Source organism: Pteronotus mesoamericanus, unplaced genomic scaffold (genome assembly GCF_021234165.1).
Source record: "Pteronotus mesoamericanus isolate MK-2021 breed Mesoamerican mustached bat unplaced genomic scaffold, CSHL_Meso_final scaffold_137, whole genome shotgun sequence".
NCBI lineage: Eukaryota > Metazoa > Chordata > Mammalia > Chiroptera > Mormoopidae > Pteronotus > Pteronotus mesoamericanus.
The window spans coordinates 2,185,165-2,255,387 of NW_026555306.1; the positions used below are offsets into that span (position 1 = coordinate 2,185,165).

The 70,223-nt window shown below is 50.5% G+C and overlaps 3 protein-coding genes and 1 pseudogene across 3 annotated transcripts in view; all 4 read left to right on the forward strand.

The window, feature by feature from the left end:
• Positions 1–1,948: 1,948 nt before the first annotated feature.
• IGSF23 (immunoglobulin superfamily member 23) lies at positions 1,949–25,157 on the forward strand. Its single transcript, XM_054588451.1, has 6 exons — positions 1,949–2,044; positions 8,020–8,361; positions 19,804–20,073; positions 22,005–22,155; positions 24,080–24,144; positions 25,077–25,157. Exons 1-5 carry the CDS (start codon positions 1,981–1,983, stop codon positions 24,102–24,104), a joined length of 852 nt encoding a protein of 283 aa, XP_054444426.1. The 5' UTR covers positions 1,949–1,980; the 3' UTR covers positions 24,105–24,144; positions 25,077–25,157.
• Positions 25,158–38,228: 13,071 nt separating this feature from the next.
• LOC129082737 (ras-related C3 botulinum toxin substrate 1-like) lies at positions 38,229–38,805 on the forward strand (annotated as a pseudogene).
• Positions 38,806–47,357: 8,552 nt separating this feature from the next.
• Positions 47,358–60,629, forward strand: PVR (PVR cell adhesion molecule). Its single transcript, XM_054588386.1, has 8 exons — positions 47,358–47,439; positions 50,392–50,772; positions 52,178–52,477; positions 53,120–53,237; positions 55,717–55,865; positions 56,691–56,819; positions 58,490–58,524; positions 58,979–60,629. Exons 1-8 carry the CDS (start codon positions 47,358–47,360, stop codon positions 59,072–59,074), a joined length of 1,290 nt encoding a protein of 429 aa, XP_054444361.1. The 3' UTR covers positions 59,075–60,629.
• A 5,881-nt stretch (positions 60,630–66,510) lies between these two features.
• Positions 66,511–70,223, forward strand: part of CEACAM19 (CEA cell adhesion molecule 19) — an 18,946-nt gene continuing 15,233 nt past the window's right edge. The window contains exons 1-3 of the mRNA XM_054588387.1: positions 66,511–66,565; positions 67,174–67,536; positions 68,887–68,908. Coding sequence (XP_054444362.1) covers positions 66,511–66,565; positions 67,174–67,536; positions 68,887–68,908 — 440 coding nt within the window. The remainder of the gene's footprint in view (positions 66,566–67,173; positions 67,537–68,886; positions 68,909–70,223) is intronic.

A 70,223-nucleotide genomic window follows, 5' to 3' on the forward strand; every position in this document is an offset into this window, starting at 1 on the left:
CTTTCAAGCAATCACTGAAGCAAAGTGTTGAAGTGCTCTGATTGGCCAGACTTGGGTCCCATGGCTAGCCCTCACCCAATCACGGCTGTTGGAGGATGAAGTGCTCTGATTGGCCAGGCCTGCACCCCTCACTTCCCTGGAACCTTGAGGGGCTATTAGCTAGATAAAGGAGAATGAATGCTGGATGAACAGAAACCACAGGGTCCTCATCCACACGATGGTTATTGTGTTGCAAATGTTTGCTCATCACCCATCATCAATGGTCACCTGGCCTGACGGAGGCAAAATCATAAAAGAGGCAGTACTGCTGGTGCCAATAAAGACATAACCAAGTCTCTCGATGAGGAGTATTTTTAGAGACTCATGGGTGAAACTTCACCCCAGGTGGAGCCTGGAATCTCTCTGGAAAGGAAAGGCCTGAGGTTCTGAGTCAGAGCTGCATTTAATTCTCAGTACTCTCGTTAATCTCGCTCACTCATTCATTCACTGGAAAAGTATATACTGAGCCAGGTACTTACTGTTCTAGACCCTGGTGACACAGGGAGGTGGCCATAGGGGAGGGGCGAAAGGTAATAAAAAGTGGACAAAGAAAGAAAGAATTCCAGATAGGAGTAAATATTGTAAAGAGAATTTGACAGTATATACTGAAGCGAGCAGCTCGGGCCCTGACTTGCAGTCAGCCTTAGGGAAGGCCTTTTTGAGAAGGTAATGCTTGATTTGAGACTGGGGTAATGAGGTGCAGTCAGCCATGAGATGATCTGTGTGAGGCTGTAAGAAGAGGGAGCAGCAAGGGCTAAGGCCCTGAGGTAGCTTCCTCCAAGAACTGACAAAAGGCACTGTGAATGCCTGTGTGACGTTAGGTGAGTCACTCATCTACGCACCACTGGAAAATGAGGATGACCATACCAGCCCCTCAAGGTTGCTATGAGGAGTCCGTTAGACGGCTGTTGAAGGGTTAGTGCTGTGCCTGGCCTAGGTAGGTGTTCACTAAGCACCAGCTATTCGTTTGAGCAATACAATGGTTACTGTGAGGAAGAAAGAAGGGGCTTGGAGGATGAAAGGATGAGAGAAAAGAACTTTGTGGCTTATCCTTCCCGAATCCAAAATGCAAGATATAGTATGAGTCCTGGCTGGTGTGGCTCAGTGGACTGAGCCTCGGCCTGTGAACAGAAAGGTCACAGTTCAATTCCCAGTCAGGGCACATGCTCTGGCTGTGGGCCAGACCCCCAGCTGGGGGTGTGAAAGAGGCAACCAATCGATGTTTCTCTCACACATCGATGTTTCTCTTTCTCTCTTTCTCCCTCCCTTCCCCTCTCTCTAAAAATAAGTACAATTTTAGAAAATGTTTTAAAGATATAGTATGAGCAAGGCCCTGAAATAGGGCTTCTGAACATGCCTCCGGAACATACCGGAGACCAGCGATAATAACTAGCGTTATTTTAATAACTGCCTCCATTCACAGAGCGCCTCCTATCTGCCAGGCCCTCTGCCGAGTACGCCGGGCTCTGGGGCGGGCACTGATGTCAGCATGCCCATCTTACAGAGGAGGAAAACGGGCTCCCAGCCAAGATGAGTCAGTCCGCAGCAAAGCCAGGAGGCCAGCACGAGGCCGCTCCGCCTCCTACCTGAGGACCTTTGGCCATTCCTCACCTCTGATTGAACCGACAATCTTTATCTGCCCCACCTTTATCATTCCCCCAGCCTGCCTGGGAGAGGGAGGGAAGCAAAACCCCAGAGTCCCCTCCTCAGGAACCCTGCCCCCGAGCCTGCTCCCCACCCACCACTACCACCAACCCCCTGCTGAAGCAGAGTGCAGGCCTGCAGGCGGCTTCCCAGCGAAGGCTGGGGCCGGGGTGGGCGGGCTGGGGGGAGTGTCCAGGGCAGGGGCGGGGCCAAGGCTGAGTTCTTGACGGTGCTACCTGGGGTAACCCCACTCCTGACAGGGTGGCCTCCCCCTGCGGCCCCTGAACAGAACGCAACATGAGGTGTCTTCTGAATGCTAGCTCCGTCCACAGCCCTGCGTGGAAGAGGCTGCTGCTAACAGGTGCGTGAAAGAGAGTGCTTCCACCCACGGGTGCGGGACAAGGACAGGATACGCCTGGGAGGGTCTCTCTCTAAGTTAGAGTCGCTCCACCCAGAGCTCCTACTCCGGTCACCGTGGAGCCCAGGCCGCACAGGCACCCGCGCTGCTGGCCCCTCTTATACAGGAGGGACAGCAGGCTCAGGTAGGGCCAGGGCCACCTGCCCAAGGTCGCAGCGCTGGCAAGGACAGAACCAGAATTCAGGACCCCGCCCCAACGCCCTTCCACAAGCACAGCCAGTTGTGCCCAGCTATCCACATCTAATCATAATTTTAAAATAGCGATAGTAACAATAATGAAATAACAACGGTTCTAATATAAAGAGGTCATTGCGACTATTTCTGCGTGCCAGCCTGTTCAAAGTGCTTTCACACAGCAACATTTAATTCTTAACTCCACGAGGCGAGGGCTATATGATCCCCCACATCCTAGAGGAGGAAACGGCAGTCCAGAGAGGTCGCGTGCCCTCCCGGGCCGCACAGCTTGGTGTGGCAGGAGGAGGGTTTGAACCCAGGCAGCCTGGCTATGGTGATCACACCTTCCAGAGGCGGCACACATCCACCTCTCAGATAATAACTCATCTGCTTCCTTTCACAGGTCTTTAAAAAGTCGAGCTCTGTCTAATTTCAAAACCCCGAACTTCCCCCAGCGCAGAGCGTGTCCTTGTGCCCACCCTGCGTCGGGTTGCCGTGAGGACGTGATAGGGCTCGGTGGGCCTCGTGTCTCTCTCTCTCTCTCTGCGTCCTTTCTCCCACCCAGAGCTGGAGTCTGTGGCCCCCAGGGCGGTAGGCAAAGGGGAGGAAGGCGAGGAAGGCAAGGAAGGGTGCAGGGGAGGCTCCGCTCGCTCGGCAGCCACAGTTGTCAGGTGGGCCGAAGCACTCTGTTGCTGAATCTCTCTCTGGTTGGGGGGCGGGGACCTTGGGGACACTGCACCAGGCAGTGTGTTCCTAAGGCCTGTATGAAGTGGCTCGCTGGAGGCTCGCTGCTCTCTCCTGGCCCCCTCCAGCCTCTTTCTGAGGAGGTCACACGTCAGCGAGCCGCGTCCCACGGGGGTCTTTGCCAGGACAGCCTCCACCTGGCTCCTGGGAAACGCACGGAGGTCTCCGTTCTCTCGAAGGTGGGAGGCGGGGGCTGCGTGCGCCCCCCCACGCGCCCGCCTTGCTTGTCTATGTCCTCCCGGGCACAGGCCTCTTCCTCGCCGTTCCTCGCCGCAGACTTAGAGGGGACACTTCCCTGTCTCAGAGGTTCCCTTGGAGCCGCCCTCGCTTGACCTGGGGAGGAGAAAAGACGGCCTCCAGCCCCCGAGCCGCCTCCGCAGGGCCTCTGGTTCGTTCTCAGCGCGCCCCCCACCCCCGGGAGGCCTCGCGCTGCGCCCCCTCTTCCTCTCCATGGGCCCTTTGTTTTTCAATGTCTTCGTTTCGGGTGTACAGCATAGTGGTTAGACAGTCCTACTTGACTAAGTGGTCCCCAGGATTTCCAGTCCCAACCTGGAATACAGTCCCATACATAGTTGTTACAGCATGACTGTTCCCTGTGCTGTGTCCTGCGAGTCAGGGAGCGTCCCGACCTCCAACTGGGGGAGACTGAATAGAGACTTTTTCTCATTTGATTAAAGGTTAAAGATTAAGTAAAAGAACTATGGTCCTGTCAAGTAAGAGTTCTGGAATCAACTCTATGGCTCCAGCTCTGAAATGCCAGCCTTCATCTGGCATGCCTAAAAATGCATATTTACTTATTTGTTTATATATATATATAATATATAGGGTGGGACAAAAGTAGGTTTACAGTTGTTTGTATGGAAAATAATACAATAATTAATAAATAATAATACAGGAATGAACTCTGTGTTTCGTGTACTTACAATGTAAACCTTTTGCCCCCACCCCGCATAGACATACATTTGAAATATATATAAAATATATATATATTTTAAAGATTTTCTTTATTTGTTTTTAGAGAGGGTTAAAGAGAGAGAAAGAGAGGGAGAGAAACATCAATGTGTGGTTGCATCTCATGTACCCCCTGCTGGGGACCTGGCCCGCAACCCAGGCACGTGCCCTGACTGGGAATCGAACCGGAGACCCTTCGGTTCTTAGGCCGGTGCTCAATCCACTGAGCCACACCAGCCAGGGCTAAAACATATTTTATATGTATTAATCTAATCCATGTTTACACTTATATATTATTAAATTATAAACTTGATATAATATATAAATATATAATTATACACATAGTTATGTATAATTCTATACATTATATTTTATGTAATTAATATATAACCATATTTAATAAATGTATTAATATTGTGTTTATTGATATAACTTAATTTCTAGATAAAATACCAAAGTTAGACTGTCCTCAGCCCTGCAAATTCACGATCTCATTGAATCTGAGGCACCCCTGGGGTTACGCTCAACCGCTCTCCTTGATCAGTGGGGACGCGGAGGCTCAGAGCCCAGAAATAACGCATGGCAGAGTCAGAGCTGTAAACCCAGGCCCAGTGGCCTCGGGGTCTACAAGTGAAACCGTGGTTCTGCATCAGCTGGACTGAGGGCTGCTAAGGTGTCAGGTCCTCCCCTGGGGAGGATGCCTTGGGCACGCTCCCCGACTCACCAGGTACCTGCCACTCTGTCACATTCAGAACTGGATTCCAGCATGTGCGCTGCATGACCTAAGTCTGCCCCTCTGGTCACTTATTCAACTGTTCCCTGCCCAGCCTGTGCTGGGCGGTGCTGGGGACACCACAGTGAACCCAACAGCCCCTGCCCTGCCCTCCGGGGGCTCCCAGGGCAGAAGGAAACACACTGTCCCAGGGAGTGACTGCACACACAGCGGGTGGAGCAGGAACGGTGTGGGGAGCGGGGACCCAGAGGGCTACAGTCTGCGGCTGGGAAGGTGGGGGAGGGTGCCTTTCAAAGCCGTCCAGATCAAAATACGGCCTCAGATAGGTGTGGCATCAGTTATGCAAATGGTATCCCTGTGCTCCTTGTATTGTGAAAACCTCAGAATGCAAATTTTTTTCAAGACAGGAAGGCAAAACCTTGAGCAGGTACTTGGGTAGAAGACTTTCTTCTGTCACAGTTGGGGCAAGAGCTCCCATCAACCCATCAAGTCAGCTGAGCTCCCTGCCCAAGCAGATTAACATCTATTACCAAGCACACGGGAGGGTCAGGGAGGACTTCAGGAAATGGGGATGCCTGAGCTGCTCGAATCACAGCAAGAAAGAGAGAGGGGGGGAACAGCTTTCTAGGTAGGGGGAACAGCATGGGCAAAGGCCTGGAGGCCAGAGCACTGCGCAGAGTTCAGTCTGGCTGGGCAGACGGTGAGGGAAGAATGGGGAGGAGCGCGCGGAGGTGTCGCAGGGGTGCTGGGCGAAAGAGTTTGCACTGTGTCCTGAGGGCCCTAGGGAGCCATGGAAGGTTTATGAGCAGGGGAAGAGATAGGTCACACCAGCTGCCCACTCAGAGGTAAATTCAATGAAGGTAGGAAGTGAGAGCCCCCCTGCAAACCCTATGGTGAAACAACTCCCAGCTCTCCACTTATGGCCTCAGTTTCCCTGCCTGTTAAACAGACCAGAACCCACCTCTGTTGTTGAGGGGATCAGTGAGGTCTTAGATGGGAGAATCTGGCACAGTCCCTGGCTCTCAGCGAGCACGCCGTGTCAGCGGGTCACCCGGAGCTGCCTCCTGAGGCTCTCACACCGGCACAACCAGAGCGCGGCACGTGTATACCTGATGCTGCCGCCGCCCTGGGAGCACTTCTCCACAGCCAGAATTTCTCACTCATTTACCAAGAAGAGCGCTGATGGCCCTGCCTGGGTGCTCAGTTGATTAGAGTGTCGTCCTGTGCACCAAAAGGTTGTGGGTTTGATCCCTGGTCCCAGCACATACCTATGTGGTGGGTTTGATCCCCAGTCAGGGATCGTGCAGGAGGCAGCTGGTTGATGTTTCTGTCTCACATTGATGTTTCTCTCCCTCTCTGTTTTCCGCCCTTCCTCTCTCGCTAAAATCAGTAAAACACATCCTTGGATGAGGATTTAAAAAGAGAGAGAGAGAGACCGGCTATTTTAACATTTGTTCTATAAGCGGGTTTTTCTAATCTTTAATATTAAAATCCCACTTATTTTATGGGTTTTTTAAAAAAAAACCTTTAAAAGGCATATTTACAACACACCCAGTAGTTGCCATTGTGATTATAATGTCAAGTGTCTGTCCGGCAGGAGCCCTGTTAGCGCAGTGTTCTGAGTGCTTTACAGGCATTAGATGGAGGAACTAGAAGTCTTGAAAGACCTTGCCAGCCTTGGGTTTGCCTGCAGTTGTTCCTGTGTGTGTGAGACTTTCCTGGTCCTTGGCTTCGCCAACACAACATCACACTTTTGGACCTTTGCCAATGTGCTAGGTGCAAAGTATCATCTCGGTTTGTTTTCATTTCCATTTTTCTTGCTGTGAGCACAGCTGAACATCCTCTGGGTGTCAAGAGACATTTGAATTTTCTTTCTAGGAACCACCTATGCATGTCTTTTGTGTACTTTTCTGGTACGTTGTTGATATTTTTCTTATTGATATCTGGAAGCTGTTTATATAGTAGTAAAATGAGCTCTATGTCTGTGATAACTGTTGCAAATTTTTCCTGGTACGTCATTGTTCTTTTGACTTTGTGGGTGGTGGTTGGTTTCTTTTTAACCTTTGCAGGAGTTTCTTTTTATTTGTATATCAAATTTTCAGTCTTTTATGGCTGGTGCTCGTGTTCTTACTGCGACAGTCCCCGTTCCAGCAAGAGGCAGGGTGAGTGCGTAGGGACTGGAGCCCGCTGCTCTGCTCCAAGCTGTAAGCAGTACAGAAATTTACTGAGAGGAAGTGGAAGACACTAGAGGCAGGGCACACACGGGACAATATAGTTCAGTGGTTGAGAATTTCAACTCCTACTAGGTGCAGCTTACCACTTGTGACATCCTAGGAAAATGTCTTAAATTCCCTGAATCTTTGTTTCCTCATCTCTAACAGCTGTATTGATAAGGGTTGGGCAAGAAAAAGAAAGTCAACTCAAAAGGACTAATGAGCCCTGGCCAATGTGGCTCAGTTGGTTGGAGCAGCGTCCTGTACACCAAAAGGTCGCAGATTCGATTCCCAGTCTGGGCATATACCCAAGTTGAGGGTTCAATCCCTGGTTGGGGCACATACAAGAAGACAGCCAGTCAATGTTTCTCTCTCTCTCTCTCTCTCTGTGTCTCTCTCTTAAAAGCAATGAAAAAATGTGCTCGGGTGAGGATAAAAATAAAAAGGAGCAATGAGGAGGGTTTGCTAAAGGGATCATTTGCGGAGGTGCAGGCAGTGTACAGATAAAGCGACACAGGACAGTAGCAGTGCCCAGGGGCGAGCAGCAGTGGGAGGCTGCTACCTCCCCTGGGCTAGAAGCCATAAGGGGGAGAGTGGACTCCCAAACCAAAAGAGAGTGATATATGGAGATGGTCGCCCAACAGGAGCTGTAGCAGAGGGACACAGTCAGCCTGCGCAGATGGAGCAGGGAGGGAGCTGTGAGGCCAGTAACCGCAAGGTCACTCCCCCTGGCAGAAGCAAAAGGCGAGGTGACCCCAACAATGGAGCTCAAAGAAGTCAGCCTTTTAGGGCACACAGCAGAGCAGAGGTTAGCAAGTTGGACCTGACCTCCCAGTGTAATACGTGCTTTGTGGGGTTGACGTATAAGGAGTAAGTGAGCTATCACAGGCTCCGTGCTTAGAACACCATCTGGCTTATAGGAGGCACTCCATGAACGTTCCCTTTTATCTCTACAATATTTTTATCATGATCGCTGTTTCCATCGTCAGCTCTCAGTATGCCACCCACATTCTCGCCAGCTCAGAAAGGGCTACTTGGGGCAGCACTGCGACTTGGGTCCCACCTGCACCCCCTTTTCTCACCTCTCCTCCCACTTCCTCCAGGTGCCCTGCTCGCATCCTGCATCCGCTCTGCCTCCTCGGAACTGCCCTCCTCTGCGCCTCTGAACTTCGTGACCGAAGGGGCCAGTGCTCACCTTCCTGTCCCCAGCAACCTTGATGGCATCCTCTCTACTTCTTGGTTCCGGGGGCACGAGGCCCGGCCGGAAGCCATGATCTTCTCCCCGGAGGGCCTCCCGGGGCCTGGCCACACTGGCCGGGAGACGCTGGGCACCCAAGGCAACCTGGTCGTCAGAAACGTCACAGCTCAAGACTCAGGAAGCTACACAGTGGTGCTGGAAACCAGTAGGGGACGCAGGAGTGTAACAGAGCAGATACATGTCAAGGGTGAGTGGAGCCCCATGGTGGGACGGATGGGGGTCTTAGTCAGCTGCGCCCGTTAGAACCCATTCTGTGCCAGTAGTCAATTGCTCTCTCACAAACCCTCTCCCAAAAACTTAAGATAGCAACCATTTCTTTAGCTCGTGATTACTGCGGACAGTTCTGATCTCACTCATGTGTCTGAGGCTAGCAGGGGATGCTTGGGCACTGACTGACCCAGGGTGGCTTCCTTCTGGGTATGTCTGGCAGTGGCCTGGCTGGTTGGAGGGCAATGGAGGTAATTGGGCCACCGAGCCTCGCACCCTCCAGCAGGCTAGCCTGGGCTTGTTCTCTCAGCAATGGAACAGGAACAAGAGCAGAAGCTGCAAGGCCTCGTGGGGCCCAGGCTCAAAACCGGCATACCATCACTTCCACCATCTTTTTTCTTTTTTTAATTGATGAGAGATAGAGAGAGAGATCTGTTGTTCCAACCATTCGTGCATTCATTCATTGACCCCTGCGTGTGCCCTGACTGGGGATTGAACCTGCAACCTTGCCTTATTGAGAGGATGCTATAACTGACTGAGCTACCCAGCCAGGGCAATTCCACCATCTTTTATTGGCCAAGATAAGTTATATAGCTGGTCCAGCTTCAACAGGAGGTAAATAGGCTTCACCTCTTGAAAAGAGGGCTTGCAAAGCACTGTGGCCATTTTCTGCCATCTGCCACACTTTGCATCAGGTATTCATTAAATATTTGTTCATCATCACGTGGGGAAGGGCAGAGATCTCTGGTGGTAGCCTGCAAACTCAGCTTTTCTTTAGAGAGAGAGGGGGGAAAGGAGGGAAAAAGAGAGGAAGAGAAACATCAATGTGTGGTTGCCTCTCACACACCCCCTATTGGGGACCTGGCCCGCAACCCAGGTGTGTGCTCTGACCAGAAATCGAACTGGCAACCCTTTGGGTCTCAGGCCAGCACTCAGTCCACTGAGCCACACCAGCCAGGGCTCAGCTATGTTTTTATGAGTTATTCAGTTCTGGACTTGAACTGTCACACCTGGACCAGAAAAACAAAGCCCTGAAGCTAACCGGAACTGCCGTCTTGTTGAGAAGGTAGTTTTACAGACCGTTAGGTAGTCTGCTCGGGCTGCCACAACAAAATACAACAGGCCAGGTGGCTTAAACAACAGAAATTTATTTCTCATGGTTTTGGAAGCTGGAAGTCCAAGATCAAGGTGTCAGCAGGTTTGGTTTTCTTTAAGGCCTCCCTCTTTGGCTGACAGATGAACCCCTTCTCACTGTGTCCTCCCCTGCTCTTCCCTCTGTGTGCCCTCCCCTGGGATCTTCCTGTGTGTCCTGTAATGGCACCAGTCGGATCGTATTAGTGTCTACCCTCATGGCATCATTTTAACTGATTTCATTAAAGGTTCCATCACCTTTAGTTCCAGTCACCTTTGGTTCCATTACCAAATAGAGTCACATTCTGAGGTACCAGGGGTCGGGTCTTCAACATAGGAATTTGGCAAGACCCAATTCAGTTCAGTACAGGGACCATATTACAGTGCCCCCCCCCCACTTACCCACAGCAGATACATTCCAAGACCCCCCCACCCCCGTGCCGTGGATGCCTAAAACTGCCGATCCTAAATACTATGTTTTTTCCTATACTTACTCGCCCTTTCACTTAAAACAAGCACTTAACCACTTCCCTTTGGCATATTCAAATTGCCGGCATCACTACTCTTGCCCTTTGGGACAATTATTAAGTAAAATCAAGGTGACTTGAACCCAAGTGCTGTGATAACTCATAGTCAATCTGATAACAGAGCAGGCCACTAAGTAACTAAGGGTGGGGAGGGTGTACAATGTGGACACGTGGGACAAAGGCGTTGGAACGGGGCAGGGTGGCGCAAGATTTTAGCACACTGCTGAGAACAGCGTGCAATTGAAAGCTGGTGAATTGCTCATCTCTGGGATGTTTCTGCTCACATCCCATTAGCCGGAAGCCAGTCACGCAGCCCTACTTAGCTGCAGAAAAAGCTGAAAATATAGCCCTTATCCTGGGTCGCCATCTGCCTGGCTAGAATGTGGGATTCTGTGACTAGAGGAAGAGAAGGAAAAGTGATGGAGGGAGCTATCCAGAGGTTAGTGCCACTGGTTGCTGTTTGAGGACGGCCTTGGGGTCTCACCCACACCCCCCATCTCCCAAGTTTAGCCAGGTGTTCACCCAGGCTTAGCCAAGTGATCCTTCCAATCACCGTGCATTGGGCTTCTAGTCCGGCCAGGCAGGCCACCTGCTGGTCAGCCCACTCCCTAACCCTTGCCTGTGTCCCGGCATGCCTGTGGGCTCCCGGCTCCACAGCGGGCGGATGAGGGGGTGTGAAGAGGGGGTGCTCATCCCCTTGGAGCAGTGCTATGGAGTGGGAGGGCTCTAGGGCGACCACATTGCTATCCATTAATTCAACAAACCACCGGCACCTGCCCTCTACCTGGCCCATGCTGGGCAGTGTTGGGGTCACAACAGTGACTGAGACGCCCTCCCCTCCTGGGCTCACAGTCCACTGGGGGAGACAGATTTATCCTCAGACAGGGATGACTCTGTGTAGGCAAGGCTGGAACAGGGGAGGAGTCTAAGAGGGCTTCTCAGAGAAGGGGGAATTCAGCAGTAAGTTGCACAGAACTGGTTCCTCCTACCATGGAATTCCCAATCTGTCCAGGCAGAGAGACATGAAATGATTAAATTCTAAGGGTAGCATCAAAGAAAGCTTCCCCACAGAAGTAACATTTAAAAGGCTATCTGAAGAGAAGAGAGGTTAGCCAATGAAGGTGATGTGGAAGGTTGTTCCAGGCAGTGAGAACAGGCTGAATCAGGGCTGGGAGCGAAGAAAGATCTTGGTGAGTATGGGAAGTTGAGAATGGGGCAGGGTAGAGGCTGTGGGCTATGCGAGGCCATCGCCTTCCACTGTGGCAGAGAGAGGCAGATAGAGGTAGAGGTCAACAGCTGTGCAGGGCTTTGGAAGGTCTTAGACTTCCATCCAACAAGTCACTTGCCGATGCTGATTGTTCCATATGCATCAAATGCTTTTTAAGTGCCTCTCTGTCTTGGATGGTGCTGGCGTCCTAGGCAGGGAGATGTGAGAACCAAAGATGTCTGATCCATTGGGGACCAGGTAGAGCTACAACAATCCTGTGAGGTGCGCCCTATTATGGCTCCGTCTGACAGGTGAGGACACTAAGGCACACCGATGAGAAGCCCCTGTTAGAGGACACATGGCTGCTAAGTGGTGGAGCAGAGGCTTGAATGCAGGTCCTTCCGGTTTCAAAGCCTGTGCAAGCAACAGTCTGAGAACAGCACAGGCAAAGTGTGGAGACTGGCCTCTAGGGGAAGAAGCAGCCTTGAAAAGAAGCCACATCAAGACTGGTAGGAAGGGTGACATGCGAGAGGGCTAGCCCTCTGCCCACGGGTGTCAGCTGACATTCCAAAGGGATATCTCAGCTGCGAAGTTTCACCTGAGAAGCATGGGGTCTCAACCCTAAGCTGGGCTCCCCAGCCCAGAGCACAAGAGCCAGAAAGAGGTGCCCACATAACACCTGGCGATGAAGGTATGAAAATCGGTGGGGACCCTGTCTGCCAGGGAGAGAGATGAGTCTGCTAGAGACACAGGTGCCCTCCTAAAGAACCAACACACAAAGTCTTTTTCACGCCCACTCACCCTGGGCTCCAGGGGAGGGAGGGCAGAGCAGACTAGAGTTGCAAGAGGAGAAATGGGTCTGTGGCTCTGGGGAGAAAACTGAAGGGAGAGCCCCCAGGATCCCAGTGCTGAGTCAGTCTCCCACATGGCAGAGGCCATCTCTCTTGGGTAGAGCACTCCCCTGCAGAGGACATATCAGCCTGGTGAAAAGCAATAGTCCCACCCTCTGGGTTCCCTTTCACCCCACCCTGCAAAGATTGCGCCCTGCTGAGGAGTCAGCTGCCTGGGCTGTGGTATAAAGGTCTGGCCGGACTAAGGAGGTATCAGTGACTGAGTTATGTGGCTTTGGGGTGGAAGCTATTCCCTCCACAGGTGAACCTGACTGGTGCTTCCCACTCATGGGAGACCCACCAGCCCACGCTCTGAGCTGCTGGCAGCCCCAACCTCCCGACTCCTGGTGGCCTCGCCCTCTGAGCTCTGGGAAGAATCCAGCACAGACTGAGTTGTGTGGCTCTGGGGTGGGGGCCACACAGTCCATCTTTTCCCAAGCCTGACCAGCACCTCCCTACCACCACCGGAGATCCACTAGCCCTACTCTCCTGACTCCCGGGGGGCCCACCCTGCTCAGCTGGGCCTCCCAGCAGAATCTGAGACAGACTGAGTTGTGTAGCTGTAGGACAGATGCCATTTTTCTCTCACATGCCAACGCAGTGCAGAGCCCTCCCTTCACACAGCCAAATCTTAGTCTGTTTGGGCTGGATAAATTCTGCAGGCCTCACCCTGACAACTCCCTGAGACCCCACCCCACCACCACAACAGCATGCAAGCACCCAACAGGCAGCAGCTAGCCTTGGTGTACCCCAGGACATTTGCTGAGTGGCCTCAGACCCAGCACTGGCAATGAGTTTGAACCCGTATCAGTCTGGTGAGTACCACTTGCCCCTACCTGGTGACTCACTGAGAACCTCCCTCATGCAACTTGAGTACTGCCAGAGACTCTTGCAGTGACTGAGCCTAACTGGCAGCAGGCAGAAGGAGGCAGGTCTCTTGGGGTGCCTTGGGATTCTTGCTGACCATCCCCTGGGACTGGGACTGGTAAAAGCCTGCCCTGATTCTCAGCTTACTCCTTCCCACACACCCCCCGGCCTGGCAGAGGCAGCCACAGACTGTGGATCACTGGGCAGCTCCGAATATGTGGCCCAGGACCAGTCACAGGCAATTACATAAGACCAAGTACTACATAAATCTACCCTGCCAAGACTGGAGGTCATAGCAGATCTACCTAATACATTATACACAAACAAAGAGGAAGCCAAAATGGGGAGAAAAAGGAACACACCAAAAAATGAAAAAACAGGAGAAATCTTCAGAAAAAAGAACTAAATAAAATGGAGGCAAGCAATTTACCAGATATAGAGCTCAAAAAAAATGGTTATAAGGATGCTCAAGAAACTTGGAGAGAACTACAGCATCATGAAAAAGGACATAGAAACCATAAAAAAGAAAAAGTCAGAAGTGAGGAATACAACATCTGAAATGAAGAATACACTAGAAGGAATAAACAATAAATGGGATGAAGCAGAGGATCAAATCAGCAATTTGGAAGACAAGGTAGCAGAAAACATCCAATCAGAGCAACAAAAAGGAAAAAGACTTCTGAAAAATTAGGAACATTTAAGGGACCTTTGGGACAACATGAAGTGTAACAATATCCTCACCATAGAAGTATTGGGTGGAGAAGAGAGAGAGCAAGGGATTGAGAACTTATTTGAAGAAATAATGACTAAAAACTTCCCTAACCCGATGAAGGCAAAAGACATGCAAGTCCAGGAAGTGCAGAGAGTCACAAACAAGATGAACCAAAAGAGGCCCACATGAAGACACATCATAATTAAAATGGCAATGGTAAAAGACAAAGAGAGAATCTTAAAAGCAGCAAGAGAAAGACGATTCGTTATCTACAAGAGAGCTCCCAAAAGGCTGTCAGTTGATTTCACAACAGAAATATTTCAGGCCAGAAGGGACTGGCATGAAATATGCCAAGTGCTAAAAAGCAGGGACCTACAACCAAGACTACTTAACCTAGCAAGGCTATCATAAAATTGATGGAAAAATAAAGAGCTTCTAAGACAAGAAAAAGCTAAAAGAGTATGCTTGGTATCACTACACCAGTGTTACCAAAAATATTAAATGGTTTTGAAGGAGAAGGAGAAGGAAGAGGGGGAGGAGGAGGGAAGAGGTGGGGGGAGGGGGAGGAAGGGGGATGAGGAGGAAGAGGAGGAGGAGAAGAACAACAACAGGAACATAGTTAAGAATAAAATGCCCATAAATACGTACCTATCAAAAATCATTTAAATGTAAATGGCTTAAATGCTCCAATCAAAAGACATAGGGTAGCAGAATGGATAAGAAAACAAGACCCATATATATGCTCTCTACAAGAGACCCACCTCAGATCAAAAGGTACAGACTAAAGGTAAAGGGGTGAAAAAAGATATTTCATGCAAATGGAAAAGAAAAAAAAAGCTGGGGTAGCAGTATTTTTATCCAACGAAACAGACTTTAAATCAAAGGTTGTAGTAAGAGACAAAGACCACCACCACATAATGATAAAGGGAGCAATCCAACAAGAGGAGATAACTCTGCTAAACATTATGCACCCAACACAGGAGCACCTAAATATATAAAGCAAATCATGATGGACATAAAGGAAGAGATCAACAGTAATATTGCCGTGGTAGGGGATTTCAACACCCCGTTGACATCAATGGATAGATCTCCCAGACAAAAAATTAACAAGGAAACAGTGGCTTTAAGTGACACACTAGATCAGATGGATTTAGTTGGTATCTTCGGAGCATATTACCCGAAAGCAGCAGAATATACATTCTTTTCAAGTGCACATGGAACATTTTCTAGGATAGACCACATGTTAGGACACAAAACAAGTCTCAATAAATTTAAGAGGATTGAAATCATATCAAGCATCCTCTCTGACCACAACTGTGTGAAAATAGAAACCAATCACAAGAAAAAACTGAAAAACACACAAAGACATGAAGGCTAAATACCATATTTTGCCATTATAATGTGCACTTTTTTACCCAAATTTCTGAGGGAAAAATAAGGATGCACAATATACCTGGGTAGTACCTGAAACACTTTGTATCTGCTCTTGTGTTTTGTAATTGTCTTGTGTTTTGAAATTTTACATAGAATCTCTTGTACTGTAATATGTTCAAAAATAAATGCTAACATTCTTTTATAATACAAAAACCAAGTATTTAAATATAAATAATAAATAAATAAATAAATCATTGAATTAAAACATTAAAATTTTTTTTTCCTGAAAATCTGGGCCAAAAATGTGGGTGTACATTATACATGGCAAAATATGGTAACATGTTACTAAACAATGAGTATGTTAACAGTGAGATCAAGGAAGAAATCAAAAGATACAATGAAACAAATGAAAATGAGAATACAGCAACCAAAATCTATGGGACACAGCAAAAGCAGTCTTAAGAGAGAAATTCATAGCATTACAGGCCTACCTCAAGAAACAAGAAAAATCTCAAATAAACAATCTAACTTTACACTTAATGGAACTAGAAAAAGAACAACAAACACAGCCCAAAGTGAGTAGAAGAAAGGAAATATTAAAGATCAGAGCAGAATTAAATGCAATAGAGTTTTTTTTAAAAAAAAGCAATACAAAAGATCAATGAAACCAAGAGCTAGTTCCTTGAAAAAATAAACAAGATGGACCAACATTTAAACAGACTCATCAAGGAAAAAAAAAGAGAGGACCCAAATAAATCAAATCAGAAATGAAAGAGACGTAACAACTGACACCAAAGAAATACAAAGGATTATAAGAAAATATTACAAAAAAACTGTAGGCCAATAAACTGGACAATCTGGATGTAATGGATAAATTTCTAGAAACATAGTCTTCCAAAACTAAATCAGGAAGAATCAGAAAATCTGAACAGACAGATTACAAATAATGAAATTGAAGCAGTAATCGAAAAACTCCCAACAAACAAAAGTCCTGGACCAGATGACTTCACAGGTGAATTTTACCAAACATTCAAAGAAGAACTAACACCTATCCTTCTCAAACTATTCCAGAAAATTCAAGAGGAGGGAAGACTCCCAGCTCATTTTATGAGGCCGGCATTATCCTAATTCCAAAACCAGATAAAGACACTATAAAGAAAGAAAATTATAAGCCAATAGTTCTGGTGAATAGAGATGTTAAAGTCCCCAGCAAAATACTAGTAAACCAGACCCAGCAATACATTAAAAAGGTCCTACACCATGATCAAGTTGGATTTATTCCAGGGATGCAAGATTTGTACAATACCTACAAATCAATAAATGTGATACAACACATTAACAAAATGAAGGATAAAAAAACCCATATGATTATATCGATAGATGCAGAAAAAAACATTTGATAACTTTCAGCATCTATTTATAAGAAACTCTCAGCAAAGTGAGAATAGAGAGAACATACCTCAATGTAGTAAAAGCCATTTATGACTAACCCACAGCCAACATCATATTCAATGGGAGGAAGCTATAAATGTTTCCCTTAAGATCAGGAACAAGACAAGAATGACCACTTTCACCACTCTTATTCAACATAGTACCGGATTCCTAGCCACAGCAATCAGACAAGGAGAAATAAAAGGCATCCAAATGAAAAAGGAAGAAGTAAAACTTATTTGCAGACAACGTGATACTGTATATAGAGAACCCTAAATATTCCATCAAAAAACTACCAGAGCTGACCAATGAATTCAGTAAAGCAGCAGTTTACAAATATCCAGAAGTCAATTGCATTTTTATACACCCATAATGAACTATCAGAAAGGAAAACTAGAAAATGCAAATTATTTTTGATACAATTGTATCAAAAAAATAAAACACCTAGGAATAAATTTAACCAAGGATGTAAAACACCTGTACTTGTAAAATTGTAACACAGTGAAGAAGGAAACTGAAGAAGCTACAAATAAGTGAAAGCATATACCATGTCCATGGATAGGTAGAATGTTTGTACTACCTAAAGCCATCTATAGATTCAGTGCCATTTCTGTCAAGATACCAATAATGTATTTTACAGGTCTGGAACAAACATTCCAAAAATTTATATGGAACCACAAAAGACCTTGAATAGCCACAGCAATCTTGAGAAAGAAGAACAAAGTTGGAGGAATCACACTTTCTGATATCAAACTATACTATAAGGCCATAGTAATCAAAACAGCATGGTACTGGCTTAACCACAGACATATAGATCAATTGAACAGAATAGAGAGCCCAGAAATAAACCCACACCTTTATGGTCAATTAATATTTGGCAAAGAAGGCAAGAATATACAATGGGGTAAAGATAGGCTATTCAATATATGGTATTGGGAAAATTGGACAGATCAATGCAAAAATATTAAACTAGACCACCATCTTACAACACATTCAAGAATAAACTCAGAATCGATTAAAGACTTAAATGTCAGACTCAAAACCATAAAAACCCTAGTCGAAAACAGAGAGTAAAACAGTAGCAATGTTTTTTCTGATATGTCTCCACGGGCAAGGGAAACAAAACACTGGGGGATTTCACAAGTGAGAAAGCGGTGCTCTTGGCACCAATCCCATTGCAGAGATCAGGAATCTTGGGCTCAGAGAGGTGACATCAATAGCCTGTGGTCACATAAAACAAAGGGCCAAGCTGGAATTCTCTGTGACTGTATGACCCTGGAGTTCATCTCCCTCCATGCTGCCTCTCTAGCCCAGCAACATCTCTATGATACCATGCAAAAGTGTGGTTGACAGCTTGCAACCCCGCTTTTGTACTAAGGGATTTTTACCTCCACCAGGGAATGAAAGAGCTGCGGAGGTCCATCCGTCTGCTTTGCATGAGTTGAAGGTTGATTCTCCCCCTAAAGGCCTGTCTCCACAGCTCTGCTGTGCCGTTCTCAGCCTGGTGCTTGTGCGGGCTTTGAAACCAGAATGACCTGCGTTCAAGCTCCTGCTCCACCACTTAGCAGCCATGCGTCCTCTAAAAGGGGCTTCCCACAGGTGTGTGCCTTAGCGTGCTCCCCTTTAAGACAGAGCCGTAGCAGGTCAAACCCACCTCACGGAATTGTTGCAGGGAGCAAATGAGTTCATGCTTGTCAAATGCCTAGTACTGGGACTGGCACAGGGCAAGCAGATGTTAAACATGTGGATATCAAGAGACTTGGCCTCTTGAAGCCTTTGTTTTCCCACCAAAATGGGAGTGACAACAAGAAGCTCTACCTTATAGGGCTGTTGGAAGGATTAAACGAATAAATCCAGTGCCTTTCAAACTTTTTTAGTCATGACACACATTAAGAAATGCATTTCACACCCTGACCAGTGTGGCTCAGTTGGTTGGGCGTCATCCCACAGAGTGAAAGGCCGCTGGTTCGATCCCCCGTCAGGACTGTGGGTTGAGTCCCAGTCGGGGGCGTGGGTGAGAGGCAACCAATTGCTGTATCTCTCCCTCTCTTTCTTCCTCCCTTCCCCCATCTCTAAAAATAAATTAACAAAATCTTTTTAAAAAAGAGATACATTTCACACATGACCCAGTATGTATGTCTTCACACACCACAAAGAACTAAAAGACAAGCGTCATAAAAATAACAATTATTGCTATGAGTGACACATTCTGTCATTTCCTGTTGTTTCATTTTATATATTAAATGCTGATAAAAACCTACTAAATTATTTCCCCCGAGCCCGGGTCCCTCTCGCAGTAGAACAAACTGTGAGCTAACGTGTTCAGAATGGTGTTTGGCTCATAGTAAGAGCCCAGTCTAGGAGGCTGTTACATTGATTCTTGTTTCCACACCTGGTGGGCTCTTTCTCCTCCTGCAAGGCTTGCTTAGCCCAGGCACCACCTCCTCCAGGAAGCCTTCTGTGAGCTCTCTGGTTGGGCTAACGTTCTTTTCAATTCTATTGCACTGAAACGGGAAATCAGCTCAGTGTGGAGCTTCCCAGCATTCACTGTGACATCACACTCCTCAGGTTCAAATCCCAGCTGTGCTCCCTCTGACCATGACACCTGGCCCTAAGAAACCAAACCTCAAAGTCTTTTAGCTGGCAAAAGGGAAAAAGAAAAATATGGAAATAGAACTAGGGTGAGAGTTGTGAATGTCCCTTCTGTGTGAAGAGCACCCCCGAGCAGCGGCCAGTGGCCCAAACCCCAAATGCTGGAGGCCCCCTTGACTGCTCTCCTTCTCCCCGACCCACAACTAATCCATCAGCAAATCCTGTGGGTCCTGCCCTCAAACTAATCCAGAATCCAGCCATTCCTCCCAGCTCCTCGGCCTCACCCTGGTCCAGCCAAGGTGAAACAGCTGGGGTATTTATACTCCTCCCAATGGGCCACTGTGGAGGGCCACTCCCCGCATACCTGTTCCCCAGCATGCCGGCCTGCCACCTCCACAGGCGGAATGGCTCTGGCAGTCAGCAAAAGCCCTCAGGCAACAGATGCAGTGCCTCACATAAAACAAAGGGCCAAGCTGGGATTCTCCGTGGGAGGGAGTCAGGGCGAGGAGCTGGGCTGGGGGCACCAACAGCTCAGCCATAGCCAGTGTCTGCAGCAGCCCAGGGCATAGACCAGGCACTGCGAACACGTTTGTTGGTGAATGAATGATGAATGCATGCATGCATGCGAGCAGAAGTGCTCGGCCTTGCTGAGTGCTCTCCACCCTTGTGGCCTTACTCCCTGTTCACACAGCCAACTCCAAGCAGGTGTGGATACAGACATACCCGGAGAGCTACAAGTACGTCGTCCAGAGTGAACTCAACTACTCAGTGGTCCTGCACTGTGTAAACACGATCAGCATCACACCCGTGGTGTTCTGGACCTTCAATGGGAAGCCCCACAGCGCCGGGGAGAGGCTCATCATCCGGCGGCTGTCCAAGGAGCACTTGGGCTCCTATACGTGTGTGGTCTACAACAACCAGCAACAGTATTCCTCCATGCCTGTGACCATCTTGCAGTCAGGTGAGTCCCCATTCCCATCCCAGACGCCTGCTCCCTAGTGGGTTGATGGCCAGCTCTCCTGTTCTATTGAGCCACCTTCTATGAGCAAAACCCTCTGAGACCCTTTATAACCAAGAGGTCACCCCATTCTTCCATCCACCTAGCAGATTGGGTATCATTATCCCATTTTTACAGACAAGAGGCTGCAGCTCCAAGAGATGGACTCTCACAGAAGCTCAGCTCAGGATCCGGAACCGCTGCCTGGGGCCCGGCTCCAGCTGACTGCTCGCTGCGTGACTCTGGGAGGCCCTCTTGCCTCTCTGAGTGTCAGCGCATGCCAGTGAAAAGGAGCATGGGACAATATAACGAGGGGCTCCCAGCATGAGCTTCGGAATTTGAACTCTGGCCCCATGTCCTGGCCGCATGACTTTGGACCAGTACCTTGACATCTCTGTGCCTCAGTTTCCTCTCTGTAAAACTGGAAAAATAATCGGGCCCACCGAAAGCGTAGCTGTGAGCATTCACTGAGATAAGTTGATTAGGTGGGCAGCTAAACATAAGAGTGCCTCATACTGTTGAACGCTAGCAGGTGCCCCGTAAACAGTAGCCGGGATCGTTGCTACAGTTAGCATTATTGACATCATTAATTTCATGATGATTTCCGTAGGCAGGAGGGTGCATGGAGTCTTGGGCAGCAATAACAAGAACAGCCAGTTGTTGGGATAAGGAAAGTGGTTTGATAGCTAGTGGAAGCTGGTTTCAATTCCTGGCCCTGTGCCTTCCTGGCCAGGTGTCTTAGGACAGGTGACCTTCCTTCTCTAAGTCTGTTTCCTCTTGTGTATAATGGATTGTTATGAGGAACTGAAATAATGCACGTATGAAGCTGGCAGAATGCTTGTTAGCAGCAGGCGCTTTAAATAGCAGCAATTATCATGACTAGCATTTTTCCTGGTTTTATTCGTGGAGGACAAGTGGCTTGGAGGGGGCTGGGAGGACGCAGAGGAGCGGGGCAGCCAAGCATGCACGCACAGAGACCCAGACCGTGGAGAGGACGAGGGCGACGGGAGGCCTGACTTGGCTGCGTCCTGGGGAGCTGAGGTCTAGTGGGGGCTGCAGGGTGTGGTTGGGAGGTAATTCAGGGTGAGCAAAAAAAATCAAGCCTTGTCACACCTGGTGACCCTGATGTAGTCACTGAGAATGGCAATACTTCCAAGACCTCCTTTACGCATTCAGCCACTCTTCGGGGAGTGTTTAAGGATACTGTGTTACCGGCCATGCTGGGTGGTGCTGGGCGCGAGGGCAGCCCCGGCCCTGCCTCCACGGGACTCCCAGTCCTGCGGGGGACAGACCTGCCCATAAATAGTAATGACCAGAGTGGGGGAGCCTTGAGGGCTGTAGGACCCAAGGGAGTGCCTGATCCAGCAAGGGGATCAAGGAGGGCTTCCTGGAAGAGAGGACATCTGAGTTAGTACTAGAACACATAAGAACTATCCAGGCCAAAGAAGAGAAAATGGTATGAAAGGCATGCTAGGGGCACAGACAAAGGCCCAGAAGTAGGAGAGAGAGAGGTGAGCTTAGGTAATTGAGTAGAGTCCGGTGGGGCTGGATTATAAAGGTAGGGGTGAAGAGAGGTGAGGTTGGCCAGAGGGCAGAGCCTGGAAGATCAAGGTGAGGGATGCTTCCTCCCCAGGTCCCGGGGAGTCACGGCAAGATTCTAAGCAGAGGAGGTGCAGGATCCCTTTTGAGCTTTAGAGAAACCACCCAGACTCCCATATGGTGGGGAGTTGGGTGGGGAGAGACTAGGGCAGGAGAGTAGAGTGGAGGCCGGGGCAGGGGCTCAGAGGACTGGGAGGAAGAGGCGGGCTGATGAGACATCCGGGACGGGGAATGGTGGGGATGGGGAATGTGGAGGCAGGGCGGTTCCTCCGGTCTCACCCATTCTTGGTCCCCAGAAGTCAGCGTGGATCCCACAGATCAGCCCATCGAGCCGGACTCCGCTCTCGTTGTGTCCGGAGCATCCGCCATCGCTCTCATCCTGGCCGGCTCTGTGGGGATGGTGGCGCTGGTGGCAGGCATTTGCTTCACCATCACGCAGGCCCACAGGTACCTTCCGCCCCTCAGCCCTGAGCACCCCTCAGCCCTGAACACCACGGACCTCCGCTCAGCCCCCACGAGGCAGCGCTCGCTCAGCCGCGAGACAGAAACCAAACCAACAGTCTTTTTGCAAGGAGGTTTAGGCTTGTTCGGAGAGATGGCAGTGACCCCCAATGTGGCCATCTGCCTCGTCAGTTCCCCCAGCGACCCCAAAAGAGACAGAAGAGGGTTCTGGAGCTGGTCTGCCTGGATGCAAATCCCAGCTCCATTACCTATCCGCAATGAAGCCATGGGCAAGTCACTTCCCCTTTCTGTGCCTCAGTTTGCCTGTCTGCAAAATGGGGATGATAGTAACAATACCTGCCTTCCAGGGCTGTTGTGGGGATTAAATGAGCTAATATTTCTAAAGCGCTTAAAGCAGTGTCTGGGCTACGGTAAGCGTCATGTTCATTCCTTCTACACATTTCTGCTGAGTGCCCACGACCTGTCAGGCGCTGGGGATACTGTGGGGGTTAATAGTGCACAGTCCCTGCCCTCGGGAACTCATCCTAGGTGGGGATGCAAACAGCCACGTGATGACTGAGTGAAGTGGAGGCAGCTTGTCGGGCGATAAGGAAGGAGCGCTAAGACCAGGAGGAGGGCCGGAAGGGGGCCAGGGAGTGTGGGGATGAGGTGCAACTTAACCAAGTCAGCATAGACCTCCCTGTGCAAGTGACTTTCGGCAAAGACGTTGAGCAAAGAAAAGGAGGAAGGAAGCCCGTGGGCATGTGGGGGAAGGGCACACCCGGCAGAGAGACCAGCAAGTACAAAGGCCCTGAGATGGGACTTGCCTGTCCTGTTCAAGGCCCTCACCTGCAAGGGCCTTGTTGGTTGGAGCATCATCCTGTAAACTGTAAGGTCGCCAGTTTGATTCCCGGTCAGGGCACCTACCTAGGTTGTGGGTTAGGTTCCCGGTCGTGGTGGGTCATGGCGAGGTCAACAATCAATGTTTCTTTCTTGCATTGGTTTCTCTCTCTCTCTCTCTCCCCCCCCCCCCCTTCCTCTCTCTCTAAAATCAATCAGCATGTCCTCGGGTGAGGATTGAAAACAATAAAGAAATAGCAAGGAGGCTAGCGTGGCTGGAGTAGCGTGAGGAATGGGAAGAGAAGCAGGACAGGAGATCAGAGAGGGGAGGTTTGTGGGTCATGTAAGACCTGGCTTTTGCTCTGAGATGGGAACGTTTTAATCCTAGAGGCATTAGCTCTTATAATACTACCATACCTTACTGGTATTGAGCGTCTATTATGTGCTTGGTAAACATCATCCTATTTTATTTCCACAAGAGCTTGGCAAGGGTGGAGGGGTGGGTTTGGGATGAAGATCTCATTTTTATCCAAGAGGAAACGAAGGCTCAAGGAGGAGTGACTGGCCCCAGACCACAAAACTAGAGAGAAAGGATTCGAACCCAAAACCCTGCCTCACTCCTAGTTCCAGTCCCTAACGCACACTGTCCTTTTTCGCTGTTCCCAATACAAGTCTTCGTAGCTTATAAACCAAAGAAGAGAAACCTGCAAGTTGAAATGGTTTGGAAAGGTCCTCAGGGGAGAAGGATGTGGGCTGGGGCGGGGAGGAGCCCCACGCACACCTACCACACCCACCGAGGGCCAAGACAGATCCCTGTTGTTTGCAGCTGAGGCCATGGACCCCGAAGGAGGCCACTTAGGTTCATCCCAGCTGTTCCATAAACTAGCTTGTGGGGCATTGGGTGAGTCCTTTCATGCTCTGTGCCCCATCTGCACAACAGGGATAATGGTAATACTGATCGCAAAGGTAGGTGGGAGGCAAAGTGCCGTAACAGTGCCTGGAGCTGGTGAGCCTGCACTAAACGTCAGCCACGTGTGTGATATTACAGTGATTATTGTGCTGATTAATTTCTCTCTTTCTTTCATTGTAGGATGGACCGGCGAAGAAGAGTATGAATACGCAGCTGAAATGTGAGCACCTGTCTGTCAGCCTGAGGTGATGCCAGGAGGGGTGGGAAGAGAACCCTGGGTTCAGGGACAAGACGAAGTTCCTGGGGTCTCCACGGGAGACCTTCTCCCTCCTGGTTTCCTGGTCATTTGTTTGTGGGTCGTTGCCCCCCTGTCGAGAGTCCCAGGCACTGCTTTTCTCTCCTCTCACTGGCTGCCAACGTGCTATCCACCCAACTCACCAAACTCCTGGAAACCACCTGCACAAGCAGCATATATTTCATAAAAGTCATGGGATGCAAGCAAAAGAAACTCACTGAAGTGGTTCAGTAAAAAACAAAAAGATTTAATATTAGGATCCAGAAAGATTTTCAGGAATCCAATGGTGTATAAGTTAGCACTTGCTGTGTAGCAAACTACACCTTCCCGGACTAAATGGCTTGAAAACACAGCCGTCGATCTAGCTTCCAATCCTGTGGGTTATCAATGGGCTCTTCCAGGCCATTCTTCCGGTTTCTGCTGGGCTCACTCAAGCTCCATTGTCAGTCGGCTGGTTGCCTAGGGGCCCGTCTAGACGAGGGTAGCCTCAGCTGAGAAAACCAGCCTCTCCTCCACATCACCTCTCATTCCCCAGCAGGCAGACCACACTTGTTCACATGACAGAGGCAAGATTCCAAGAATGAAAGCAGAAGGGGCAATGACCCATAGGGCCAAGTTTAGGAATTGACACATCATCGCTTCCACCATATTGTATTGGCCAGATCAAGTCGCCAGCCAGCCCAGATTCAAGGGGTGGGGAAATTGGCTCCGCCTCTTCATGGGAGCAGGAGAATCTGTGGCCATTTTTGCAACTTTCCACCGCAGGCTGGGACCAGGGCCATAGCTCACTGCCTCTCTGTGCCTCCCACCCCTCATCCCTTGTAATGCTCTTTGCCAGGAGCCTGGATTTACATACAGTTCCCTCTCTGTCTCTTTCTACAGATGGCTGCTCAACGCTTCTCCATTCACGTGGAGAAAGACACCATCCCATACCTTCCACGTCTACAACACCACTGTTTAAGGGAACGATCCAACTGAGCCCAGATCCCCTTGCTTTCTTTCTGAAACCATGGAGAAGGCATCTGATTGGCTCACTTGGGTCAAGTGTCAATCTGGGCCCCGCCACTGTGGCCGGGGTGGGGCAGGGATGTTTTGTACAATCAGAGCCCGGGGATCTCAGCTCTACCTGTGCGGGGGACCTGTGCTTAGAAAATGGGGGGCAGTTGGGCCTTGTAAACTGGATGGACACCTCAAAATGTGTCTGCTACACATGCAGCTTATATTTGCTCCTTTTCAAAAAGAAAAAAAAGAACTTCCAAATGCAGAAAAGTGGGAAGGTGGTCGCCACCCACAGAAATCACAGCAGATAAGATTGACCACTGGCTTTGGAGCTGCTGGGGAATCCTGGCTGACGGCAGGCAAAGGGGGAGGGAGGATGGATGAAACTCCCATGTGGAAATATCTAACACTTGGGGAACAGTCCGCGCTTCTGTGACCAACAGACAGCCGCCTACATGTCACCGTGCCTCGCAGTATCAGTAGCCGACCTGAGTTGAAATCCCATCTGTTAGGGCTGTCCCCGTGCCAGCCCCACAGATTCATGCACCTCACTGAGTTACATCTTATATCACCCTCACTGCACCCATTGGGGAAAGGAGCATCCACCCCCAATTTACAGAGAGAGCGGGTAAAGCTCCGAGACAGGGTAAGCGACTTGCTCAGGGCCACACATGGGCAGCACATGGTAGAGCTGGTCTCCAAGCCAGGCGGCTCGAATTTTCGGTTTCCAATCACCCCACTACCCTGTAGCTCCCTCCCTGAGGCCAGAACCCTCTCCCCCTTTTCTCTTGGACCCCCATCTCCTATGTCAGGTAAATGTCATTGTGCACATGTACAGAGGATCAATGTAAGGCTCAGAGAGGGCAAGTGCCTTGCCTAAGGTCACACAGCCTGCGTGATGCCAACTCAAGCCTGCCCAATGCTCTCATTAGCAAACATTTGTTGAGCACACGCTGTTTGACAGGTACAGGTCCTGCTCTCGTGGAAGGAGTACCTGCATCGACGACTGATGTCTGCCTGGGGCAGCGAGTCCCCTATTTGCTTCCCCTGCTCCTCAGCAACGTGTCGCCTCCTCTCCCCTCCCCAAGGAGGACCAGAAGAACTTGACCCCTTACTCAGAACATACTGGGATTCACAATTACAGAGGCACAGCAAGATGCCCGGGCTGCTTCAACAATGCCTGGTTCATTCATTCACCCAATAAATGTTCACCGAGCACCTTCGACGTGGCTGGCTCTGGGCCAGGTGCTGGAGACACAGTGCCAGCAAGTCAGGCGAGGTCTCTGTCCTCCCAGGAGGAACAGGCTCCGCCTCCAAAAGCCGGCCATTCCTTGCCCAGGTCCTCCATCCTCCCACCTTCCCACCAACCCTTCCCCTTTTTAAACACATCTAAATTGTATTCCTCCAGCTCTGTCAGGATTGCTCCACGGCAGCTGTCAGAGGTCGGGGCGAGGGGGAGGTGGGTTGTGTGGTGGCTGCGGGGGAAAGGTGACAGGATGAAGAAAAGAAAACCAAACTTATAGACACAGACAACGGTACGGTGACTACCAGGGGGAAAGGGGGAGGAGGGAGGCAGGAGGGGGGAAGGGGGGATAAATGGTGATGAAAGGAGACTTGACTTGGGTGGGGAACACACAATACAATATACAGACTATGTATACAGATGGAACCTGCATCATTTTCTTAACCAATGTCACCCCGATCAATTCAATAAAAAATAAATAGATTGTGCTTTCTCTCTCTCACACACACACAGAGACACACACACCCCCCACTTCCTGCGTAAGTTTTCTCTAAATTCCAGTATTTCCAGAAAACACAATTCTGTATGTTAGAGTATGAAAGAGGACTGATGGTTACATAACCATCAGAGATCCAATAATTGCTAAAGCTGTTCGTTCATTCATTCACACAACACATCTTCCTACAGTGCCTGGTCTGTGTGGGTCCCTGTGCTGGGCAGTGCTGGGGACCCAGAGTGACCATGGCAGCCACTGGCCTGGCCTACCAGACCTCACAGTCCACTGGGAAATTCAGCTCCATCCCCAGAGTGACAACCAGAGTCGCCAGGCCTGGGACATGGAAGCCCAGCTGGAGCTCCTGCTCTAGCCTAGGGATCCAGGACGGCGCTCTGGGAGAGGAACCAGCCTTATTGGCAGACACATTAAAGTGATTAATAACAAAAGCAGTCATGTTCCCGGAAGGTGATATTTATCAGACACGACAACTAAAGAGCTATATATAATGCCTTCTGTTTATTTCCTCAAACCCTGGAAAGTGGATGCTATTAATAGTTTCACTTTACAAATGAAGAAATTGAATCATCGCTGCTGAGCTGTGAGTTGCACTGCCCTGAAGTCTATCTCCTTGGAACTTACCAGCTGGTGGGTGACACAGACCCAACCCTAGAGAGTGGCAGTTCAGAGTGGGACAGGGGAGCTCAGGGGGATTTGGGGGACCAGAGAAGGGATCACCCAGCCTGGGGGTCCAGGAAGGCTTCCAGGAGGAGGGGGCGCTCAGCCATGACCGGAAGTGTCAGTAGCCATGAGCGAGGTGAAGAAGTGACTAAAAGGGCTCTGGCCCGAAAGTGAGCAAACGTGGTTTATTTAGTCTGGCCGTTTCTTTATTCATTTGTTTTTTTAGATCCCACATACAAGTGAAATCATGATTATTATTATTTTTTTGTCTCCCTCTTTGTCTTATTCCATTTAGCATAATACCCTCTAGGTCTATCCATACTGTCACAAATGACCAGATTTCTTTCTTTTTTTTTTTTTTTTTCCATTGCTGAGTGTGGATTAAAAAAGGGGCCACACCCCAAATCTGACGAGCCCAGGGGAGGCCGCATGGCAGGACTGACACACACACGGACACGTAGAGTAACCCCATGGCAGGGTCTGAACAGAAATGTGTTCTGTGGTCTGGGCAGCAGGTAGCCACATCCTCTAGGCCTACAGAGTCCTGACAAAGGTCAATCTTTATCTTAAGTGAGCCTGTCTATTGCCTTTTTTAAAATTTATTTTTACTGTATTTTCTCCATTACCCTCCACCCCCCCACCCCCTCCTGCTGAGCTGTTTGCCTGCTCTCCTTCTGAGTCTGTCTCTATTTAGCTTGTTAGTTCAGTTAATTAGCTTCCACCTGAGTGAGATCATTGTCTATTTTCTTTTTTTGCATCTAAGATAACAGAGTGATCGCCTTTCCCAGACCCCTCAGGGCACGCCCGCCCACCCACTCGTCCCTTCCCAGGGGGCCTGACCCACGTGTGATTTCATCATCAGGACCCCACCTGCCAACTTCGGAAGCTGGGTGAGGACCGAGACCTGGGCGTGGATAAGCCATGAACACTGCGCGGTGTGAGGCGTCCTGACGACCGGGGCCCCTGCTTGCCAGGAAGGGCGGCTGGCTCCCGGGGCAGCTCCACACGCTGTCCTGCCCCCTTAAACTCCCCAGTCTGGGTGTAAGTACAGCCTGCGTGGTGGCCACTTAACAGAGGCCCTCGGAGGGGGCACGGGGCTCCCTCTGGGAGTAAGCAACGCTCTGAGAGGATCGTTCGCAGCGCCGACTTTGTGCGGGGTACAGGCTGGGGAAGAGGCAGAGGGAGAGAGGTAATCCCTGCCTTCCAGAAGCTTACAGTGACGGGGGAGGGACGGGGAGGGACAGGTTAATGCTAAAAACCCCAAACCTAATTACAAAGTGTGACCAAGGGTGTGCAGAAAAGTCTAGGGGACTGGGGAAGTATGGCAAGAGGGGACCCAAAGCAGGAGCCACGGGATGTCTCTCCGAGCCAGCAGGGAGGGGAGGTGGAGCTCCTGAGAGCAGCTGGCAAAGGAGGGGACAGGAAACAGGTGTATAAGCAAGTGGTCCCTCACGGGAAATGGCCCACTGCAGACTGCTGGTGCCTGGGCTTCCTCTTGCCCGCACTGCCCCGCGCGCCCTCGGAGGCCAGATTCCAGCGCTAGCCGGCGCGGAACAGGATGCCACCCGCTTTCCATTGTTCTTCCTGTTGGAAGCAGGATGAGAGACCGGGCCTCTCTTTGATTGTATCCCTGGTGGCTGCGAACCATTTATTCTTACACTTGACCTCGGAAGTATTTGATACCTTAGGTATCTAAATACTTCAAGACATAGAAAGGACCAGAAAGCGGATCCCACCTGTCCCCTCTCCTCTCACCCAGCCCTGCACGTTCCTCCTGATCAGTAAGTGTCGCAATTCAACGGAGCTAACGCAGCGGCCTAAGCCAATGGTCCCAAATGCCACCTCCTGTGCCCTTCCACGGGGAGGCTTGAGCCCTGATGTCACAGGCCAAGCGAGAAGGGCAGAATCCTCCCCACGAGAACTAGACCCATCCCAGCCACCAGGCCACCTACCTGTCCAGAATCTGTTTCCTCATCTGTGAAAGGGCAGCAGCAGCCCCGGCCCCATAGAGCTGTGCTGAGGCCTAAATGAAGTCGAGTACGAAGAGCACATAGCTCAGAGCCTGGCACTGGGTTCAATAAACACAAGTAATTGTCGGCATTGCTTGCATGGGTGGAGACACAGGCAGAGCATGAGACAGTTAGTGGCCAGAAAATGAACGAAGAGAGGCGACATTGGCTGCTCCTCATCAGAAGCAAGATCAAAAGGCAGACGGGACTAACGGTTCTAAACCAAAGAACAGCGAGGTTCCCAGGAACTGTGATGTTGATAACAATCACAACTGTACAATTTACATCGCGCTGAGTTCTTGTCACTGTCTTGGCAAACCACTCTGACTCCCCATGACTGAGTGCCACCAGCACATGGACCACAGCAGACCGGGTTAGCACGACTTTTCTAGAAGACAGTTTTCCTTCCTATATATTCTGGGCTTTTTTATGATTTTACTTATTTATTTTTAGAGAGAGGGAAGGGAGGGAGAGACACATCGATGTGAGAGAGAAATATCAATCAGTTGCCTCTGGTACGTACCCCAGTCAGGACCGAACGCGAAACCCAGCCACGTTCCCTGACCGGGAATCGAACCAGCAACCTTTCCCTTTGCGGGACAACACCAACCAGGCCTCAACAGTCAGGGTTATACATTCTTTTTTATTCACTTCCATTTCCAGGCACTTGTCCTAGAGATAAATGAACATGTGAGCAAAGATTCACACGCAAAAAATGTTTTCCTATATCAATGTTCAACCAAAGGGACGGGTTAACCCATCCGATTTACTCATACAATGTAAATGTACTCACCCCTGCAAAATCATATAGATTTATTTTTATTGACATAAAAGGGGTCTTCATACAGTACTGAGTGAGAAAGGAATGTAAACGCAGTATGTGCAGTGTGCTTCTACTTTAAAAGTGTGTATTTGCAGGGAAGTGCGGCAGCGGTGCGCCCTGGAGAGGCAGCCCGTCCAACCGTCCCTTCACACCCATCTGTCTGTCTCAGATGTTCAGACGCCCACCCAAGAGGGAAGGGGGAAAGGCAGGGGATGAGAGCGGGAGGGACCAAGGGCAGGGGGCGGGGCTGCAGACCTTGGGGTCTGGGCGCAGGCAGGCTGTGGCCTCCCCACCCCCCAAACTGGGAAAGGGGGGACTGCATTGCCTCCGCTGGAGCCTCTGGAGATGCACAAGGCCCCCTCCTGTGCCCTCCACCCCTTCCCCAGAGAAAGTCCCTCTGGGCGCCAAGTATGTGTCAAGTGTTCCGCATGCGTTGTCTTCTTGTAGCTTGGGTGGTAAGGGGTGACAGTCCCCATTTTACAGAGAAAGAAACTAAGGCTCAGGGAGGGCACATGACTCACCCAAGGTCACACAGCTGGGATCTGAACATGCCCCACCCTGGGGCCCCGGCTACCAGGTGGGAACATGCGCCCCTTTCCCAAGCCCCTTTCCCAAGCCCCAGCTCCCTGCTCCCACCCTGGCGGAACACAGTGAAGGTCACCCGTAAGCACACTGTGAGACCCCAGGAGCCTGGCCAGCTCCTCCATCCAGGGAGAAACTGCTTCTACGTGCGAGCCCAGACGGTAAACAACTGCCCCGAAACGCTCACATGGCCATGCCGAGTGCCCTGTCTGCTATGTTCCCTGTCCTCTCCGAGACCCTGCACTGGGAAAGCCTGGCTTGGGGAAAACTTCACCAGCTGGTCACCGCGCACCTAAGTCCTAACAAACACGTGTCTTTCACAGCCAGTCCTGAGTTGTTTCTTTGGAATCTATAAACGTGCTGAGGTTTTCTCGGACCTCGACTTTTTGCATAACTTTGGGACGCCTTCTTCCCTGGGTCCCAGTGCCCTTGGAGACCTCCGCAGAGGGCCGGAGGGAGGGAGAGAGGGAATCTTCGGGCTTCCAGAGGGAAGGATGAGAAAAGAAGGGGAAAAGGTGTGTGTTTACACATAGAGTTGACCCCTGACAAACAATGGGTTTGAACTGTGAGGGCCACTTGTACACAGACTTTTTTCTGTAACTTCTACAAATGTACTTTTTCTTCCTTACGATTTTGTTAACAGTTTTTCTTTAGATTACTCAATTGTAAGAATACAGTACATAAAACACACAAAATATGTTAATCGACTGTTTATGTTATCAGTAAAGCTTCTGGATAACAGTAGGATGTTAGTAGTTAAGGTTGGGGGAGTGAAAAGTTACACGTGGATTTATGATGCACGTGGGGGCGGGGGGGTGGGCACCCCTCACAACTGCATTGTTCAAGGGTCAACTGTGTATTACACATTCAGTGTTAAGAGTCGTTTTCTCTGGGTCGTGGGGTTTTGGATGATTTATCTATAAACACCCATATGGAAACTTTTTTTGTGTCGTTTTAATTTTTCTAGCATGCGCAGCTCCTTTGATGCTCCTTCCTCACAATGGTTACTATAATTGTGGTAAATTTATGAGTATTCCTCCTCTGCCCAGAAAAACGACTGACTCTAGTTTTGTCCATTGGAAAAGAAACGCTCCAAGAAGCGCTGGGCTGCCGGCTCGTTTTTGTCTCGTAAGACGGCGTTCTGGCCTTCCTACTGCTCTCAGGTGAGTTTGGTAGCATGAGCCGGTTCTCTATACCAGGTTACTTCCCAGTGTTCTAGTAAAACTGAAGATCGAGACCTGTCATTGGAACATAAAGGCCATCCAAGGTAGTTCTAGCCTCAGACAGCCTGCCTGGAGAGACAACAGGTCACCTGGCAGATGAGGGTAGGTAAGAAAATCCCAAGAGACATGATAAAACTGAGAGTGGTGGTGAAGTTACAGGACTTGGCTGAAGCCACTGGCTGGCACTGTGGTCCGGAATACAGCTCAGGCCTCCGGCTGGTCACCCCGCCATCACCTCCAGCCCTCAGGGCTGCGTCCCAGGCGGGAAGGTCTCAGGAGCTTGGTTCCTTGTCCTGCTGTTAGCACAGGAGGAAGTACAGACAGGAGACAGTGAGACGCAAAGGACAGAAAAACAAATACAGCTGCACCCACTAGTGAATAAACAAGTCATCTGCACCTGTTGCACAGGCGGGACTTGGTAACTAATAGGCAGACTAATTTTAGAAGTGAGTCTAAATAACCATCGCTTAGGCAATTAAAATGAAGACCCAGAAAGAAAACATCTCTACCTCCGACTTTATGAAGCTGGCACAAAACAGCCAGCCTTCGGATTGACTCTATTTTTTTTTCAAAGTATAAGAGAAAGTTTATGTAGAAAGTCACAAAGGTAGAAGTGAGCCTTGGACGAAATGTGCTCAAGAAACCAGTTACAGAAGCTCAGTTGGTTGGAGCATTGTCCCGTAACCCAAGAGCTTCAGGTTTGATCCCCAGTCCAACCACATACTGCAGGCAATAGATGTTTTTCTCTCATATCAATGTTTTTCTCTCCCCCTTCCTCTCCCTCTAAAAACATGATGAAAACAATGTCCCCAGGTGAGGATAAAATAATTTTTTTTTAAAAAAAAAGAAGGGCTGTTAAAGCTTCTGAGAAAGAGAGAGGCAAAGTGAAGGTGCCTTGAGGAAAGAAGGGAAAGGAGGAAAAGTTCCCATTGCGGGGAGAGAAAGAAAAAGCCAGTATGAGGCCTGTAAGTATAGCCGAGCCACTCAGTCACTACACAGTCACCGTCCATGCAGTTGGAAGAGTCTTGTTTCAAACACGAATAACTGCTTACCTCCCAGGCAAGGGGAGCCGCTCAGCCTGCGGCCAGGCCTTACCCACATCCCCGAGGTCCCTGGGGGAGAGCAAACCTCTACATTCACAAGAGAATGGCTTTGCCTTCCAGCCTTGGCATGCTCAGAGCTCCTGTATATACCTGAACATGCTAGATCCTCCCTCATTTTCCCTCAGAACAGTGAGGGCCACATGTCTGCATTATTTCAGTTCCTAACATTACAGGGCACTTTCATTGCCTTTAGACAAAGTACTGCTGGGTGAAGAACATAAGTTGTAGTAACCTTAGTGGCAACATGACATGCTTCTAGAGGTCACCTGGATGGAATCAGTCAAAAGAGAAAAGCCAAAACCAGTAGACATGTAGCAGATAATTATCCCTGGCATGAAACACTGTTACCAGATAGGGGCTGGCCCTGAACGGGTCTGCCCAGGGTCAGCCGCTAGTGTGTGGGTTCTTACTTCACACAGAAAAGCTTTCACATGAGTCCAGGTGACTATGACGGTATGTTTATTAAAGCTGGGGACAGTGCAACGGGAAGGGCTTAGCCTAGAAGAAGCAACAAGAGAGCCCAGGCTGGGCTGCCTTAGCTCCCTGGGAAGTCAGAGAAAAGGGAGCCTTGGGGACAAGATCAGGGGATTAGCCTAGGGACGAGCTGCTGCCGCCCATTGCTCCTCTGGTTGCAAATCTCAGAGTCCCTTAGAGTTTAGGACACGTGTGCCTCTGGGGGAAGAAGAGAGGGAAGAAGAGGGGAAAAGGAATGGCATGGGTTGCTCTCCAGGGGGAGAGCGCACGCATGGGGCCCTTCCTCTTGGGGTTTTTATCCCCCTCTTGCAAGTGAGAACCCCGAGGGAGGTCTCCGGGGAGGGTTTCAGCAGAATATTCATCAGTTTTCTGGGTAAGCCCTCTCAGGGTCGTGGGCTCCACCTCTTGGTCAGCGCCAGGGCAGAGGGTCCTTAGTCGCTGCAGCTGGTCCTGGCATCACCCACCTGGTTTTGCTGCTCTCCTGGGCCTGGAGCTGGAATACAACTGAGGCCTGGATGTTATTTCTAGGGCCGTGACCTTCTGTAGCTGGCTGTAAATTGCTCAGCCAGTCTGTTTAGCTATCTGCCTCAGTTTCCCTCCTCCACTAGTCCTGGCTTACTGGCCTGTCTCAGTTGAATGTTGCCGTAAACACCCTTTTAGAGAACATGTAATAAGAAGTTGTGTGACAGGACCGGTTAAAAAAACCTGAGAAAAATGGACCAGTCCAGTGGATGTGTCCCAGGAGGGGGGCAGGGAGTTGCTCAGCTGACTTGCGCGGACCTCACATGGCGCTGGCGTCTGTAACAAGGACACGAATTCCACACAGGTGAGAGGGAAGAGCGGGGGCAAATCTAATGGGCATTTTAAATAGCATTACATGAAATAGTATGTGGAAGTTGAACTAAATTCACATCACTCTAAATGGACCTCTGACCTGAAGAGTCTACCGCTGCCAGCTGGGCTAGAAGAACTGTTTTGGATCTTCTCCTTGGAAAACTGTTATATCTGGGACTGCCTTGTTTTAGCCATGTGTATATTGGTCTATGACTCATTGTGGGCGAAGTGGAGGCAGTCTGGCTCCGTCACCCAGATGTGTGGGTAACTAGGGGGAGCAGCTTCTCACAACCTTGAAGGAGTCTGATAAAGCAGTGTTCTCACAGGCTTGAGCCCAGGTCTCATGGCCTGGAGCCCAGGTGTGATAAACTGACCCTTAGCCTTGAGTAGGCGCGCATGCACAGCCCATGCTGGGTTACTTCACTTTTTGGCCTGAAGCCAACTGTTTGTGCTAGTACTTAAGGAGGTAGGGGCTTCTCACAGAAAGAGAGAGAGAGAGAGAGAGAGAGAGTCATGGCACCGACAGAGACAGGGGCTTGTAGCCTGTGTGACTCCTGAATAAAGGCGTGTCAAGAGTCCCCACAGCGCCACACATCTTCCATCTACCTGAGTCTCGAGTAGACCTGCCCAGCCTAGGGAGGCTGCAACACACTCATACGTCAGAAGACAACCTCCAGGCCCAAAATGTCCTTAGAGATAAAAAAAAGTCCAAAGTCTCAACTGATATTCGCTTAAGTCTTCAAACATTTATTGCACTAATCACCCTCCAATAGCAGGACGAGGTGTAATGCTGAGATAACAGGGGGCAAGGCAAGCGCCTTTGCCCTAGCCAGGTGGCTCAGATTGGTTGGATCCTTGTCCCATACACCAAAAGGTCCCAGGTGTGACCCCTGGTCAGGGCGCATACCTGGATTACAGGCTCAGTCCTGGCCGGGGCCCCTATAGGAAGGCAACTGATCAACGTTTCTCTCTGGCTCTCTGTCTCTCTCTCCTCCTCCCCCCTTCCTCTCTCTCTAAAAAAAAACAACAACAACATATCCTTGGAGGAGGATTTAAAAAAAAAAAAGACAAGCACTCTTTGGATGCTCCCTGGCTACAGAGGTGCCCCGACTCATGCCCTATGCCCCTTCCACTGCACCTATATCTCTGCCCTGTCTCTTTTCTCACACATTCGCCAAAGTGTTTTTCAAACTATGCCTGAGCAAAATTGAACACTCCCAATAAAGTGCTTTGCACAGTAGAATCCCACCATGTGAGTTTACATGGATTTCAAGCACCCGGAACAAAAAGAGAAACACTGAAATGATGTGACCAATCTCCTTCTAATTTGGTGAGGACAGGGCTCAGAAGGGGTGCGGAACCCAGTAGTATACATCCTGTCTCCTGGGGGGAATGGGGACATGTGGGTGCCTCTGAGCTCACAGGCCGCTCAAGGACTTTACAGGGTAAAACCAACAGACTTTAGGACCTAACCAATGAAGGTTCATTTGGGAATTCAATTCTGTATTCAAAAATTTATTTCCCACATTTGGCGTGACAGAGCCCCAAGAGACCATGGTCCCTACACCTCAGGACTTTACCAACATCTGCCTTAATGGAGCTTCCACAGGCGGGGTGGGGTGGGCTGTAAAACACAGCAAAAGGTCAAATATACAGTGTGTCGACCAGTATGGCTCAGTTGGTTGGGCAACCCCCCACAAAGCAAGAGATTGCTGATTCAATTCCTGGTCAGGGCACACGCCTGGGTTGCAGGTTCGGTTCCATTTCGGGCATGTACAAGAGGCAACCGATCAATGTTTCCCTGTCTTTCTCTCTCCCTTCCCATCTCTAAAAATATTATAAATAGCCCTGGATGGTTTGGCTCAGTGGACTGAATGTCGGCCTGAGACCCAAAGGGTCACCAGTTGGTTTCCCAGTCAGGGCACGTGCCTGACTTGCGACCAGGTCCCCAGTGTGGGGCGCACAAGACGCAACCATACACTGATGTGTATACACAATGTTTCTTTACCTTTCTTTCTCCCTCCCTTCCGCTCTCTCTAAAAATACATACAAAAATCTTTTTAAAAATAAAAAAATAAAAATATTTTAAATAAATAAAATCTTTTAAAAAATATATGCTAGTATATACACATACATGATACATCAGATGGTGATGCCGCCGTGGGGGAATAAAAAGCAGGAAAAGAGGAGCTCTGGGCTGCTGTTAGAAGTAGGGAGGGTCTGTCTGAGCAGAGAACATTCGGGCAAATAGGAGACGGAGGTGAGACGTGAGCCGCGCACACAGCTGTGGAAAGGTCCAGGCGAAGAGAGGCTCGGTGCCGAGGCAGGAGTGTGCCCTCCCAGCCCAGGCGTTGGCCCAGTGGGTGCCAGGCGAGAGTGCGGAGCTGAGGGAGGAGGAGAGGCTTAGCGGGTGGCCCGGGGGGATGGTCAAGCACCTTTCCTGCGAATGAGATGAGGACCCGAGAAATCAGGTCGCCCCACAGCTCTCCACACCCTGCTCTATGCCTGACGTCCTAATCTAGTTCCCCAAGTAGCATTTCTATGTGCTATAAATGTTCATCAGTAACTATCCTGTACCCACCAAAGTAAAGGAAGTATGTGTCTCCCCATTTTAGCTTTTATCCAGTTTTGGAGATTGCCCTGCTTTGCTTTCCCCCAACCACTTAATTTACCATCAGTGGATTTCCTGTAACTCTCCTTATGTCTCCTCCTTTTGATGGGGCACTCAAATGGAAAATTTTTAGTTTCAGGTAATAGCTAATAAGCTTAGTAATCAATGTAGGCAAAAGCTATTGTTCCAGGAACTGAAGGTATGACCCACGCTGGCTCCAGGAGACCATAAGCTGTTCCACCCTTGTTCCTCAGGAGGACTGCAAGTGATCAAGATGGCATCTGACCCACTGTGCTCCAGGGAGGGACGTCCGCCGCCCAGGGCACAAATGAAAGAACGCTGCATCTTTTTGTTGTTGTTGTTGTTGTTGTTAAGATTTTATTTATTTACTTTTAGAGAGAGGGGAAGGGAAAGAGAAAGAAAGGGAGAGAAACATCAATGTGTGGTTGCCTCTCGGGCCCCCTACTGAGAGCATGGCCCACAAGCCAGGCATGGGCCCTGACTGGGAATCGAACCAGTGACCATTTGGTTCACAGGCTGGTGCTCGATATGCTGAGCCATAACGGACAGGGCAGAATGCTGCAGCTTTTATCTGATTAACTTTTCCCTGAATTCCAAACCGCTTACCAACACTTTTCTTCGCCTTATAAAAAGGGTCGGTCTAAAATGGAATTTAAGACGGTCTCTTAGCATACAAACCCACCTTCTTCTCAGATCCCCGGCCATGTGAATAAAGCACCCACAAAGATTCAATCCCTGAGTTTCCCCCGCTTTGGGTGGTGGCCGCTGCTGGGCTTCAGCTTCCCACAGGCCGAAGGCAAGGCGGCGTGGACAGTGGCCCCGGCACCCCGCGCCCTGCCTCCCGCAGCCGCGCGCCGGCCGCCTGCTCTGCCCAGAGCCACCACTTCTCGCCTCAGTGCCCTGTCGCTGCCTCCACTGCAGCCCACCAAGCGGCCCAGATGCAGGCCGTCAAGTGCGTGGCGGTGGCAGACGGAGCTGGAGGTAAAACTTGCCTACTGACCAGCTATACAACCAATGCACTTCCTGGAGAATATGGCCCCACTGTCTTTGACGCCTATTCTGCCAATGTTATGGCAGATGGAAAACCAGTGAACCTGGGCTTATGGGATACCGCTGGACAAGAAGATTATGACAAATTACGTCCCCTATCCTATGCGCAGACAGATGTATTCTTAATTTGCTTTTCTCTCGTGAGCCCTGCATCATTTGAAAATGTTCGTGCAAAGCCGTATCCTGAAGCGCGACACCATTGTCCCAACACCCCAATCATCCTGGTGGGGACTAAGCTTGATCTCAGGGATGATAGAAACAATTGAGAAACTGAAGGAGAAGAAGCTGAGACCCATCACCTACCTGCAGGGCTTGGCCATGGCTAAGGAGATCAGTGCTGTAAAATACCTGGAGTGCTCGGCTTTCACACACACAGGCCTCAAGACAGCGTTTGGCGAAGCTATTCGAGCCGTTCTCTGCCCACCTCCCGTCAAGAAGAGGAAGAGAAAATGCCTGGTGGTGTAAACATCAGGACCTTTCTCCCCACTAACCTTCGTACATGTTGCTCAAAAACGATGGAGCCTGTGCACTCAACGCCAAGTGTTTGTTACACTTAGTTTTTCCATAAAACCATTTTGAACCAATCAGTAATTTTTAAGTTTTATTTAAATAAGTGTAAGAGTTCAAACTTTCATGTTCTATTAAAACTTAGCCTTAAAATGACAAGCTTTCTTAAAGTCTTATTTTTCAGAAGTCCCTATTCTTGCTCAGATGAAGAGTTATCAAAATACCTTGTGAACTAAGTCTCATTGTTGCGCTAAGAACACTCTGCACTAAACTGTTTAGAGACCTGTGTCTTTGAGAAGACCTGCCTCTGCGGGGAGGGAAGGCAGACACTTTCTAATGTGTTTCACCAGCAGGCCGTGCAGCGTCCCTTGTTCCTAAGGGAAACGTTGACATTTACTGCATCAATAATTTATCAGCCCATGTTCATCACCTAACATCGTACTGTATATCATAATGGAATGAGTGTAACAACTCAACTCTTTGGATTGATCTTTTTGATTTCGGAGTGAGATATTTTTTGAAAATGAGTGTGCTCGCTTCTGCTAAGATTTTGAGCAGAACTCTTACCCATGTGTTCCCTCTGAAGTACCCGGCCCCCGACATGGGCGCACGGGGTGGGTGTGCGGAACGCCTGACGTGATCAAAGGATGAAGATGGCAGTATTTTGACACAATATGAAGTGGAGATTAATTTACACGACATTGTACACATAATAATTAAACTCAATAAAAGTGTCACGGGTAAAATTTTAAGTAGGTTAATTTCTGTCAAATGTAGTAGATGATGAAGAAAGTCAATATTGACCAGTGTTTTCTTAAGCTATTCCTTTTCCTTAAACCTGCGATCCCTCCCCAAATTGCATTTAATTGCATTTAATGCAATTAATTCATCTTTGAAATGGTCATTCCCACGATTACTAACTGAGAGAGTGCTTTTCTTATAGAACCCCTTCTCGCCGGGCAGTCTGCCTCCTTGTATAAAATCTTCCTTGATAACATGTTAGTTTGTGTCTGGTTTGTTGTTTTGTTGTTGTTGTTTTTTTGTTTGTTTTTTTTTGGTAGATTAGTACAAGTGCATTCCTGTTTTCATGTTCCTTCATTCAAAGGTAATAAGTGCTTTCCTTACTTAGTTTTCTAGTAACTAGATGTAAAAATCACGTGTTGCAGCTTTACAGTTTTTAAAATAGATATTCTCACTACGAACCATCTTACCATCACTCTTGCCAGAGGCCCCCACCGTGCCTTGCCTGACGCTAGCCCTCCGCTGCCTCCCCCTGACGCGCCCCCTGGCGCTCTGCCTACCGACGCTCCTTGGCGGTGAGGTCCTGTGAGCCCCGCGCTCGCGCTAACCAGGTCCGGTACAACTCACCCGCTGGCAAGAATACGAGGTGGGACCTATCAACCCCTAGAACAACACTTTTGTTTTGTTTGTACATTGATTTTTTGCTAATGCAATTAGCAGTATGTTTTGCATGTATGACTTAATAAACCCTTGAATCATTAAAAAAAAAAAATTCTATCATGCCTCTGCTTATTTGGTGTGGTAGGTGACAGGCAGCAGGAACACTGGCTTTTCCAGTTTCACTTTGATTCTAATCTGTAAGATGAGCTGCAAAACTGCCATCCCCAGAGCGGTTTTCTTCCTGACAAGAAACTCAACTTCACGTCGAGAGTGTGCTTCCTGGCAATTGTCAGTTTGGCTGAAATAATAATTCTCTACCGTTTGGGCGGTTCTTTAGTCAACAGGAAAAGTGTTCCATTGTATATACTATATATACAAAACAGGACAGGACGCATAGATACTGTTGATTTAAGAAAAATTCACACCTGCAAAAATTTTTATTTGCGCCACACTAACAACTTCCCAGAAAGAAAACCTCAAAGGATTAAGAGAACGCTCGGGAGAATGGCCGTTCTGCCCCTTATTTGATTCAGTTCAGTCAAAGGAGGAGGCCTGAGGGGCTGTGTGAAATCCACCGGTGGCAGAGCAGGGAGGTCAGGAGGGAGCAACGAGGAGGGTAATCTCTGAGACTGGGTAAAAAGTAAAAGGAAGAGAAAATACTTCCTTCACGTTAGTGAGTACAGGATCGTAACAGTCAGCGATTAACCCGGTAACACAAACAACGAGGGCCTCGGTGGTGCCTACTCTGCTGCCGTGGCTGTGGTCTGGGGGGTCTGGGACAAGGAAATGACTCAGACGCTCCAAAGGTTTGTCATCAAAGATGCAAAAAGAGCACAGACAGGCTCAGTTAAGGTAGAGTGGGTCCTCCTTCAGGGAAGATCCCACCCTAGGACAGGACTCTCTGCCACGACTCGTTGTTAGTTAGGAGGGTTCCATTTCAGACCATCCTACGCGGTGACTCTCGGCTTCGGAGCGTGTAAGGCCCGCTGGGCAGGCTCCCCTGAGCTTCGGCGCATGGCCCATTTTTCATTAGCAATTCACAGGACAAACTGCTGGCTGCCAGCATGGAGAGGGGGAAGGGTGGGTGAAAATGGTGAAGGGGAATGAGGGGTACAAACTCCCAGCTATGAAATAAAGAAGCCACAGGGATGTAGTGTGCAGCACGGGGAGTATGTCAATAATAACATAATTACTTCATACAGAAACAGGTGATTACTATACTTATCCTGGTGATCGCCTGTTGGGAAATGCCCTGTCTGGTTTCAGGAACTGTAGCCTCACCAACAGGCAAGAGGGCCCCAAGGCTGGAGCTAACCAAGGAGGCCTTGGGAAAAGAGGCCACTGAGGAGACAAAACCTGTCCCCATGGCAGGGGCATAGCCCCTGCCTCCCTTACATCACCCTGCTTGGCCCTTGAGGATGCCTGGTTAGTCAATGATGGGTAAGACCCCTTGATGGAAGGGGCAACCTAAGACAGGAACAGCCCCATGGGTATCAGGGAAAAAACTTGGGGGACACAGAGAAAGGGCAAAAAGACCCACACCCCTAGCCTCACCTTTGATATGGCTGGGGTCCTCATTCTATCTGAAAGAAGTCTCCTTATTTCTTGGTTGCCTTGCCCTTCCCCCCGCCTGGCTCAGGCTTGAAACAACACTGGAGACAGCCCTAAACCGGATCTGGGGGTTCCCAGGGGAAATCAGGCCTAGAAGTAAATTCCTTGAAGCGCGCTTTGTTTCTCCCTCAAAAGCTATGATAACCAGCTCATGCTAAGAAAGAAATATACAGTATTCACAGACCCTGACCCTAACCCCTTTGGAGCCCTTATATTTACACCCTCATGTTTACTCATCCCCTCTTGGACCCATGGAGATGGACCCATGTAAATCGGTGTGTTCCTGCCATTTGTTTTCCTCAACATCATCTATTTTCTGTGAACATTAACATACTGATGTAATGAGATCACCTGTACATTCCTACTAATTAGCCCCATTGACAACTTTTTCAATAGAAGCCTTTGGAAAAAGGGGCTCAGGCTGCCTTCCCTGCTAGAGAGAAGAGCCCTTTCTCCTCTCCTGGCAAACAGAGAAGTTTTCTGGGACGACTCATTTTGTCTGCCCCTGTCCGTGACAACCCCGGGACGGGCTCTGTGGGATCAGAGCCCACGCTCCCACCTCAGTCGCCTTGTAAGGTAGAAAAATGTCAAACACTGTGTTGTACACCTGAAACTGACATAGGATTGTATGCCAATCATACTTTAATGGAAAAATTTAAATTAGAGTAAGTATAATCATTAAAAAAGAAGAAAAAAGGAATTTGGGCTCTGTCCTGTCGACTTCGAGAGGGCCGAAGGGTGTAGTTTCCATTAGTCATCGGAGGGCAGAAGTGACTGTCATCGGAGAGCAGATTTCACTTCCTGTTATGGGCTTTGGGAAGTGTGGAGGGGAGAAACCTTCGTGAGAGTGGCTATACTGAGAATGGACAGGAACGGCCGTGTGGGCGGGGGCTGCGGGAGATGAGGAAGAAGGGAGGGCTCTGGGAGCCGGCCATTTCTCAGGAAGACAGGCAGGTAGCGTTGTTTGCAGGTGGGTTTTCCCCCCGTTTTTTCCTGCTTCGCTTCAGTGTGTGGAGGACGAAATCTCTGCCCCAACCCAACACTTCATTCTCTTTCCGCCACTACAGCACCATAGGGAGGGCGAGGATGGGGACCGTGGCTGCCGTTTCCCACTGGAGGAATACGAGATTTGGCTGCATGCAAATCGCCCTGTATATAATCCTCCATGGCTCCCTACTGCCCACGGCCGTAGCTCCTAACCAGGGGGGCCCAGCAAGGTAACGCAGGGGCTGTCACAGCCTCGGGGCACCCATCGTAGCTGCTGCCACTTCTTGAGCAGCTATGTATATAAATAGCTTTTTAACCACATCGCTTATTGCCAAATAACTTATTTAACCACCACGACAGGTTTTTAGGACCCCCTATTTTACAGATAAGAAAAAGAAGGTGAGAGACTCTATACAAGTGGTTTAGGGTCACCAGCTATTAATTGGTGAAACTGGAGTTTGAACCAGGGAAGTCACACTCGGAAGCTCCCACCCCTACCCCACTGTTCCCAACCTCCTTCTCTCTCCTCTCCTCCTCTCTCTCTGTCCACCCCACCCCCCGACTTCTCTTTCCTCCCTCCCTCCTTCCCACACCACTTTCTGCCTCCCTTTCTTTCTCTGTTTCTCTCCACCCCCTAGCCTCCAGGTTCCTACACCAGGTCCTTGGGACAAAGCTTCACATCTGAAATTGTAAAAGCTTCAGATCGTTTAGCGTGAGCATCCCCAGGTAGGACACACTGCCGGGTTCCTATTTTGCTGGCAAGAGTGCTGGATAACATTTGGCAATAGCCCCCCAAACCACAAGTGGGCATGGCCTTGGACCCAGCTTCAAGGAACGTGTGGAACCGATGTTGTCATACGTGTGGGAAATGGCAGGGACGTGGCTACTTAGGGCAGCACCCTCTGTAAGCGCACAGGTTGGAAACACCTTAAAGGCCCATCCACTGAGGAAGGGTTCAAAATGTATGGTGTGTTCATGCCATGGAATGTTACTCGGCCATGAGCGAATGAATGAATGAGGCAACTTGCTACATCCTTTTGTGGAAAGATCACCAAGTTATGTTGCTAAGTAAGAAGAACAATGCTACTGTTTATTTTCCACAGTGGGATAGAAGAGTAAGGAAGTTGGAACCAGAAGTTAGAAAACCACGGATGGACTCCAAGGAACTTATATTCATTCGCTTACTTATTCTTTCAGTAGATATTTCAGCCCTTGAGTGAAGAAAAATGTCTAGAACCAGCCCCAACCCTTGAAGAATATAGATCTTGCCTGGGAGGCCCAGAGAAACAAGCAGATATGTCCAAAACCAAACTTGCTGCTACTGCCACACACCCATTTCGATCGAAGGGACCCCCTTCTCCCCTCAGGCCAGAGCCTGGCGTCGTGGGTAAGAAACAGAGGTAACCCCATGCCCCACATCCAGGCTGTAAGCCACGCCCCGGAACCCAGCCACTTCTCACCTCCCTGCCACCACCCTGAAATGAGCCTCCATCACCTCCGTCCGAGGCCATTGCAGTCACTTCCCAACTGACCGCAACCGTCACCCTCCCCACCCCCGGCCTGTTCCCCACATGGGGATCCTGTTGAAACACAAGACCAATCACACCTCAGCACAGAACCCTCTCAAGTCTTGTCATCCCCACGAAATGTCTCTCTCCACGGCCCACTAGGTCCAATAATATCTGGCCCCTTCATACTTCTTTGAACTAGTTCTTTTAGCCTTTCCATTCTAGCCACACCGGCCCCTTGGCTGGTCCTGGAGCCATCAAACAGGTTTCTGCCTCAGGGCCTTTGCACTTGCCCTTTCCTGTGCCAGAAATACCCCAGTCATTTGTGGAGCTGACTTCACTTAGGTCTCTGCTTAAACTCACCAGCCCGGAGATGATTTTTCTGTCAGTCAGCTTTCATTAGATTTTGCTGCAATAAGAAATCACCCCCAAATCTTGGTGGCTTGCATCATCAATTTCTCACTCACAAAACACATTGACCCCAGATCAGCTGTAGCTCATCACACATTGTCTTCATCCTGGGATCCTGGCAGAAGGAGCAGCCCCACCTGAGACAGGCTGTTAGGGTGACTGGAGTGAAAAAATCAGGCCACAGCTTTAAAACATCTGCTCAGGGCCTGGCCATGTAGCTCATTCGGTTGGAGCATTGTCCTGATATGCCCGGGTTGTGGGTTCAATCCCTAATCAGGGCACACACAAGGCTCAACCACTGAATACATAAGTAAGTAGAACAACAAGGTGTCTTTTTCTCTCTCAAATCAATAAATTTTTTAAAAATTATAAAAGATAAAAATAAAAAATAAAACATCTGCTCAGAGCCAGCTTGCCTTGTCCCCTCCAAATGCAAGTCAAAGGCGAAACCTAGTTCAAAGGCTCCCACCTGCTACAGGAATCACTAATGCTGGGAGGTGCGAGGTATTTATTTATACCTTGGGAAGGGGAGACTGGACGGAGGGGGTTCAAAGTGTTGGGCAGCCACAAAGGAGGGATTTTGAAGAAATTCTTCCTCGTCTCCTTACCCTTTTTTTTTTAAGATTTTATTTATTTATTTTTAGGGATGGGGAAGGGACAGAGAAAAATAGGGAGAGAAACATCAATCGCTTGCCTCTTGCATGTACACTAACCAAGGATCAGGCCCACAACCCAGGCATGCACCCTGACCAAGACTCGAACCAGCGACCTTTCGCATTGTGGAACGACGTTCAACCTAGTGAGCCATGCCAGTCAGGGCTCCTTACCCTCTCTTATTTTTCTTCATAGCTTTTACCATCCCCTGGTATAGTACCTGTCTACTTTGTTTTATCTTTCTCTCCCCAACTCCCATCCGGCAGGGGAGCTCCAGGGGAACAGGACCTTCACTTTAGCATTGAGCACATAGTAGGTGCTCAATAAATATGTATTAATCAAATGAATCCAAGGAGAAAAGGGCCATGGTGGGGATCCCAAGGAGCTGTGGAACCAGAGGAGGGTGGTTTCAGTAAGAACCCGGAACACCCCTCATGGCTCAGGGGTCAGGAGGGGCCAGGGGAGTGGCTGTCAAGGGAACCGGACAAGTTGTTGGCCCAACCCGCCCATTCCGACTGGCACTAGCTTCCCTTCCTCACATCCTCACCCAATTTCATCCAGACCTGAAACAAGACATTTTATTGAATGCAGCAATTTTGACAGCATGGATCCTATGGCCTGCCCAAGTATTTATTGACCAACCTTTTTTTTTTTTTGCCACTGAGGGCCCTCCCTCTTCCACTGACCCTCACCACATCCGAGCCCTATCCCTGAGGCCCTTCCTCTCCTTGACCCCACCTCTGATTCCACCCCTGATCCCCAGCCCTTGATCCCACTTCTGAGCTTCAGCGGCTGACAGCCTGTGTCGTTCCCACTGTGTAGAACTGTTCAGGACCAAGGCTCCGAGGGTTTGTTTTCAGGCAGAGGCTCTGCTGGAGTCACCAAGGAGTCACACGGATGCCCAGGGCAGGGCGGGCGGTGGGGGGAGGAGGGATGCAGTGTATGGCGTGTGTGTGTCAGGCCCCAGATCTGGAGCCCTAAGTCAGCGGGGCAGGGGACAGCCTCTGACTGTCCAGAGTGCTGAGAGAAGGCTGCTGGAGCCACCATGCTGGGGGCTGCGGTAGCTTCCTGGTGTTAATCTGTGAATGGTCTGTTTCCCTCCAGGATAATGGGAGCTCCATAAAGGCGGGAATTTGGGGCTGTATTATTTCTGGCACATCCCTATGCCTGGAATAATACCTTCCTCAATAAACATTTTTTTTTTTTTTAGTTTTTTTATTGTGGTAAAATACACATAATGTAAAATGTAACATCTTCACCGTTTTAAGTGCACAGTTCAGTGGCATTAAGCACATTCACACTGGGTGCGCAACCCTCACCACCGTCCACCCCCCAGAGCTCTTTTCATCTTGCAAAACAGAGACTTTATATCCATTAAACACTAACTCCCCATCCCCGCTCCACCAGCTCCTGGCAACCACCTCAATAAAAGTATGCTGATCTCTCGCTAACATTGGTATTTGATGATAACTGTAAAGCATCAATAATACTTGTTATTGTTAGAGTTGCTTAAGTCTTAAAAACCCTCCTAGAAGGAAACTGAGGCCCCCAAGAGGAGAAGCAACTTGCCCTGGAGTCCGTGGGCGCAGTGGGGTGGGGAGGAGGTTAAATGGGTTGGTTGAGAACTCAGGACCCGACCGACTGTAGGTGTGACTCTCACTTCTGTCACTTTCCAGCCAAGAGCCGCAGAAAGTCCCTGAATCTCTCGGCCGCCTGGGCCTTCACCCTGTCAAGTGGGGATCCGCTATTCCCAGGATCGCCTAGGACTGTGCGTAGTTGAAAGGCGGAGCCAGTGGGAATTGTCCCTCCCAGAAACTTCTGAGCCGCCCCGCCCGCCCCTTGGGCTGCGGGGGCGGGTCCCAGAAAAATCTAACGCCCGCATGTGGAGGAAGTCCGGAGCCGCAGCGCTCCGAAGCGCGTGGAGGTGTTCTCCGCACCATGGGTGGTGTCGCTGGGCCGCCGCTGCTGCGGCTGCCGCTGCTGCTGCTGCTGTCGTGTTCCTGGGGGTCCGCCACAGCCGGTGAGTTCCCGCGGTCCGCGGGCCCCGCTCCCCCTGTCCCCCTCCCACGTCCCTCCCCACCTGCCCGGGCGCTCAGTCCCACTTCGTTCCAAGAGTCAGAGGATCCTGGTTCCCAGAAAGCGGTCGGTTTCCCGGAACGTAGCTCAGTCTCCAGGTGACTCAGTCTCCAGGGAGACTCAGCGGAGATCCAGCCCGGGCTGCTCACGACTCCTGACAGAGGTCTAATGGAGAACAGGGGGTCGGGTCGGTCCCTTTCTGACCTCAACTGTCAGGCTGTAAAGGCGTGGCCATTCATTCATTCTTTTTTATCCCCCTAATCCTCACCCGAGATGTCTTTATTGATTGGGGGGGCGGGGGGGGGGGGGCGGAGAGAGTGAGAGAGAGAGAATCCCAGTCAGGGATCAAACCCACAACCTAGGTCTGTGTCCCGAGCAGGGATGGAGCCCACAACCTTTCGGTACACGGGAGAACACTCCAAACAACTGAGCCACCCGGCCAGGGTTATTCGATCATTCTTGCACACATTCAGCCCGCTCAGGGTTATTGAGCACCTACTATGTGCCAGAAGGTTTCCAAGTACCAGGGATGCAGTTTTGAAATCAGACAGCCCTAGGTTCAAAACACCTTTAGGCCTTAATATCTGTGTGAGCCCAGGAAAGTTACCCAAGCTCTGTTGGCATAAAATGTGTGGGGGGTGGGAATCCCCACCTGGTGAGCTCATGTCTAGGGGGATGCTGAGCAATGTTGAAGGCACTCCATACAAACAATAATGAGGAAAATGACAATTCATGAGAACAATATTAATACTGAATCTAAACACAGGGAGGCCAGAGTCCCTCACCTCAGCATTTCCTAAAAGTCGATTCACGGAACACTGAACACTGCTCCAGAAAAGAGGGTGACAAGGCTTGAGTTGTTCACGGAGAGCCACCTTCAGGAGAAACCCAGCACTGGTCCTATTGTGACCCCATTTTCAGATGAGGAGACTGAGGCACAGAGAGGGGAAGTAACTCGCCCAAAGCAGCCAGCGGGAAGTGACAGAAACAATGAGTGAATTGAAACAGTGGCCAGAGGCCCCTCTACTAGGGCAGGAGAGCCCAGTGCCCAGGGGCGTGGGCGCAGGCCAGGCCAGGGTCTGAACCCAGGCTCTGCCCCTTATTTGCTGGTTAGCCCAGGCGAGTGGCTTGCCCCTCAAAGGCTCACTTGCCCCCTCTGTCCAACGTGATGAAAATACTAGCACATATTTCTTGGGGCCGTGGAGAGGGTTGGAAGAGGCCACGCTTAAGGGAGCAGCCAGTACCTGGCTCAAGTGTGACGATTACACAGGAACACGCTGAACGAAAGGCCACTCACCCAATTTCATCCTCATGGCAGCCTCGTTAAGGGGGAGACCTTACCGTAACTCTGGTGGAGGAAGTCACCAGAGAAGGAGACTCACTTGCCCAGAATGGCACAGCACGTCAGCGGTGGAGCTGGCATTCAAACCCAGACCAGCATGCTGGCCAGGCTGCGATTCCCGCGTCCCAGCTGTGCCCTCCCTCCACACAGCAGCCCCGCCCACAACCTCCCAGCTTCCTCTCCCTCCTAATAACAAGAATTATAATATTCACCTTTAGCATGCTTGGCATTGCTAATCCCTTTACAGAGATTTCATCATTTAGTTCTCCCAACAACCCTATGTTATAGGCATCCCCATTTTACAGATGAGGAAACTGAGGCTCAGAGGAGTGAAACCACCTAAACAAAGGGCCACAGCTAGTGAGCGGCAGGACTAGGGTTCCAAAAACTTAACCCTCTCCCTTCCCCTCTTCTCCATTATCCTTGTTACTGTTAATATGAATGCATAGCATGTGTTTCTTAATATCAGTAAGAGCTGTAATGTGCTGAGGACCTATTGTATGCTGGGGCCTCTAGCAGAAAGATTTTCATATGGAACCTGGTGGCTTGGAGGGACCCTTGACTGCAAATGGCCCAGGTTCAAATCCCACCCCTGCCACTTACTCTCTGTGTGGCCTGGAGCAAATGCCTCTGTACCTCAGTTTCCCCATCTGTAAAGGGGGACTGACAGTAGGACTTGCCTCCAGGAGCTCTTGAAGGACTAAATGCTGAGAGATGTGTATTCCTCAGAACAGCCGCTGATCTGTGTGAGCAACCTGTGGTGTTAACTCTTGTTAGTCCCATTTCACCAACTAGGGGAAAGAATCAGAGAGGTTAAGTAACCTGCCTGAAGCCTCACAGCAGAGATCTGAATGGATCCAAAGCTCTTGGGCTATAATCGCCTCCCTTTCTTGTGCCAGGATCCCGTACAAACATTCGCCCAGACCAGATCCACACAGAGCAATAATATAATAATAATAATAATAATACCACCACAGTTCTTATAGGTTCTAAGACCTAGAGTTCCTTCCCCTTTTTACTTCTCTAAATCAGAGATGCTCTTGACATTGAGTCCTGCTGTAAGTGACAGCGTCACTTAAAGTTACATCTTAAAATTGATGACGTGGGGGTGACGAAAATGTCCTGAAACTAGGTAGCTGTGATGGTTACACAACACCCTGAATGTAACTAATGCCACTAAACTGTACACCTTAAAATGGTTTCAACTGCAAATTTAATTTTTTAACCACAATTTTAAAAATCAGTGATGCAGGGATCAAGCCACTTATAGTAATAGCTAACAAATACAGTAGTAATAGACCAGCAAAGGGGCGCCCATCTCGGGGCAGACCCAGTCCATCCGCTCTCAACTCTCACCGGCGCCAGGATGGGGACTGGACCCCCCCCGCCCCCCCGCCCACACACACACACTCACTCACTCACTCACTCACTCCCTCCCGCAAGGGACCCTAGGCCCCAGGCGAGTGGTCTTCTGGGCGCCCCTCCCCAACCAGACCTGGGTGCCCAGGTCGGACCCGCGCCCCACCCCAACCCCGTTCCCCCCCCCCACCCCAGAGGCAGAGACCGGGTCCTTCGAGGTGCTGGTGCTCCCCACGGTAAGCGGCATCCGGAACGACAACGTGACCCTGCAGTGTAAAGTGCAGACGCAGAAGGACGACCTGCAAGTGACGCTGGCGACGTGGCAGCGGCAGGACCCCACGGGGGCCCAAAGCGTGGCTGTCTTCCATCCGACCCAGGGCAGCAGCTTCCCGCCACACCCCAGCATTCCCGAGTCCGGGCGGCTGCAGTTCGTGGCCGCCAGACCTGGCGAGAAGCTGCGGGACGCATCGCTCATGGTGCGGGGGTTGCGCGCCGGAGACGAGGCCAACTACACCTGCCATATCGCCACGTTCCCGCATGGTAGCAAGAGCGCCCGCACCTGGCTCCGTGTACTGGGTGAGCCGGGAGGGAGGGGACGAAAGGAGGGGCGTGGGGTTGCGTGGGGGGGAGGGCGGTAAGCAGAGTGTAGAAGTCCCAGGAGGGAGTGATGCCCTCCAGAGCAGAGATCCTGTGGGGACAAAAGTAGGCGGAGCCTGGGAAGCGGGAGGACTGGGTTTGTAGGCCACACTGGTGGCTTGGGCAGGTGGCTTCCGAGTGCTCTCCTCAGCAAGCTGTCCAGAGGACGGCGGGAGTTTATCCAGGTGACCCGTTTAGAACAGAGGTCCGTGTGAGCCCCCGGTAGCTGCCAGCAGTTGTCACTCCCGAGTTTAGAAGGGATTGTTGAAAGGACTGGCTGGAAGGGAAGGAGCTGCTTTTCCCAGCGGGACCCCGGCGCCCTCTAGCGTTGCCGTGGGGTCATTGGTTCATTTTCCTCAGCACTAGGAAGAAGAGGGCAGGTCTTCTTGGAAATAGAATAAATCTGTGCGCCTCAGTTTTCTCATCTGTGAAGCAGATATTGCTATGAGTATGAATAAGAGCTGACATTTACTCCTCACTTACGTGTCAGGGACTGTTCCAGGTTTTGCCAGAGTGACTCATGACAGGGCAAGTGCTTGGAGCAGGGCCTGCCGGGTACACAGCGCCCGAGCAAACAAACAGCTCTGGCCGTGGCAGCCAGCTTGGGACTGCAGGTCTTACGGTTTAGGATGAGGGTAAAACAAAACCACCAGTGAGTCAAATTAAAGAGAAATCTTCAGGAAGTAATAACCCAGGTAACGATGGGGAAGGAGCCAAGTGAAGCCCCACGTTTGGGAATAACCAGAATGATAATTAAGAGACAGACCTAGAGTGAAAGGCCAGCTCTGCCACTTACAGCCTCGAGCCAGTCACTTCCCGTCTTAACCTCCAAAGCACAGCCCCGCCCTCCCTTCCTCCACAAAGCCCTCTGTGGCCACGCCCGCCCAGGCACCCCTCTGGGCTCCCCCATCTCAGCCTTACCCACTGTGGGTCACTATTCGAGGAAGCGCCTGTCTTCCCTTTGGACTGGACGAGCCACGAAGGCAGGGGTGGGGCTGTCTGAGTCCTTGCTGGGTCCCCAACATGGCATGTGACAGAGCCAGGCAATGTCTTCAAGTACCGATAACAATAACATTCATCGAGCACTTACTATGTGCCAAGTACCACTGTAAGAGCTTTGCCTGCATCGTCTCATTGCCTGTGGTGCTGTCATCATCCCTAGTTGGCAGACAAGGAAACTGAGGCACAGACTTGCCCAAGCCCCCGCAACTGCTCAGGGCCAGAGCTGGGATTTGAACCTGACTGTCCTATATCCTCAGTTAACCACCTTCCTCTGCTACCGACAAGTTTGTTATTAAACGATTGAAGGTGAGAAATGACCTGTCCCTTTTGCTCCTCTCCCCAGCCAAGCCCCAGAACAAGGCTGAGATCCAGAAGGTTCCGCTCAGCCCGCTCGGCGCGGAGCCTGTGCCTGTGGCCCGCTGCGTCTCCACGGCAGGTCTCCCACCTGCCCAGATCTCCTGGTCCTTGAATGGGAAGGTCACTAAGAGCCAGGAGCCTGGACCCCTGCCTCGCACATTCACCGTTACCAGCCTCTTAGCCTTAACACCCTCGAGCCAGGTGGACGGCAAAAATGTCAGCTGCATAGTGGAGCACGAGACCTTTGAGGAGCCCGTCCTGCTGCCTGTGACCCTCTCTGTGTCCTGTGAGTGTGCTCAAGTATGAGCGGGCGTGGGAACCACTGCCCCCAAACAACACGCTTCTTCATGAGCTACACCAACTTCTTAGGCCACAGTCCACACTGCTCCCCTGGGGGTCTACCCTGACTCCCCTGGCCACTGTCTACACTGACACCCACCCTGTCTACACTGGCTCCCTGGAGCACCGTCTCCACACACCGTCTACACCTGTCCCATTGGCCTTGGCCAGGAGACTGCAGTTTCCCTACTGATCACGTTTGGGACAGATAAGCAGCAGGCTGAAGCGGGACCATCCAGGATCCTTTCCTGCAGGACTAGTCAGAGCCTTGAATACATCCTGTGCGCCGTAAGCGTCCAAGAGGCCTGTTCTCACAAGGCTTCCCAGCACGCCAGGACCTGGCTCCCCCCGAGAAATGAGTAGAAGCTGGTCCTGAGAAGCCCTCTCTGTACTCTGCTGCCTCCCACTTAGCTCAGGACTCCCAGGCTTCTGCGCGGGAACCCACTGTCCCAGGCTCCTCACAGGCCTCTCCGCCTGGGCTGTCCCCAAAACCCACTGAGGCTTTTTCCTCTTCTGGAGTGAATCTCACAGATCTTTAGCGCCCTCTGTAAGCTCCCTGTCTCTGAGCTTGTGTGTCTATTTCTCCCAGACCCCCCCGAGGTCTCCATCTCCGGTTATGATGGCAACTGGTACCTCGGCCGCAGTGAAGCCACCCTGAACTGTGACGTCCGCAGCAACCCAGAGCCCACACGCTATGACTGGAGCACGTGAGTCCTGGGTGGGCCTGGACTCACGGGTCTGAGGGAGGAGGGGCTGGGGACCTGGATTCATGGGTCTGAGGGAGGGGAAGATACAGAAGAGTAACAAAAGAGCAAAAGACTTGGGACCCTGAGAGATTTTCTGTACGGCACGCTCAGAGTTTATGAGGGGGTTACTGCAGGTTCCCTGACCACTTGCTCTTTTTTTTTTTTTTTTAAGTTTTCACTATTTTTTAATTTATTATTTTATTTTTAGAGACAGGGAGAGGGAGGGAGAAAGAAAGGGAGAGACACGTCGATGTGAGAGAGAAACATTGATCAGTTGCCTCTCAAACCTAGGCCTGTGCCCTGACCGGGCCCTGGGAATCGAACTGGCGACCTTTAGCTTTTCTGGACAACGCTCGGCCAACAGAGCCGTGTCGGTCAGGGCTACCCTGCTCTTTATGGCATGCCTGCTGTGTGCCCACTACTTAACTCATCCCGTGGGACCCCCCCGCCCTTGCCTCCCTGGGTTCAAGATCCGCAGGACCCCCTCCAGTGCCAGGCCACAGCCATGAGGGCGTAGAGGCAGCTCTCCAAATGGCATCTGCCTCCAAACTCAAGCCTCTAGCTTCTGGGCTTTGCCACCTCGTGCACCCTGCTCCATCACCCCTGAGGGGATAAACGCTGTCCCTTTTCTCTGGATGAGCAAATTGAGGCGTGGGGCAGACAGACGTTATCCTCAAATTCATACCAGCACTGGAGTTAAGGGTGGGGGAAGAAAAAAGGCAAAGGGGAAAATTACATGACATAACTCTTATTGGCCTTTTTCCTTATTACAAAAATAACGTGGTACCATTGTGGAAACTTAGACAGGTATGAACAAAAAAGAATATCGCACCTATAGTGAAGGGTTCCAGGCACTTCCAGACATATCCACTGTCGCCTCTCCTCATACACCCCTCCTGCCTTTTTTCCTCTACGCTTCTAAACAAAAACTACCGTTGATGCAATTCTAAACTTTCCTTCTACCCGTGAACACCTTTCAACGTCAAAGCACATAGATCCACATCCCTGTTTCTACAACATTTTTTGAGGAAGATTTTCAAACACATAGGGAAATTGTAAGAATTTCCCAGCGAACAGTCAAAAACCCACCACGTGGCTTCTTCCACCAACATTTCATTGTGTTTATTGTTTTATCACATTCTGTCCGTCAGTCCATCCCCCTCTCCATCCGTCCACCAGTCCTTATCTTCTATGCGTGTCCAAACGCCCACAGCCCATTTTCAATGCTGCTGGGCTTCCCTTTGTGCGCACGGCGTCAGCAATTTTACCAACCCCGAGCGTGGGATGCGGGCGTGCTCTCCCGTTTTCATCTGTGCAGATGCCGCGGCGGTAACTGTCCTCGTCTGCCCACCTCTGTGGAAGCCACAGTTGCCGATTTTCAATCGCCTGTCAAAGGAATTGCCGGTCACAGGCTTCCCACTGATGTCAACAGACGGCACTTTCTGGCCCTCCCTCAAAGCACCAAGAGTCATGAGCCACGTGGCAGGGTTTCCTCCCCAGCCCTGCAGATGCCCAAATCTCCATGCCAGTCTCTTCTCCATCCACTAAATCAGTGTCTTTTGGCTGCTAACTGTGTGCCAGCTGCTATTTCCTGACATACCTTGGTAAATAAAACAGACCAGGTTCCCTTCCCTCATGGAGCTTCCTTTCCAGTGGGGAGAGAACTAATCAGATAACATGGTAAAGTATGTAATGCCGTGGAAGAGATGAAGCAGAGGAGGGAGATGAGGAGGGGGTCGCTGCGGCTGAAACAGGGTGCCCAAGGAGGGTATCGCGAAGGTGACCTGTGAGCAGAGGCCTGAAGGAGGTGAGGGTGAGCTGTGCGGGTACTGGAGGGAAGAGCATTCCAGGCAGAGGGAACAGCGTATGCGAAGACTCTGAGGTGGGAGCGTAGCTGGATTGTTCAAGAATGAGCAAGGGGAGCGTAACGGATAATGTGGTCAGTGGTATTGGGCGCCGGTTCATGCAGGACCTGTGGCCGTGGTAACGACTCAGGGTTTACTCCGAGTGAAGCGGTAACCCCAGGGCAGGGGCTCTGAACACAGGAGGGTTATGAGCGGGCTTAGTTCTGACAAGATTGCTCAGGCTGCTGAGTGGGGGACAGACTGGAGTGGGGGACAGGGGTGGAAGCAGGGAGCCCTTTGAGAAGGTGGCCACAGTGGCCCTGGAGTAGGGGCATCAGACCAGGGCAGTGGCAGTGGAGGCTTTAAGGAGCAGCCGGATTCTGGGTGGATTCTGAAGGGAGGGCCGGCAGGATCTGCCGATGGGTTGGATGTGGGTGTGAGAGAAAGTGTCGGGAGAACTTCAGGACTGTTCTCAGCTTATACCATAGATGGCGCGAGAGCATCTGCTCTCCTGGCATAACAGCGAGTGCTCTGTCACCTGTCACTCCAGGCCTCCTGTCACAGAGGCCACTTCCTTACCCATCTGTCTCTCCCAGGACCACGGGTCCCCTGCCACCCTCTGCTGTCCCCAGTGGCTCCCAGCTCCTGATCCATTCGGTGAACACATCCATCAACACGACCTTCATCTGCCGTGTCACCAACGCCCTAGGGACGGCTGAGGCAAAACAGAGTGTCCTGGTCAAAGGTGAGGAGCCCCCTGGATGGGGAGAACAGGCTCCTGGGTAAGGGAGTCCCTCCGCCACAAGACCACTCTCTGACTTCCATCCTTCCCCTGCCTCCCACGAAAGGACCCGCAGGGTCAGCTTCACTCCCTGTTGACCTATCATCTGTGCCATTGGACCCATAGCACAGCTGCCCCGGAACACCCCTCTGCAAACCCAGGCTGGGGTACTGGTGCAATGCCTCTTCCCCTGGCACCCAGAAAGGCCTTTGCAAATGTATTAGGCCAAACTCTACCAGTTGCAATTGATAGAAGCACAACTCAAAATAGTCCAAGCAAAAGGGGACTTCATTGAAAATGTACCTTCAGTTATGATTAAATCCAGGTGATCCAGCTGTACAATCCAGGATCTTTTCTTTATCTCTCTTGTCTCTATTTTTCTCTATGCTGGTTTTATTCTCAGGCAGGTGCTCCGCTCAGGGAGGCAAGATGGCCCTCAACAGCAACAGGCTCACATCCCAGTAGTGTGGTAGTAATCCCAGGGGAAAAGATATACCACTTTCAGCAGCTCTAGCCAAAGTCCCAGGACTGGCTCTCATTGGCTTAGGTTAGGTTACAGTCACCCTATGAACCAATCACAGCAGCCAGGGGGAATAGAATGCTCTGATTGGCCAGACCTAGGTCAAAGTCCCGTACTAGGAATCAGAGGGTGGGGGGGGAGTCCACTTGGACCACATAGACTGAGCGGGAGGCAGAGTGGTAACTTCTGAAAGGAAGACGGTAATATTTGCAGGGCAGGTCAAAACCCAAAAATCTCTGAATGTAAATTCCTGCTTCCTTCTCTTCCAGAAGAACCTCCCAAGGATCAGTCCTCTGGGACCAACACCCTGACTGTGGTCCTGATTGTGGTCCTGTCTGTGGTCCCGACTGTGGTCGTGGCTGGTCTGGTGTACCGTTTCTGGGGGCCCAAATGCAACTGTGAGTCCCCATCTCTTTGACACATCCCCTGCCTGTCTGCCATGAGTGAACGTCACTGCAGCTGCCATAGCTGAACGCCTAGTACGCTCAGCCCTTCCCACGGCAGCCTCTCCCTGAACTCTCACCCCAGTACCATGAGGTTCCCCCATTTGACAGGCAGGGACAGTCCCATCAGGAAGTCTTGGTCATTGGATCATTGATTCATTTGACAAGTGTTTAGGCAGTTGGGCAGATCCTGTAGGGCTTCAAAGGCCACAGTAAGGACTGTGCCTTTTAATCCCAGTGACATAGGAGCCCCCGCCGGACGGATGGAGGATGGACTAAGACTTACTGCCCCCCAGCTTTCCTCCGTCTGCCTTGCTCAGGAGCCACACCCTAGCTGCTGTCACGGAAAGCAGGGAGGGTGGCGGCAACTGACACCCCAAACCCCGGCTCTGAGAGGGCCTGATGGTCTCTCACCTCAGAGGCCTCACACAGGCTGTTTCCCGGCCCGGAGCACCTCCACATGGCTCCTTCTGGCAAAGTCTTCGGCTAATTCTATAACCAAAAGAGCTACCGTTTGCAGAGCCCTTTCTAGGTGCCAGGCACTTTTTGGGCACAGCTCCCTTGAGTGCTCACAACCACCCTGCAAAGTGAGTGCCCCCCTCCCCCGTGCCCCACTTCACGGAGGAGGACGTGGCACACGGCTTGAAAGACAGTGGAAGGCGGTTCTCTCTACAAAGCTTGTTCCCTCGGCCATTAAACAAAACTGCCTCCTCACATCCCAGCTGGAGGGCCCCTCTTCCAAGAAGCCCTCCCTGATCCTCCAGAATGATCCAAGCATCAGCTCTGGGCTGCCGCAGCCATGCCTTGCTAACTCTGGGACGTCACTCTCTGGGGACTTGTCTGTCTCTCCAGTGGCTGTGAGCCCCAGGAGGGCAGAGCTAAAACTGCCACAGTCACAGCTATGTCCCCAGCACCACCTACCACCAGACCAGGCAGAGAGGAGGCATTTGAGGAAGTGTTTGCTGGATGTGTCACTTCCAGAGCCAGGCTGCCTGTGTCTGGGCCCTCCCTCTACTGCCTTATCAATTGTGACACCATGGGCAAATGCCTCAGCTTCCTCATCTGTGAAATAGGAGTAACTGTACCTGATAATCCAGGTAAAGCAATTAGCACAACATTTGGCACATCGTAAGCCATACACTGGGTATCGGAGCTCTGATTAGGACTGCTATCATTACTATTATTATTAATATAAACTCTGCGAGAACAGGGATCCTGTTGTCTGGTTTGTTCACAGTTATATCCCCAGCTCCCAGAATGCACCTAGCACAAAGTAGACATTTGCTATTTGCTAAATCAACCTGTTTGGTGGTTGAGGACAGTGAGGCACAGAGAGGTTAAGTCAATTGGCCAAGGTCACACAGCTCCTAAAGGACAGAGCTGGAATTTGAACCCTTCCTTCTGGTTCCAGAGCCATACTCAATAAGTACTTATACTTGATAACTGGAAGAAGAACGTGTCCCATTCCTGGTTTACAAATGTATGAACCACTATGGGAGGGGGCACCCCCATGTAAAGAGTAGCGCTGGGTCTTAGAATTCAGTGGGTCTGCCACCCGCCTGTGTCATCTTTCTGTGCGTCACAGCGTTGTCACTCATCCCTAACAACTTCTCCTGTTTCCCCAGCTCAGAATCAACGCAGCAGCCCCTCCTCTAACAATGTAAGTGTGATGATAGAGTGGAGGGTATGTGGGTGGGGACGGGGGGGGTAATTCCTGCATGAACCACAGACTAATCGCTGTGGGCTTCCCCAAGAGGGGGCAGACGTGTCTGGGTACCCATGGCCTCAGGAGCCGGGTGTTAGAGCTCTTCTCTAAATGCCCGGAGCAGCCAGCCGTTCCCTGCCCTTCTTGCGGGGCAGAATCTCCTGGAAGGTTTGCTAAGATGCGGGTTCCTGGACCTCATGCCCTGAGAGTCTGGTCTGGTGGGTCTGAGCTGGGACCTGGAATCGCGTTGACAGTGGTGCCCCTTCCCTCGGGTCATAATCGCACCTGAAAGTGCTGCCCCCACCCCCCGCGATGGGGAGGGGGCGGGGACAGACCTGTGGGGGGCTTCACAGGGAGGACTTTTGTCTCAAAGGGCCCTGAGGCTAAAGTTTGAATATCCCTCTTCTAGAATGTCTCCTATGCAGCTGTCAACTTGGACCCAGTTAAGGCCAGCTCTCCCCCAGACCGGTGGATGGATGGGAAAGAGACAGAGGGCACGCGGTGACAGCTGCGGACAGGATGGAGAGAGACGGGAGCTGGCAAGGAGGAGGGCCTCACAGCTGGACCCCCCGCAGTGGATGAAGTCTCTCTCCACAGAAACAGACCACCCTCTTTGTGCCAGACCTCAAGATGCCCCCTCTGTTTTGCAAGGCAGTGGGCGGGTGCAATTTCTGACACCCCAGACCTTCCTCAGGTTCAGTGTGTTCACTGAGGACTCACAGAACACAGGATAGGTGTTATTCTCCGGGTCACAGGTCACTGCAATGGCAGTGAGGTTAGCACCAGTGATGTGACCTGGGGTGAGACCTGGCAGGATCATCCAGTCGTCTGCTCCCAGTGGAGTCACATGACAGCGCTCACATCTCCCAGCAATGGCCGTGTGACAACACACAGGGTATTGCCAACCAGCAAAACTAATCCCAGGCTTGGCTTCCAGAGTTTTTATTGGGGGTTAATCAGGTCGGCGCAGCCAACTTTAGTCTCAAGCACTTCCACAGGGCAAGCCAGGCCGGGGGCCCGCCAGAAATCGCACTGTTAGCGTAGGGGGTCTGGAGTGGCCCAAGGCCTCCGGGAAACAAGACTGCCGTCAGCCAGGACACTTCAAGAGCTTAGAGGTTGTCTCCTGTGACAAAACATCAAATCTCTCTCTGGGCAAGACTCATCTTTTCCTGCACAGGGCGGGCACAGGGTCACCTGGGATGTTCCAGCTGCCAGAGAATTTTGATGAGAATTTTATCCTTGGCCTGGAGCTCCCCATTCTCCATGTCAGTCAAATTTCTGCAGCTGCAAGAAGCAGCCGCCGATCCTCGTCACCAGAAGAGAACCAGCAGCTGGAACTTAGCTGCCTGGGGCTGTCCAAGGAGCAGGAACAACTGGTGGACATGACCTTGGAGGTTATCTGTCCCAGGCACCTTCTTCAGGGGGCATTGGGCACCACCGGGCTGGTGTTGACAGGACCCCAGGCATGGACGCCACTGATCTGCTCAGGAAAGCAGATGTCATTCCCAAAAGGCAAAGGAAGAGATGCTGGGGAAGCCGCTGTGCAGGACCTACGCCCTCAGACCAGGACGGACGCATCCCAAGCCCAGGGGGCAGAGCTGCTGAGATACAACTGTTCACCTTAAAACAGTCCGCGATCATTGGATTCTTACAGCGAGAACTGTGTACTGGGGAACGTACCTGTAGGAGATGAGACCTTGGCCTGGAAGCTGAACTGGAGAGTGAGGTGCGAGCTGCTCTGCAAGAGAAACCGGGAACGATGTGGGATCTGCTCTGGGCAGAGACGGGAGAGTGTGGAACAGAGGAGGATGGGGAAGAGGCAGGACCCAGCAGGACGGTAAGGGCGAGGGGCTCGGGGTGACCAGGCCAGTGGAACTCCGCAGTGTCAGAGGACAAGGCAGAGATTGGCTGCGTTGCTGCCACGTAAACCCCTTCTCCGTCCCCAGTCCCCAGACACCTTATTAAAGTTTATAACATCTGGCGCAGCTGTGTGCAGGGGCTCTATTATGGGAATGAGGAGGAGCTAAATTTCACGTGGGCTGTCACTGTGTGGGATAGAACCAGAGAGATGGAAGCAAGACCCTGAATCAAGAGGTTCACAGAGGCACAAGTCCCCAGGGTTCTCAGACACCATGAGCTCGTCTGATTCCTCTCTATTTATTTATTTATTCATTTATTTATTTATTTATCTATTTTATTTTTAGAAAGAGGAGAGAAACTTTTTTAAGAAACAGCCCTGGCTGGTGTGGCTTAGTGGATTGAGCACCAGCCTGCAAACCAAAGGGTCGCCAGTTCGATTCCCAGTCAGGGCACATGCCTGGGTTGCGGGCCAGGTCCCAAGTAGCAGGCGCATAGAAGCAACCACACATTGATGTTTCTCTCCCTCTTTTTCTCCCTCCCTTCTTTCCTCCATCTAAAAATAAATAAATAGAAATAAATAAAATCTAGAAAGGAAGGAAAGAAAGAAGGAAGGAAGGAGCATTGATTGACTGCCCTCCGGAGGCACCCTGACCTGGGATCGAACCTGCAACCCAGGCAGGGGATCAAACTGGCTGCCTTTAACTTCGCAGGACGATGCCCAACCAACATGAGCCAGACCAGCCAGGGCTCACTTTTTAATTTTCTAAACTGGGTAACAATAAACATCCACAAATCAGAAGTTATAAAAAGACATGAGGGGTGCCCTTTGAGTTGATTTCTGTGTAGGGCAAAAGGAAGGGTCCAGCCTTCTCTTTTTTCATGGGGATATCCAGTTTTGCACAACACTTGAATGTAATTAATGCCATGAAATTATACCCTTAAAAGTGGCTAGAATGGCAGATTTTTGTCATCTCTGTTTTTCCCACAATTTTTAAAAATGGATAATGTAACATACCAAAATCATTAAATCTTACACCTTAGGTGTGGGGACTCTATTACCACAAACTTTGTGGCTTGGAAAACACAAAATTGTTCTCTTAAAGTTCTGGAAGGCAGAAGTCCAAAATGCGTCTCGCTGAGCTAGAATCAAGCTGTGGGCAGGGTTCGTTCCTCCCTGCGGACAGGAGCCCTTCCCTGGCCTTGCCACCTTCTGGACGCTGCCGCTTGCCGTGGGGCACAGCCCACAGGCGTAGCCTTTCCCCCCTCAGACTCACTCTCTCCCCGTAAGGGAGAGGACGCTGCCTCCCTCTTTCCTGTCTAAGGGGCCTGTGAGTTCACTGGGCCCATCCAATCATCCAGGATAAGCTCCCCATACAAGGTCCTTAACGTCACCACGTCTGCAGTCTTTGCTGTGTGTTAAGAGAACATATTCGAAGGTTCCTGGGATTAGGACCTGGATAGCTTTGGGGACCCACTATTCTATTTGCCAGCCCCACCCAGGGTCCCTGTCCCACCACAGATAAGCATGGCACTACCTTGCAGTGAGTCTGGGCACAGACAAGTGTGAAGTGTGCATTATTTTGTCCACACTAGATAACATCTCACACTCTTCTCTGCACCTTGGCTCTGTTCCTGAAGGCTTCTGGAAGGCCAGAGGGGCCCTTCTAGCCCTTTTACAGTGGCCGCAAGGACTTTCTCTGCCAGGGCCCTAGGGACGGACGCTGGTGTTGCAGCTGCCCTTTTACAATTACAATGTTGTAGTGACTGCCCCTTAGCATGGGTGTGGTCCCCCACTCTGGAGCAATTGCTGAATCGAATAGTATGGCCCTTGTCAGGATAGATATTGACAAGCGGTCCCCCATGGAAGTGGAACTGATTGATCTCTGCTCCCACCAGCAATGCATATGACGGCCTGTGTTTCGGGGGAGAATCTGTGGATTCCACGGCACCGCAGTGACCCAGAATTTGGGTTTAGGTGTTGTATAACTTCACCTAAGACTGAGAAAACCACAGTTATCCATATCAGAGGATGGAAGGTAGAGGGCGTGGTGCAGATCATGGAGAGGCGGGACCACCCCCCACCCCCCACCCCGCACTGTCCCGCATGGAGTGAGTGGGGGTGGGATCCAAGCAGATATTGTCCCATTTCAAGTTGCTGTGAGATCCCAGAAGCCTCTGCGTTGAGGATGGCTCTGGGTGAGGACGCTTGTACTACTGAAATCTAACTCATTAAAGAACAACGTTGCCCTGGCCGGAGTGGCTCAGTTGGTTGGCACATCGTCTTGCAACCTTTGGGTATGGGCTCAATTCCCAGTCAGGGCACATACCTAGGTTGCGGATCTGATCCCCGAGAGCGAATGGGAGGCAACCAATTAATGTTTCTTTCTTGCATCGATGTTTCTTTCTCTCCCTTCCTCTATCTCTAAAAAGCAATGAAAAAATGTCCTCGGGTAAAGATTAAGTAAATAAGTAAAAAACAATGAAGTGACCCAAGAATTCCACTCCTAGGTAGATACCCATAGTGATTGAATACTCACGTAAATACCTGCACACTGTGCTCATAGCAGCGCCTTTTGCAATAGTCAAAAAGTAGAGACAGCCCTAATGCCCATCAACGGATCAATGGATGAACAAAATGTGCTCTAACCATACGATGCAATGTTATTCAACCATAAAAAAGAACGAAGCACTGATCCACACTACAACACGCATGAACCTTGAGAAGATGCTGCTGAGGGAAAGAAGACAGACCCAAAAGACTACCTATTGTAGCAATCCATCTATATGAAATGTCAAATATAGGCAAATCCACAGAGAGAGAAAAGAAGTCAGTGGTTGCCAGGGCCTGGGGGAAGGGAGTCTGGGAGTGACTGCTCAGTGAGTCCAAGGTTTCCAAAAATGTTCTGAAAATAAATAATGGTAATGGTTGCACAACACTGTGAATGTGCCAACTGCCACTGAACTGTGCACTTTTAAGTGGTTAAAATTGTAAGTTGCGAGTGTGTTTTACCACAATAAAAAACTTCAAATTCTTACAGAAAAAATTTTTCCTTTCCTCGCTCTTCCTGGCAGAATTTGCAGAAACCAGCTACATTCATGATGGGGAGGATGGGTGAATTGTTAAAGAACAGGTAGTATTCTAACTGGTGAAGAAAAAGGTTGTACGAAGACAGTTATGAAGGCACGATAAGGCAGACTTTATTCAAGGGGCAGGGGGCATGGCAATAGGCGTGGGGGCCACTGCAGTGGGGGTCTGTGGAGAGAGCGGACTCAACTCTGGACACAGCATGGGCCGGTGGGAGTGTAGCCTAGAAGCAGGTCGGGGTCAGTGGACAGGAGTTACTGCGAGGGAACATCAAGGGGGAGAAAGGATTCTGGGCAAACTTGCCTCATAGGCTCTGGCTGAGGGCAGGCCAGAAGGGTGATCAGACACCACCTGGGGATGGTGGACGACGAGGTACCTGATCAGGAATCAAGGGTGGGAAGTTCTAAAAAGCTGACTCAGGAGGATTCTTACTAAAATTTGGACAATGCAGACATGAACACAGGAGTCCAAAAGTCAGAGCAGTTAGAAAAGAGTCACGGGATCCTGAGTAGAGATCGGTCAATGAGAGAATCTTTGTCAGACTATAAAAATGTCATGATCAGGATGCCCAGGCTGGGATTAAAAACAAGAAACTGGATCATCTGGTTCCACCCCAGGCACCACGGGAGGGGTTCAGCTCTGCCTCTCTGCTGTTCGTGGTTTCCTTCCACATACTGGCATCATCCTCAGGCTGGTGCCAAGACAGCTGCTGCGTTCCCGGTATCGCCGCCCGATCTGGCCCGGAGAAGCAGCCCACCCCACCCTGGGTGTGCTTCCCCAGCAGCCTCCCTCAGGTCGCACTGGCCAGTACCGCCCACCGTTCAACCAATCCCTGGCCAGAAGCACAGGACCGCCTGGGAGGTTTGAACTAATCAGGACCTGCGCCCTGGAGCCCGGGAGAAAAGGGGATGGAGGCTGCAGGACAGGAGATAGAAGGCTGGACATCCGCTATTAGCAGTGACTCTCTCTCTCTCTCTCTCTCTCTCTTTCTCTCTCTCTCTCAATTTTACTCTCTTCTTTTTCTTTTTGAGTCTCTGCTGTCTAAACTTCTGTAACAAACCTACTCCTTTTTAAATCATGCAAATGGAATCAAAGTTATTATTGAGAGAGAGTAGATTCAGCAACTGGAAAACCCAGCCTGACCGGCTTTAGACATTGCTGGGCACTGCTTATGGTGGCAATAGTGCCGCACTGGAGTCTGTGGTTGTTCAGAAACCTGGCCACCCCAAGGCTTTGAACCTCCAGCTGGTTCAAAGTTGAGATTTCTCTCTCACTCCCACCTGGGGACTCTGGAAGGTGCCATCACCTCCAACAATATGACGTGCCAAGGACACACACACGCCAACTCCGTGTGCTCCCTGTGGACCCAGAAATTTCACCCAGTACTGCCTCCCCTGCCTGCCCACCCCCCATCCCTAGACCAGCACTGTCCAATAGAACCTTCTGCAATGATGATGGGAATGTTCTAGACCAAGGGTCTCCACCCCCCCGGGCCATGGACAGGGACCAGTCTGTGGCCTCTTAAGAACCGGCTGCAGAGCAGGAGGTGAGCGACAGGCCAGCGATCGAAGCTTCATCCTGCTCCCCATCGCTTGCATTACCGCCTGAGCTCCATCCCCACCACCCCCTCCCCACCAAACCCGCGGAAAAATTGTCTTCCACGAAAATGGTCGCTTGTGCCAAAAAGGTTGGGGACCACTGTTCTACCTCTTCTCTATTTAATGTCATAGCCACGAGTCACGAGGCGCTATTGAGCACTTAAAAGTGGCTGGTTTGGAGGAACTAACTTTTTCAAGGCATTAAATTTTAATTAACTTAAATTTATATTTCAATAGCCATATGCAGGTAGTGGCTATGGTATTGGCACCACCCTGGCCCCTCCATCACCCAGACTCTGTCCCAGCAGAGCTCAAAACTCTACGCAACCCCTCCCACTTCTCTAGCCACGTACGCCCACTGGGCCAGAATTTTGCAGCTTCTTCCAAACATCTCGATGGCTTGTAGCCTTGTGCTCCTGCCTGCGTGTGCTGTTTACACTCACCTCACCCCACCCCATACACCTCACCCCGCCCCACCCACCCCACCCTACTCTCTGCCTCATCCCTACTCCTACTCCAAATCTCAGCCGTCCCCTCCTCCAGGAAGCCCTCCCTGCCCCTCAAGCTGAGGGAGGCATCCCCTTGGGCTCTCCCCGCCCCCTGGCTCCTCCATGCCAACCCTGATCACTCTGGATCACCTTTATCTGGAGAGGGGTCTGTTCCACACACACGCAGAAACGTGAGCCCCGCTGTGGACTGAGGGCAGGGCAGGAGCTGTCTTGGTGGTCACTGAGCCCCCAGCACCGCCCAGCATGGGTTTGGGCATAAGGAGTGTGTGTTGGAATGAAAGAATGAAAGAATGAAAGAATGAATGAATGAATGAATACTTTTGAAAAACCATGCTAAGAGCTTTAGAGTAAGCCAGCCATAGGTCAAATCCCACCTCCCCCTTCTGGTAGACTTGCCTCTCCCCGTCTCCTCAGTTTCCTCATCTCTGAAATGGGAACGGTTACGCATGGTAGATGTCAGACGGCATAGTGTGCTTTGGGCCTGGGAGAGACGTGGAGCATTGCTCAATCAGAAGCTCCATCCACTGCGCCGCACCAGCCAGGGCTGTAACTGTTGTTATAATGACTGCCGTTGCTACTGACAGGCACACTGAGTGGTAGGAAGAGATGGAAGGGGGTCAAGGGAGGAGTGCTGGGAAGCCCCAGGAAGTTCTGCAGTCACCCTGGAAAACTGGTTCAACCAGTGCCTACACGTTCATCCCGGGGAGCACAGGAGAAGCCTCCGGAGTCTGCGGAAAGAGGGTGCTGGGGCTCGGCCACCCTCTGCCATGTCTCGTAGGCAGCCCCGGGATCCCCACTGAGCTGGCCCACTGCAGACAGCCAGGACCCGGCCCTCTGGCCCCCTTGGTGTCCAGCAGGTGGGCCCTTGGTGTCTCCACAGGACACCAAGATGGAGATTCCCATGGGGACCCAGTGCCACTTCTCCAAGGGCTTCCTGCTCTCAGGTAAGGAGGAAGTGTACCCCCAGGGCCTAGGCAAGGAGGTGGGACTCAACCCGGGCGTTGAGGTTTCCCCCTGGAAGAAGGCAGGATTGTGAGGGAAGATGAAATTGTTAGCGTAAGATGAAAGGGAGAGCAATAGAGGTACAAACACATGATGAGTCTATCTATGGAAATGTCTAGAATGTTAGGACCATGAGAGCAGGAATTTCTCTGTATTCTGTTCTCTGCTGTGTCTCCAGTGCCTAGAAATCTAGGGAATTTTAGACATATTACATATAATTGGTGTTGTAACATAAATAATATATATGCCTATAAGTATTGGTTAGATGAATGAATCAACGGATTCAGAAGCTATGAGTGCTTAGAAGCAGGCCACACAGCATCTCAGGGCAGAAAAACTTTCTGGACCAAAACAGCGGCAAATCTGTGGCGAGCATACCAGGATTTTCACTCCTGAGCCCAGGGCAGACATCACTAATCGATCTCAGTACTGTTTCCAATGAACAGTACTCAGAGTTCCAATCCCCAGATGAGGACTTAAAGGGCAGAGAATGCTATGTTCCCTGCCCAACACACTTCTGATCTCAGGCCTCCCTGTGACTTCCCCACAGTCCTGGCCCTCTGGATCCCCCAAGGCTCCTGGGCAGCCCTCCGCATTCAGAAGATTCCAGAAAGACCTCAAAAGAATCAGGACCTCCTCCTGTCTGTCCAGGGCACCCCAGAGACCTTTCAAGACATCATCTGGTACCAGGGGAAGGAGACAAGTGGTGGCACAAGGCTGTTCTCTTACATCACTGATCAACAGCGACCCCAGAGAGATGGCAGTGCCATGAGGCAACGTGACATTGTTGGCTTCCCCAATGGCTCCATGCTGCTGCGTCACGCCCAGCCCAGTGACAGCGATACCTACCACGTAGAGATTATCGTCAACCCTTCTTGGATCATGCGGGCCAAGACCAAGGTCTGGGTGGCCGGTGAGTGTCGGGTGCTGGGGGAGGAATTGGGGAGTTAATGCTCCCTGAGCAGCTACCATGTGCCCAGCCCTGTGCAAATACTACTTCTGTTCAACACACATTGATTGAGCACTTACTGTGTGCCAGCCCCTGGAGATATTTACTCCCCCTATGCATTAACTAATAAAATATCTATAGAGAGCCAAACATGGAGCCAGACCTGGGGAATGGACCATCTCACTTACTCCTCACATGCATTCTTTAATGAAACATTTATTGAGCACCTAATGTATGCCTGGTCTAGAGGGATACACTCTATCACTCAGTCCTCACGTTCACACTCACTTGTTTTTTGATGAATCCACTCTGGGAAAAGCGCTCGAGACCGGGTTGTGGACAGCAGCAAAAGCTAATGTTTCTGGGACGCTTGCTATGTGGCAGCTACTGTTGTAAACACGCCCTAGGCAGGCGTGTCCAAACTTCTGGCATCTCTAAGCCACACTGGAAGAAGAGTTGTCTTGGGCCACACATTAAATACACTGAGACACGTAATCACAAACAAACAAACAAACAAACAAAACCTCATAATGTTTTAAGTACATTTACAATTTTGTGTTGGGCTGCATTCATAGCCATCCTGGGCCTCATGGGGCCCACGGGCCATGGATGGGACACCCTGCTAGAGCATAGCTTCTCAGCCTGGGCCCTGTCGACGTCTGAACCAGCTAATTCTTTATAGCAGGGGGCTGTCCCATGCACACTGGGCTCTTGAGCAGCCTCCCTGGCCTCTCCCCACTACATGCCAGTAGCACCCTTCCAGCTGTGACAGTCCAAAATGCCTCCAGACATTGCCAAATGTCCCCAGGGGCAAAATCACCCCAGCTGAGAGCCACTGCCCTATATTAACTCATATTTACTTTTAAAAAAACTCCATGGAATGTTATATGTCAATGGTATCCAAATGAAGCTGGGCAGGGGGGGGTGATGAATAATAAGCAGATTTGATCACGTATCCCCAGAGTTACCTTTGTGACTGTCATAATGTATTTTAATTTATCAATTTGCACACTGGTCCCATAAGGATAATAATTCTTCAAAGTGAGAGAATTAGGAACGTACTCTTCCTTTTATCATCCAGGGTCTACCCCAGTGTGTGGGACATAATAGGTTCTCAGTTAATGTTCATTGACTAAATAAATAAATGAATGAAAACTTTAATTAAAAAAAAAAAACCAAGTCCAAGAGGCAGGTGCCATTATTGCTTCCATTTTACAGATGAGGAAACTGTGGCACAGGAAGTGGTAGAGCTAAGATTTGATCCTATGAAGTCACAATGCCAGGGTCTGGGAGATTAACCACTTCCTCTCAAAGAGAAAGAGAAAAGTCTCCCATCGTCATTGAAATGCCGGGTGCCGATAATGAATGTGCATGATAAATTAAGATGTCATTTCAGGTAGTGACCTTAACAATAATAGGGATAGCTAACAGTCAGAGCTTGTTCCATGCTAGCTTTGCATATAGTAACTCATTTAATCCTCACAGAAGCCCTGTGAGGTGGGGAGTATCAGATGAGAAGAAGGCAAGGGAGGGCGGAAGCCTTGCAGATTTCTGGGGGACAAAGTTCCAGGCAGAGGGAACAGCAAGTGCAAAGGCCCTGAGGTTAGACTAGTTTGGTGGGCTCTAAGCAGAGACAGAAGGACACCATGGCCTACAAGGTGATGAGTAAGGTGGGTGTTCGTAGGCGAGGCCTGAGAGGCACACAGGGGACAAACTTGTGGGCCATGGGGAAATTGACAAGAGGCCACAGTTTAACCTCACTGCAGGTTGAATTTGTATTTTATCCAGGAGGGACCTGAGGCTCAGATAGTTTGCAGCACCTCCCATTTCGTGGAATTAGTGGCAGAGTCAGGATTCAAATGCAGGGCTGTCTGAATCAGAGACACAGCTGTCTCTGGAGACGCCAAATTGCTCATTCACTTATTCCTTCAGCAAACACTTCCCAAGCACCTCCTCCTCAAGGCGCCTTCTGTGTCTGGCTTATACTGAGCGGTGCTGGGGACATGATGGTGACCAGGTCAGCTCTGGCCTTCCCATTGCTCACGGCCCAGGAGGGAAGACAGATATTAACTAAATAATCACATGCACACACATGCGCGTGCGCAAACAGATCATTATAAACAATGCACGTGACTGTGAAGAAAAGGCAAGTGCAAGGACTATGAGATTGTACATAGGGGTACGAGGGAGGTTGGCCCGGAAAGGTGATCCTTCAACAAAGCATGAATGATGACTGGCTGTTCTAAATAGAGGGGAAGGAAGCTTTGGGAGGTGTTTGAGCAGACGGCTCAGCCTGTGCAAAGGGCCTGTGGCAGGAAGAGGAAGGGCTCGTAAGCTGAGCTGGCAAAAGGACAGCATGATTGAAACAGGAGAGCAGGGAGAGCACCCTAAGGATATCTTGGAGCTCAGGCTGAGGTTGTAAGGACAGACACTCTCTCCAACTGGCTCAAAGTGGGGAGAGCTTATAAAACCGCAGAGGGAACCCCTGGGAAGTGAACGGCAGGAGGCCTGGGTTCACAGCTGTCTCCCTGGAGCCTAGAGCAGGGCGGGACCCACAGTTGAGTGAACGAATGGGTGGGGAGCCCCGCAGGTGTCAGGAAAGCAAGTGCTCCCTCCTTCTCCAGAGGGCTCCACCCCTGGTCTCTTCTCTC

Bases quoted from the DNA above. Each gene is read 5' to 3' on its own strand.
- IGSF23 (XM_054588451.1), top strand. From the start codon at position 1,981: ATGAGGTGTCTTCTGAATGCTAGCTCCGTCCACAGCCCTGCGTGGAAG. The intron at 2,045-8,019 runs GTGCGTGAAAGA...CACTTCCTCCAG, and splicing joins GAAGAGGCTGCTGCTAACAG to GTGCCCTGCTCGCATCCTGC. The intron at 22,156-24,079 runs GTACCTTCCGCC...CTTTCATTGTAG, and splicing joins ACCATCACGCAGGCCCACAG to GATGGACCGGCGAAGAAGAG.
- PVR (XM_054588386.1), top strand. From the start codon at position 47,358: ATGGGTGGTGTCGCTGGGCCGCCGCTGCTGCGGCTGCCGCTGCTGCTG. The intron at 47,440-50,391 runs GTGAGTTCCCGC...CCCCCACCCCAG, and splicing joins CTGGGGGTCCGCCACAGCCG to AGGCAGAGACCGGGTCCTTC. The intron at 56,820-58,489 runs GTGAGTCCCCAT...CTGTTTCCCCAG, and splicing joins CTGGGGGCCCAAATGCAACT to CTCAGAATCAACGCAGCAGC.